Genomic DNA, 70,690 nt, shown 5'->3' on the forward strand with positions numbered 1-70,690 from the left:
GAAATCCCCAAATCTCTGGCAGGCAAGGATGGTCAGTATCCTATGCCATAAGCAACAATATTATGACTTTGTTGTGTCTCCTTCTGGAGATATTTTGACAATGGCCATATTAGTATTTTAAAAAAATTTTTTATTGTATAGTATAAGATATATACAAAACAAAGAAACAAAAAAAGCAATAGTTTTCAAAGCACTCTTCAACAAGTAGTTACAGGACAGATCCCATAGTTTGTCATGGGCTACCATACGATACTCTCATATTATTCCTTCTAGCTGCTTCAGAATATAGGAGGCCAGAGGGCTTAAATATTTTATCATCACAATAGCTTTTTTTCCTTCTTTTTTTTTGTGAAAAATAACATATATACAAAACAGCTATAAATTTCAAATTTATAGCACCACAATTATTTGTAGAACATATTTCAGAGTTTGACATGGGTTACAATTCCACAATTTTAGGTTTTTACTTCTAGCTGTTCTAAAATACTGGAGACTAAAAGAGATATCAATTTAATAATTCAGTATTCATATTCATTTGTTAAATCCTATCTTTTCTGTATTATTCCGCCATGACCTTTGATCTTTCCATCCCTCTCTTTAGGGCTGTTTGGACTATGGCGATTGTAAATTTTTCATGTTGGAAGGGTCTGCCACTAATACAGGGAGGCTGGAAGTATCTGATGTTCCAGATAGAAGGAAGATAGAAGGTATCTGATGTTCTTCAGGGAGAATAGAAGTATCTGATGTTCTGGAGAGGCTGGGCTAGGTTTCAGGACTTATCTGGACCAGGGACCCATCTGGAGGTTGTAGGTTTCTGGAAAGTTACTCTAGTACATGGAACCCTTGTGGAATCTTATATATTGCCCTAGGTGTTCTTTAGGATTGGCTGGAATGGTCTTGGTTGGGGGTTGGCAGGTTATGATAGGTAGCAAGGTCTAACTGAAGCTTGCATAAGAGCAACCTCCAGAGTAGCCTCCCGACTCTATTTGAACTCTCTCTGCCACTGAGACTTTATTAATTACACCTGTTTTCTCCCTTTTGGTCAGGATGGAATTGTTGATCCCACGGTGCCAGGTTCATCCCTGGGAGTCATCTCCCATGTCACCAGGGAGACTTTCACCCCTGGATGTCATGTCCCATGTAGGGGGGAGGGCAACGATTTCACTTACAGAGTTGAGCTTAGAGAGACTGAGGCCACATCTGAGCAACAACAGAGGTCCTCCAGGAGTAACCCTTAGGCATGCCTATAGGTAGTCTAAGCTTTCTGCTACCTACATAAGTTTCACAAGAGTAAGCCTCATGATTGAAGGCGTGGCCTATTAATTTGGGTGTCCCTAAAGTTTTACACAGTAGCAGGGGATTCCCTGATGGTAAGATTTAATAGTTCCATATTCTTTCTCCCATCCCTCAGGGGACTTTGCCAATACTTTTTGATTATCTACTTAATATACCCTATGTATCCAGGCATTACAATAATCTATACAGGATTAAAAGACCTCTTTCTTATTCTGTGCTCCCTGTGTTTCAATTGTTCGAATAAGCTATACAGATAGGTTGAATTAGATTATGCCCTACAGAAAATTTCAGTTCCAGACCAAATAAATCTTTCTTCCATTGGTCTCAAAGAGTGTGTGTATTCTAAAATATAGACACTGTCTTCCTTACTCCTATGTTCTGAATTTAACCCCAACCTGTTTGGCTTCATTCTTATCTCTAAATATGTATATGTATAAACCAGCCTCTCAAAATCCAGAAATAATAATCACTACTCCAGACTTACTGTGTCTGCTGTAAATCTAGGCACCGGTTTATTAATAAGCCTTTTCGAAAGGTGACCGTACCATTGTTGTTCCTTTGTTTCTGGCTTATTTTGTCTCACCAAATGTCCCACATGTTTATTCACATCGTTGCATGCCTCACAATTTTGTTTCTTTTTGTAGCAGCACAACCTTCATTCGTAAGTATACACCATCGTTTGCCAACCTACTTCTCCGTTAGTGCATCCTTCAGCCACCTGCATTCATCAGGCGTCATGTAGAGGGCCCAGAGCCCACAGTCCATCAGCATTTTCAATTTTAGGTAATTTCATTGTTCCCAAGAGAAAGAAACACACCCTCACCAAATAGGAAATCTAAACCTCCTCTTAACTCTTGTCCTTCACCCCATTATTTACTTCTGCTTTTGCTGTGGTAGTGCTGATGGTTTCCTTTTGAACATAGCTCATAGCACGCAATATCAGTTTTCCCCCTGTACCCTGGACTTGAACACTCTTTGTACAAGAATCGTATCTTTGAAGTAACTCTTGCGAGAACTAATTCATATTTCTAGTGTGAGTCAGTGGAACACGTAGGTCTGTACAACTCCTTTCAATCTCGTTCACCTTCAATATGGTAATATTACTTCTAGACCCACTAGAGAATCACTTTCACTCCTATCTATTCCCTTACATTGGAGTTCAACCTCATTAGCTAACAGGTCACCCATCTCTAGTTTCTGTGTATCACTAAGTCCCCTGTATTCTGTATTATAAGCTTCTGATTATACCTTTATGCTGGTCATAAAAGTGGAATCATCTGGTATCTATCCTTTTGTGTCTGGCTAATTTCACTCAGCATTATGTCCTCAAGGCTTATCCATCTTGCCATGTACTTCAGGACGCCATTTTGTCTTACTGCTGCATAATATTCCATTGTGTGTATATACCACATTTTGTTGATCCACTTGTCTGTTGGGCATTTGGTTTGTTTCCATCTTTTAGCGATTGTAAATAATGTTGTTATGAACATAAACCCCACTTGGTGTATAGTTCTTTTTTTTTTTTATTCATTAAAAAAAATTAACAAACAAAACATTTAGAAATCATTCCATTCTACATATATAATCAGTAATTCTTAATATCATCACATAGTTACATATTCATCATTTCTTAGTACATTTACATCGATTTAGAAAAAGAAATAAAAAGACAACGGAAAAAGAAATAAAATGATAATAGAGAAAACAAAACAAAACAAAACTATACGTACCATACCCCTTACCCCTCACTTTCATTTACCACTATTTCAAACTGAATTTATTTTAACATTTGCTCCCCCTATTATTTATTTTTATTCCATATGTTCTACTCTTCTGTTGATATAGTAGCTAAAAGGGGCATCAGACATAAGGTTTTCACATTCACAGAGTCTCATTGTGAAAGCCATATCATTGTTCAATCATCATCAAGAAACATGGCTACTGGAACACTGCACTACATTTTCAGGCAATTCCCTCCAGCCTCGCCACTACATCTTGAACAACAAGGTGATATCTACTTAATGCGTAAGAATAACCTCCAGGATAACCTCTCGACTCTGTTTGGAATCTCTCAACCATTGACACTTTGTCTCATTTTACTCTTCCCCCTTTTGGTCGAGAAGGTTCTCTCAGTCTCTTCATGTTAATTCTCAGCTCATTCTAGGGTTTTTCTCAGTCCTTTGATGCTGAGTCTCAGCTCATTCCAGGATCTTTGTCTCACGTTGCCAGGAAGGTCCACACCCCTGGGAGTCATGTCCCACGCAGAGAGAGGGAGGGTGGTGAGACTACTCATCATATTGGCTAGAGAGAGAGGCCACATCTGAGCAACAAAAGAGGCTCTCTTGGGGGTGACTCTTAGGCCTAAATTTTAAGTAGACTTGACCTATCTTTTGTGGGGTTAAGTTTCATGTGAACAAATCCCAAGACTGGGGGCTCAGCCTATAGCTTTGGTTGTCCACACTGCTTGTGAGAATATCAAGAATTCAACTTGGGGAAGTTGAATTTCTCCCCACTCTCACCATTCCCCGAAGGGGGCTTGCAAATACTTTTCCAGTCACTGATCAAATCATTCTGGGATTCATCGGGGGATCACTCTGGACAAACCAACAAAATCGCATGTGCTACCTGAGATTCCAAGTACTTATGACATTCAATCAAACTATCTACATGAGTTATATTAGGAAATGCTCTAGTCAAAATCTAAATTTTGTAACAAATAAACATTTTTTGCTTCAGTCTCACACATAAGGTGACATTTTAAAGTATTAGTTATCATCTATTTTCAGCACCCTGCAATAATGACAATCCTTTGTTCTTCCTCATGCATGTAGGATGATTTTTAATGACTCATTGAGTCTCTTTACTTGGATTGGTTTGTTGCGATCTTCTCTTTCTTCCTGAGTCAGTGTAGCTTGTTTGTGTGTCTCCAGGAATTTTTCCATTTCATCTAAGTTATTTAGTTTGTTGGCATATAGTTGTTCATAGTATTGCCTTATGATTTCTTTCATTTCTTCAGGGTCTGTAGTAATGCACTCATTATTGATTTTATTTGCATCCTCTCTCTTTTTTATTTTGTCAGTCTTGCTAGTGACCCATCAATTTTATTGATTTTCTCAAAGAACCAACTTTTAGTTTTATTGATCCTTTCTATTTTTCTTTTGTTCCCCCTTTCATTTATCTAATCTTTGTTATTTCTCTTCTTATATTTTGCTTTGGGGTTAGTTTGCTGTTCTTTCTCAAGTTCCTCCAGGTGTGCTGTTAAGTCCTCGATTTTTACTTTTTCTTTTTTTTTAATATAGGCATTTAGGGCAATAAATTTTCCTCTCAGCACAGCCTTTGCTGCATCCCATAAATTCTGATAAGTTGTCTCCTCATTTTCATTCATCTCCAGATAGCTGCTGATTTCTCTAGCAATTCCTTCTTTGACTCACTGGTTGTTTAAGAGTGTGTTATTTAATCTCCATATATCTGTGAATGTTCTTGTTTTTTGGTGGTTATTGAGATCCAGCTTCATCCCATTGTGATCAGAGAAAGTACTTTAGATAATTTCAATGTTTTTAAATTTATAAAGCCCTGTTTTGTGCCCCAGTATATGATCTACCCTGGACAATGTTCCATGAGCACTAGAGAAGAATGCATATCCTTGTGTTTTGGGGTGCATCTTAGTATTTTTTTGGGGGGTGCATGGTCTGGGAATTGAACTTGGGTCTCCTGCATGGAAGGTGGGCATTCTAACCACTGAACTACCCATGCACCCCACATCTTAGTATTTTAAAAAATCATCTCAGGTGATGAAATAAATGCATTTTTCTTGTAAAAAACCTAGTGCATGATACCACAGCATAAGGGAGCCCAGAATTACATTTATCCTCTGGCACAGTTGTTTTAAAGCATTTCCAGCTCTGGGATTGCTATCCTTCTGCAAAAGAAAACTCCCCTTTGGGCTTGGGAGAGAGACTCACGTAAACATTAAAAATCTGTGTCCCCATTTTCCATAACCATGGTTGACCATAAACTCCATTACTTATTTATTTATAATTGATTTCTGCAGAGTCAAAAAAAAAGCATTTGTGTATTTGGGGTTTGGTTTTCATAGATATACTTATTTGCCAAGTTGTCTTTTAGATTTCCCTGTGTGAATGTAACTGATTTGGGAAAGTCCAGTTTCAGAGAAAGCATAACACTTCCCTTATCAAGTGTGAACTGAGAAAGAGATCGGTTGGCCTTTTCTAGACTAAAAATAAAACGAGAACGGGGTGTTTTCAGCTCTAGGACTTTCACAAACTGCCTGGCAAGCTAGCACATTATTATTTTATGAATAAGGCACCAGTGTTCCTTTTAAATGTTCTAGCTTCAGGCTACCTTACTTTCCTGCAAAAAAAGATGAATTATTTATAAAAATCTGTATGAATGTCACATAATGCCTTCATTTCTAGGGGAGAGTAAAATGAACTCCAGCTGGGGCTCTGTGAGCTCTGCAGGCGAGCTGACCTGGGAGCAAGTTGAGGATGGGACTGGATCTTCGCAAGGGGCAGTTTTCTGAGCTGCATCATTCATTCCTCCTGGGAGGATGGTCAATTTCCCCCCTCTTTTACGCGTTTCTCCCTCTTTCTCTCTGTCTGGACAACTTTAGAAAGCAGAGTATGGACGCCCTTTGTAAACGCGAGTGTGAGCAGAGGCAGGTTTTGTGGAATGGTTTCTGTGGATGTTTATTATTTAACCTCCCTCAGCCTGAGTGTTTTCATCTGCAAAGGCAGGGTGGCCACAGTATTTTCTTCCTAGGCCGTGTTGAGGATTAAGTGGGACAAATACGTAAAGTTCCTGACTCTGCTGTAGGTGCTTAATAAATATGAGCTGTCAGCAAGCATTTTCCCCGCACTTGATGGGGCAGCATCGCTTTCCACGTTCACGTGGCTGGGGCGCTGCAGCAGGCGTGTGCGGGGTTGAGGAAGGACAAGAGATGATAAAGGCTAGAGGAGGCCAGTTACCTGAGGGCGGAGCCGCGCTGGAGGCTGACCAACTCGTCCCGGTTTATCCAGGACTATCCTGAAATAAAAATGCAAAGTCCTGCGTCCAGGGAGCCCTCCCCAGGAGGGCTGGTGACCCTGATGTTCACTGACTTCACGGGCTCTCCCGGGGTCATTTGATCTCCCAGTTCTGAGGGCACTCATTTGCACAGCACACTAAGAAAGGGGAGGGAAGAAGCGCCTTTCCTGCCCTTGAACCGATTCTGGGTGACTCCTGCCCCATCTGGCCGTTTTCTTAGGGGTGTTAAAATCTCGGTGAAGCCGGAGTCCCTCCTCTGCCGGAGCTCAGCTCCCCCCCACCGCCTCCCGCTGCAACCCCTGCCTCAGTGGGGCTACCCCAGCAGACCAGCGGGGAGGAAATGGTGCACGGGCTTTGCAAAAATGAGAGCGATCCAATTCCTTTGACATTTGTAAGTGCGCAGTGGACTGTCTTTGGAGATCATTCCGGCTTTGATGTGGAGTCAGGCCCGCAGAGGTGGCAGGTCTGGCTCTGCTGCCTGGGATCCGTGGGACTTCACGTAAGTCCCGTGGCCTCTCGTGCCCTCATCTCCCCCGCACGCAGAGCGCGCAGAACACAAAGCCAGAGGGTTGCTGTTCACTACAGAGAGGACGCATGTGAAGGGAGCTTGGTATGGGGGGCACTCATTAAAACCAGTCCCGCCCCCCCCTCCCGTCGCAAAGACGGTGTTATATATCAAAAAATTCTATTATTTTCTACTCCCTGACACTTTTCTCTTGGCACTGGAAACTTTCTTTACTAGTGTGTAGTTTCACGGCCAATGTGTCTTATCTGCAAAGGGGACAGGCTTTTCCCAAGGCTAGAGGCCACAGGTCACAGGCTCCTTTGTTCCCCTGCCGATCCCGTCCACAACAGGAGCACAATAAGTATCTGTTGCCGTGGTGAGAAGCCCTCCAGATGGCAAGAGCTCTGTTGACATAACAAGGAAAAATGAAAGCGTGGCCGGAGCACGCTGTGGGGTGCTGCCTGGGTTTCTGGCTGAGCGCTTTGTCTTCTTGCAGGCTCCTTTGCCAGGAATCCACTTTGCGTTTGCGGAGGTGGTGTGTCAGCTGCTTCTCCAAAGTGGGACAGAAATGATCCCCGAGTCTTTAGGGGATCCCTCACCAGGCCAGATCCTTCTCCCACTGCCCAGGCTCTAAGCTGACGAGCCTCAGTTTCTTCATCTGTGAAACAGGAATGCTGATGCTTACTTCCCATAGGTTTGGGAAGTTAAGGGCAGTTAAGCATGTGAAGATTGGTGAATACTGGCCATTGTGATCTGGACATACTTTGCCCTCTTTAAGTTTATTCTTAAAAATTAGTTTCACTAAAGAGTCTTGGAAGTACGGGTGGAGCAGAAGTGAATGTGCAAGCTTTGAGGTCCCCGAGTCTGCCTCTCCCCTCTTCCTTATGCATGCTCTGAAGTTTGATCTCTGGTAATCTCTATAAACTTCTGCCCAAAGTTTTAAAAGAAGGATTGACTCAAGACATTATCTGTTTTAGGGAACGCAATAGTTAAGATTGAAGTATGGACTGCACATAAAAAAAAGTTACAAAATTCAACAGAGGATCATTATAGAGACTACAGAGTTCAGAGAAGGAAAAGAAGAAAGCACAAATGCCCCATGATTTCACCACTCAGGGATAATTGCTATTTACATGTTGGCACATTTCCTTCTAGTCAGTTTTCCCTGGTGGCCTCCATTTTAAGCCAGCTGTTAGCCCCGGGAGCTGAGGATGCCTGTCTTCAGAAGGGTTCAGTCCCCTGCGCAAGCCCTGTTCTCTCGGGCTGACAGGTATTCAATTGGAGAACAGGATGTACTCTGAGTCCAAATGCTGACTAGACACTGCCCACTAAGTGTCTCCTACTCAGCCTGCCTTCTCGGGGCTCCTCAGGCAGGACATCAGAAACTCCCTACCCTCCATGACTGGTGGGCCTTGAGGGGCTGGAGAAGCAATTTACAGTTAAATATTTCCTGCCACTTCCACGTTCCTTCATCCTTGCTCTGGTATCTTTTAAATAATTAACATTTGCTGACCACTTACCATTTCTTGGATATTGTGCTAAGAATAAGCATGAACTCATTCTGTCCCCCAATACTACCCTGAGGTAGGTCCTCTGATCCCTGTTTTACAGATGAGAAAACTGAAGCATAAGAAGTTTAAGCAAGGCTACACAGCTAGCAAATGGTGTTGTGGGATTAGATTACTTCTCGTTTGCTCTGTGTGTGTGTATACACACATAAATAATATATACCTATATATGTATATATAAAAATATGTAAATATGTATTTCTTTTTAAAAAATACATTTATAGGGTGGTGCAATGGTGGCTCAGCAGCAGAATTCTCACTTGCCATGCTGGAGACCTTTGTTCAATTCCCAGAGCCTGCCCATGCCAAAAAATAAATATATATATTTATAGATAAATCTTCACACACATATATTTCACACATGGTGTACAATCAATGACTCACAATATCATCGCATAGTTGTGTATTCATCACCATGATCGTTTTTTAGAACAGTTGCATCACTCCAGAAAAAGAAATAAAAAGAAAAAGCTCATACATGCCATACTCCATACCCCTCCCTCTCATTGACACTAGTATTTCCATCTACCCAATTTATATAAATGTATCTGTATATTTATTTGTTTGGTCTGAATTACTTCTGAAGAATTTTCATCTGCATTTGTAGTGGCCATTGGTCATTCTGGCTACCCAACATTGGGCTTCTGGCACCCAAATGTCCTTCTTATTTTGGTGGGCTCCCCCGATGGTGTGAGGTTGGTGCAGGAGAACTATCTCCCAGTTGGAAGTGGAGGGGGTGGGCTATGCCTTCTCCCCTCTCCCAGCTCAGCGAGGGCAACAACATGTGGCTGAGAGGCAGCAGGTCCAAGGTTGAATTTCAAGTGAGTGACTCAATTCACGGATGGTTGAGCGGTCAGTGCTTCAGCGTGGTGACTGTCGGCACCCACCCAGCAGCGCCAGCGGAGGTGGCGGCGATGGCGGGGCCTGCAAGGACACCCACTGGACAGTGCAGCGTCCTTACCAGATCCTTCTGGGTGCCGACACTGGCTTTTTTGGTTCTGGGAGCCCAGCTACATCCAGTTCCCTGTTTCCCGCCCATTGGTGTGGGAGCTGATGCAGCCTATGCAGCAGCCACTCCTGCCCCTTCCTCCTTCCTCATGGTATGCCCCCCGACCCCGCCCCTTAAATTTTCTTCAGGAACTGTCTTAACGCCTCTCCAGACCAGTGCATAGCATTCGCCTGGAGGGGCTACAACTCCAGATGGGCCAATCAGACTGAGGAGTGGGGTTAAATGCCATGGTTGGAAAATATTTTCTTCTATCTTACCTGCTATAAGTATGTGAACACAAAGGCATGCCACTCCAATTGCCATTACAGCGATCTTATGACCAGGAGCCCATTCCCTAAGGCTGAAGCCAAAGCTGCAGGCACTGGACTGGAAGACAGGAAGATCCTGGCTCCATTACATCGCGAAGATGCTGAATGAAAAATTCCTGGGGACTCCCCACCTTGGGGCTTCCTTTATGTGAGAGAAGAGAATTCCTGTACGTTTCAGTCAGTTTGAGATGGGTTTTCTTTTTCATACAGCTGAAAGTATCCTAATCAATTTGCCTCCCCCCGACCCCCACATGCTTCTCTAAGTTCAGTGTCCTTAAATAATTTTTTGACCTTAGGAAACTTTTACATTCTTAAGAAACACGGAGAATCCCAAAGAGCTTTTTGATTATGTGGGTTATAACTATTGATAGTTACTGCTTTAGAACTTAAAATGGAGAAATATTTAAATTATTTACAAATTCATTTGTAAAACAAAATAACTCATGCATATGTTAACAATTTTCTTAAAGATTAGTTGCAATGTGGAATTTGAAACCATGTCAGTGAGTTCTTTGTACATTTTGGAGAATAAGAGATTTGGAGAGAGCAGAGCAGAAGGACATAGCCACGAGAAGCAGAGTCCACCAACCAGCGACCTTTGGAGATGAAGAAGGAACATGCCTCCCGGGGAGCTTCATGAAACAGGAAGCCAGGAGAAGAAGCTAGCAGATGACGCTGTGTTCACCATGTGCCCTTCCAGATGAGAGAGAAATGCTGACTGTGTTTACCATGTGCCCTTCCACTTGAGAGAGAAACTCTGAACTTCATCAGCTTTCTTGAACCAAGATACCTTTCCTGGGATGCCTCTGATTGGACATTTCTATAGACTTGTTTTAATTGGGACATTTTCTCAGCCTTAGAACTGTAAACTAGCAACTTATTAAATTCCCCTTTTAAAAAGCCATTCTGTTTCTGGTATATTGCATTCTGGCAGCTAGCAAACTAGAACACTGACTTAGAAATTTCTCCCGACCATTGCTGTTGTACCATCAATGGCAACACAGTGTAAAAGGCAATCAACATCTTAGTATCATCATAAAATTTGTTTTGACCTTCCAGATTTCCCTGAATGAGTCTCAGAGACCCCAGAGATCCATGGACCCCAATTTTAGAATCTCTACTCTAGCTTATAGTCAATTCTGGAGCAACTCAGCATAGCTCTAACAAACTCCCTTTTTTTATTATATCAGCCAGAGTTGGTTTCTGTTTTCTGTTGCAAGTGTCCTATACTAAAAAATGTCATTGTTTACTTGTGGTTGACTCCAAATGCTTAAGGAGTGCTAACCCAAGGCAATTTAAAAGAAGTCCTTTGTTGTAATGTTTGCACAGCAAATAATGAGGAAGAACGAAAGATTCTAATGTTTCATCTTACTAAAAATTTTAACATTTATGCTTTCTACATTGCTGGTATTAATCAATGTCAAGCAATCAAAGAAATCTACCTTGACTAATGAATTGTGGCAAAAGAAAGAAAAGGGAGCCAATATTTTCTCCCTTCCAATGGATAGCTCCCTATGATTTTACTGAGTGAGGTATAATTGCTCCCAGTTTAGACATTAAAATCTGGGATTCAGGGGTTAAGCACTGTTCTAGTTTGCTGGCTGCCAGAATGCAATATACCAGAAACAGAATGGCTTTTAAAAAGCGAAATTTAATAAGTTGCTAGTTTACAGTTCTACGGCCGAGAAAATGTCCCAATTAAAACAAGTCTATAGAAATGTCCAATTTAAGGCGTCTGGGGAAAGATACCTTGGTTCAAGAAGGCCGACAATGTTCAACGTTTCTCTCTCAGCTGGAAGAGCACATGGCGAACATGGCAGTGTCTGCTGGCATTCTCGTGGCTCTGCCAAAAAAGGGACTCTCTCCAAAATGTTTCCTCTTCAAAGGATTCCAGCAAGCAACTCCACCTTCAGTGGGTGGAGACACACCTTCATGGAAATCATCTAATCAAAAGTTACCACCCACAATTGGGTGGGTCACATCTCCATGGAAACAATCAAAATGTTCCCACCCAGCAATATTGAATGAGGATCAAAGGACATGGCTTTTCTGGGTTCCACCACAGATTCAGACTGGGACAAGCACCAAAGCCACAAAATGGTCAATCCCTTACCCTGGCTAGAGACTCCAAAGCCAGGGTCTCTTTGCTCCACCATGGAGGAGTTTCTGATAAGAAGTATAAAAATATGAGTCTTGAGACATCTGAGGTTTCTGTCTCAGATAACAGCACTACAAAATCATGGACATCAGAGGGGGTCCTTTAAGGGATTTCTCTTACAAACTGTATCACGATGATGTGATAATGCTAGTTCTCAAGTAGTGAAACATTTCTGACATACCACAGAGTGGTATTTGAGAGTTGGGAGAGACCTAAATCATTGGATCTATCCAATTCTCTCACCACTGGAGCAAGCTTGAATATACAAGGTCCATTTCAAATAGTACCTCCTTGGTGATGTCTTCTAATGATCTTATTGTTCATCCTCCTCTCCCATCCCTCAAATAGCAATGTACCGCTGGTACGTGGCAGACAGCTTCTAAGATGCCCCCCCAATGACTCCTGCTTCCTGGTGTTCATGCCCTACTGAAATCCTCCCCCTTGAGTGTAGATGGAGTCTGTGGCTTGTTTCTAACTAACATGGCAAAGGTGATTACATCTCATAAGATAGTGACTTTTATCTTGGCTAGCAGTTTCTCTCTATTGTTTTTTTGGCCTGCATACTTAGAGGAAGCATACCATGCTGCCATGTTAGAACGGCAAGGAACCGAGGTGCCCTTGAGGAACTGAGTCCTGCCAATGCCCCGTGAGTGAGATCGGAAGTGGCTCCTTCCCCAGTTCAGCCTTTAGATGAGATTCCAGCCCCGGCCTAAACCTCCAGTGTCACCTCATCAGAGACCCTGAAGCAGAGGAGTCAGCCAAACTGTGCCCATATTCTTGACCCACAGAAACTGTGAGATAATAAATGTATGTGCATCATTTTAAGCCGCTATGGTTAGAGGATATTTGGCATGCAGCAATAGATAACACACTATACTATCTTAGTCACCTGTCTCTTTTCCTAGCAGCACCAGGAGTAAGCTGTTTGAAGTCACATGCCTTTAGCTGTTTACCCACCACTGGACAGCTTCCTGCTGGGATCCATTCCCAGAATGACAGGGGGATCCAGGGGTCCTCAGGGAATTCCTAGAGCTCCAGAGACATCCTCTGTACTTCATCAGCTCCCTTCTTAGGACCTCTTGCTGGAACCTCCATAATTGTCTTTCTCTTCCTAAGCATCATTTAGCTTACAGACCAGAGGCAGCAAACTGATTACTCCCTGGAGCCTGTAACTTCAGCCAGGCAGGGAGACGTCAATTTCCCTAAATGCTGTTCCTTAGCAAAGGCAGGAATATAGACACTTACATTCCAATCCGATTCATAAGTAGAGGTGCAAAATGCCTGAAAAAATTGAAGCCATGGGATAAGGAACTCTTTTTTGAGAGAAAGAAGGAAACTGGGGAGATACTGAAATACATGCACTAGGTAAGGTATCGGCACCTCGCTTCAGCCTGGACGCCTCAGTGTCCTGGTCTGTAAAATGGACGGTTTAACTCCGTCCTCTGGTCTTTGTTTCTCAGTCTGACATGGTCGGGGCTGCTGTGAGCTGGTTCTCTGGGTCCTAAATCAACATTTAATGAGGATAACAGAAATACCTGTCTCCGAAGGGGATTGTAGGATTAAATGACATAAAAAGAAACGTGAAATGTTCAGTACGGCGCCTGAACCCACGGGTGAGCCTGGCCGTTACTGCTTCTCTCGTGGGTCCCTGGGCCGGTCGGCGGGCTGAGCGCAGCGCGACCCGGGCCCAGTCGCCCGCCCCGCCCACGTGGGGCCGCGGCCCGTCGAATGACTCGGTGCAACGTGTTGGTGGCGGCGGCGCGGGCTCTTCCGGGCGCCGCAGCTTCCTGCCAAGCACCGCGCAGCCGCCGCCGCGGGAGCCCTCGGTGCAGGCCGGTGCGGGACCCCGGGGCTCGGCCGCGCGCGCCCTGCCCGGCACCATGCGCGCCTCGCCGCCGCCCGCGCTGCTCCTGCCCCTGCTGCTGCTTGCGCTCCTGGCCGCGCCCGCCGCTCGCGCCCGCAGAGCCGAGTCCGCCCTGGCGCCGCGGCCCCAACACGAGCGCCAGCCGCGGGCGCCGCCCGGCTCGGGGCCCGGGAACGCCACCCGGACGGGGCCCGGGGTGGTAGCTGGCGGCGGCGGTGGCAGCTCCAGCTCCAACAGCAGTGGGGACGCCCTGGTGACCCGCCTCTCCACGGTGCTCCGCGACCTGCCCACCCTGAAGGCGGCCGTGATCGTGGCGTGCGCCTTCACCGCCCTCCTCATCGCCTGTCTACTGCTGCGGGTCTTCAGGTCGGTTCGGCCGCCCCTTCTCCCCCCCCCCCCCCGCCCCCCCGGCTGTCCCCGCTGGTGGCCCCGCGGACCCACTGTCCCCGCGCGCCAGCCCCGCTTGCGCTCACAGGTGCTCTGGGTGCGCGGCTCGGCTCCCAACCTCGGTTCTCTGTGCGCTCCAGCCCCTCGGGCGCTTTCCCGCCCTGCCCTCCCACTCTGATTGCCCTTTGGGCCACATTTTTGGAAGTTTTCTCAATCGTTATCATAAATATCGGGTTCCATTTTTTTCCTTTTTTTTTTTTTTTTTGACTTTCTGCTAATGCTTATGCAAACGGTTGTGCTCTGAATTCTGACAAGCTTACAGGGAATTGGTTTTTATAACTATTTCACAGATGCGGGGAAAAAAAATTCCAGGCAGGTAGCGTGGCTTATCCAAGTGAGTGCAGCGGTGGAGTGGAAAGAAGCAGTCCTGGTGCGGGAGGGCGGGGTTGGGGTGCGATTGGAGCGGGGCTCCGGGATGCTTGGCGGCCCTTGGCTGCCCCCGTGGGGGACTCAGATGACTCTTCTAGGCCCCCGGCTTCCCCGAGGAGGATTCACAGGGACATGAGGAATCTTGGGCAAAAGCTGGTCATTTCTCGGAGAGAATGGAAGGTTTCTCAAGTTCAGGGAGTAGGTGGGGTCCTGTGGGGATTGTGTCTGGGAAATTAGGAAAAATGATCTGGGTCCTTGGAGTAGTGTGGTGGGATGCAAGGAGGACTTTTCTTTTAGTTCCTGGGAAATCCTGCTTTTGCAGGAAATGAACCATATGTGCCCTGTTTTTTCATCTGTGCTGGTTGTAGGGGAATTTGTGTGTGTGTGTGTGTGTGTGTCAACTAACCACTGCTCCTGCCCTCCTCTTTTAGGTGTTTGGTGTTTGATCAGCTGCTGAAGGTTTGGGGCCAGGGGTTTCCTATGGGGGAACATTTTCAGTTCAGGAACAGGAACCAGAGAGGGCTGTGAGCCATCCACTGAGGTTTGCTGTTGGCTGCTGTGTGACTTTGAGTCAAGGTTTTCCTTGTGGGTCTGTAGGATCAAACACTGTTGGTCCTGAGAAGATGGAGGTAGGGAACTGTGATCCTTCATTGAGCCACCACCCCCTGCCTGACTCAGGCTACATCAGTCCTCACCCCCCTGGTCCCTTGGTGTTCTCTGGATTTTGACTTGCCTCCTTTCCCCCCATCCTCCCTCCTGCCCTCCTCACTCTTCTGCTTACAGATTTCAGTGACTTCCGGTAGCCAGTCCAGACTCCTTGGTGTGGTGTTCAGGTCCCTTACAGGCTGGCTGGGTCCATCAACCAGCCCTTTAGAGTCACGGCTCTCGGGGCTCGCTCCGCCTGGGTAGCAGAGTGTGCTTCCCTGCCCCGCGGCCAGCGCCTGCTGCCTGCTGTGCCCTGCCCTCTGCCGTGACTGCCTGCGGCCACCAAGACCCAGCTCCAGGCTTCTTTCTCTGGGTGGTTTTCCCAACACCTGAGCAAGGCAGCAGTTTCCTTTGCTGGCCTTCCCCAGCCCTGACCCCCTACACCCTTTGCTACAGCCCTTATCACCCCTTGCTGTGTTGTTGCATTGTGTGCCTAGCTCCCACACTCAACAGAGCCCTGCAGGACAGGGATGTTCAATTCGCTCTAGCATCTCCATGTCCACCATGGGCCTGGCATTCCGCAGAGGCGTATCGAGTTCCTGCTTGTTCAGGTTAAGTAAATGTTAATGCCTAGAGCAGCTCTGAGCCTGGAGGTTTGAAGCATTTAGCTTAAAATAGGCCACCAAGTCCACAAGGCAGTTTACTTTTTCTGGAGGTATTTGAACTATTTTGCCAGTCTGCTCCTTATTATCCGGTAGTGGGGGAGAAGAGAAAGCAGCATGCTGCCAGATGTGAGGGACTGAGCAGCCTATTGACGGTGGAGAGCTGACATCCAGGCCTGGTAGGGATGGGTCCTTGTTTACTTGGGTGTGGATTGTTGAAAGAAGGCTAGAGCTTGATAGAAGCTGATTATGGAAATGATCTGTCTCCGCTTCCTGGGAAGACATACTCATTAGGGAAGGTCTCCATGTGGACAGCTGTCGTCCTGGTTTCTGGTGTAGACAAAGACTCATTGAATTTTGCAGGTGGGAGGGACCTTATGGTACACAGTTCCCATATGCTCCTTTGCAGAGCAGTTTTATCGCTGTGAATGAAGTCATCCACTAGATTCTAGAACACTCCACGAGTCTGTGGCCAAGGCTGGGCCAGCACCTACCTCTGCCACTTGAAGGTGTTTCCTGTAGCTTTTCTCACTCCTCGTGTTCTGAGAGCTTGGTGGTCAGGTGTGTGGAATGCCTGCTTCACCTGTTCCCTCTTCCATCTTCCTTGGCGTACAGTTCCTAAGTCACTGAGTCCTGCCCATTCAATCGGCATCTTCCTGAGACCATTGCACCTCTGCCCATACCACCTTCCCCAGAGCTGCCCTCCTACCTTATCTCTCCCGAGTCGGCTACATCCTCTAGGCCGTGTCCCTGCTCTGGTCCAGCCTCTCTCTTCTGCCGGAATGCTGGTCTCATACTTTCCCCGCTCAGCCACCCCCAGTACAAATCCTTTAGCGTGTGGGCAAGGCTGGCTTTTGATGACCAGACCTGTCCTTCTCTTGAGCCCCGTTCTCCTCTGCCTGCTGCCGCAGCCCATCTGGATGTCCAGGGGTTCTCCAGAGGCTCCATTTGGGTGTGGCCCTCGGTAGCTTGCCCCACTCTGATCCTCTGACCATTTCTACCACTGTACTCCATGGTCAGCTGATGGCCTTGTCTGAGAAGCTCCCCACTGGGGACGCTCTGGGCTCCCGAAACCCGCTCCACTGTTTGCCTTACCAGGCTGGACGCTCCTGAGGGCACGCTGGCTCCCTGTCCTCCGTGTCTAACACCTAGTGTGATGCCAGGGCACAAGTTAGCTTCCAGCAGAGATAGTTTTAAAAAATGAATGTCGAACTCACAAGTGCTTCACAATTCTGGTACTTCCTGAGATGTCCTCATGACCAGATGAACAGCTGATGCTGGAAACCAGTGAGGTAGGACTTTTTTTTTTTTTGGTGGTGACTCTTCATTTTCTTAACAATGTAAATAAGAAAGGAAGAGTATAATAAATCTTACTGCTAATACAGTAGCAGTCTTAACCTATTTGTTGTTTTCCCCGAAGAAGCAATATTGACAGATAACAGAAAAAATGTGGATCCAAGAAAGCTTAAAATCAGAAGCAAAGAATACGTATTGCAGTGAAAAATAAAAACCTTTAACCAAGTAATTCCTTTTCCTTTTTACCATGATAAATATTCTTTGCTTCTATTTTTTTATTTCAACATTATAAAATTTATTAAGATTTGATTTGTGGTCTAACATATGGTTTTGTCCTAGAAAATGTTCCATGTGCTCCTGAGAAGAATGTGATTTCTGCTGTTGTTGGGCAGAGTATTCTATATATGTCTGTTAGGGCTAAATGAGTAATAGTGTTCAAGTCCCCTATTTTCTTATTGATCTTCTGTTTAAATGTTCTATCAGTTATTAAAAGTGGTGTATTGAAGTCTCCCACTGCTGCTGTAGAACTGATTTCCCCTTTCAGTTCTATCAATTTTTGCTTCATGTAATTTGAGGCTCTGTGGTGAGGTGCATATATGTTTATAACCAATATATCTTCTCGCTGGACTGAACCTCTTGTCAATATATAATACCCTTCTCTGTCTCTCTCTCTCTCTTTTTTTTTTTTTAATTTAAAGCCTGTTACATCTGACAATAATATAGCCACTGCAGCTTTCTTTTGATCACTCTTTGCATGGAATATCTTTCCCTGTGCTTTTTACTCTATATGACTTTGTACCTACAGTGAGTCTCTTGTGGACAGCATATAGATGGGTCTTACTATTACATCCAATCTACCAATCTCTGCCTTTCAATAGGGAAGTTTAATTCATTGACATTTAAGGTAATAACTGAGGAGGAAGGATTTACTTCTGCGATTTAACTGTTTGTTTTATGTCTTGTATGCTTTCTGTTCCTTCGTTACTATCTCTCTTGTTTTGCATTTAATTGCACTTTTTCAGTATACCAACTTGATTCCCTTCTTTCTTTTTCTCTGTTTTTTAGTTATTTTCTTAGTGGTTACCTTTGTAGTTAATTAGCGTCTTAAACTAATAGCCATCTAGTGTTACTAGTTCCAACCTAGTTTCAATAATATACAAATTTTCTATTCCTATAAATCTCTCTCCCTCCCCTTTTATATTGTTATTGGCTAAGATTACATCTTTATGTAGTGTGGGCCCATTCACATAGATTAAAAATGTTGTTGTACACATTTGCCTACTAAGTCATATGGGGTTAAAAAGCAGTTACAAACTAAAAGTACAACCATGCAGAAGTTTATATTTACCTATGTAGTTACCTTTACAAGTATTCTTTATTTCTTCATGTGGTTTCAATTTACTGTCTATTATCCTTTTATTTCAGCCCGAAGGGCTCCCTCTAGGATTTCTTGCAGGACAGGTTTTCTGGTAATGAACTCTTTCAGCTTTTGTTTATCTGTAAATGTCTTAATTTAGTCTTCATATTTGAAAGATAATTTTGCCAGATGTAGAATTCTTGGTTGACAGTTTTTCTTTAAGGAGGGTAAATATGCCATCCACTGTCTTCTGGCCTCTAGGATGAGAAATCCACTGTTAATCCTATTGAGGATCCCTTGTATGTGGCAAGTCACTTCTGTCTTGCTGCTTTTGAAATCCTATCTTGTTTTTGGAGTTTGACAGTTTCACTATAATGTTTCTTGGTGTGTGTCCCAGTTTGCTAGCTGCCAGAATGCTATATACCAGAAATGGAATGGCTTTTAGAAAGGGAAGTCATTAAGTTGCAAGTTTACAGTTCTAAGGACATGAAAATGTCCAAATTAAGGCACCAAAAAGAGGTTACCATCACTCAAGAAGGGCTGATGAAGTTCGGGGTTTCTCTCTCAGCTGGGGAGGCACATAGTGACGTCTGCCAGCTTTCTCTCCAGCTTTCTTGTTTCATTTAGCTCCTCTGGGGGCATTTTCCTTCTTCATCTCCAAAAGTTTCTGGCTGTGTGGACTCTGTCAGTTCTAGTGTCTTTAAAGCCATTACCAAAATAGTTCCCTCTTAAAGGGCTCCAGTAAGCAACCCCACCTTGAATGGGTGGAGACACATCTCCATGGAAACCATCTAATCAAAAGTTACCACCTACAGTTAGGTGGGTCACATCTCCGTGGAAACAATAAAAAAGGTCCCACCCAGCAATATTGAATGAGGACTAAAAAACTTGGCTTTTCTGGGGTACACCACAGATTCAACCCGGCACAGTGTGTGTCTCCAAGAGCCTGTCCTGGGAGTTCGCTGATATTCCTGGTTGTGTATATTTATGCCTTCCATCAGATTGGGAATGTTCTCCTCCTTATTTCTCCAAATACTTTTTCTCCTCCTTCCCCCCTCGCTTCTCCTTCCGGGACTCCAGTGCTGCATATGCCGGTGTACTTGATGGTGTCTCGTCGATCCCTCAGGCTCTGCTCATTCCTCTTCGTTACTTTTTTCTTTCTGTTCCTTATGCTGGAAAAGTTCAGTGGTTTCACCTGCAGCTTCACCATCCTTTCTGTCACCTGTTCAAAGCTGCCGTTGAGTCCATCTAATGAGTCTTCATTTCAATTACTGTACTTTGCTGCTCCAGAATTTGTTTGGTTCCTTTTTATATCTTCTTTTTACTTTTTTCCAGACATTTTCGTAACTTCCTTAGTCGTTTAGCTTTTTGAACATATTTAAGATGGCTTTACAAAGTTGTTGACTGATGGTCCAACGCCTGAGCTTCCTCAGAGGTGTTTTCTGTCCAGTTCCTTTTTCCTTTGAAAGGGCCGTACTTTTTTGTTTCTTGTTGTGTTTTGTATACTTTTTTTTTGTTGAGAACTCGATATACTGAGTATTATGTTGTTATAATTGTGGAAATCTAGCTTTCCCACTCTTCTGGATTGCTAGTTTTGTTGTTGTTAAGAGCTAGAGTCATCAATTTGTATCTTTACCAAACTATTTTTATTCCCAAGTGGGGAATAGAAAGAGATTCCCGCCCCCCCCCCCCCCCAAAAAAGGTACTGTCTCTGTAAGACTCCCCTGCTGCTTTACTTGAGGGGAGTGGGAACCCTGTCTGCCCTGAGAGCCAGCCACCCAGTGATCTGAAGTAGGTCATCGAAAGCAGCTATCAGCCATCAGACCACACGTCTCTGAATTCTGGGTACGAGGTCCTTATAGCCCACCCTGGCCGCAGCACATTGCACCAGGAACCCACGCTGCAGTCCTGCTGCTGTCTGCCACACAGCTGGGGGGCGGAAGGGCGAGCCACTGCACAGAAGTTGAAATTCATCGATGCTTACCGCAATTTACCAACCTCTTTCTCCAGCTCTTCCCTAAATGCTGCACAGTGTTCCACTAGACACTAGGGTTTCAAAATAGTTTATTTAGACAGTTCCTGCCAGTTCAATAATTGTTTGGGTGGTGATACTGATATCTGTTGCTTCCTACTCTGCCATCTTCCCACAGTCTTTTGCATTTAATTTTGGTAATTAGAAGAAGAAGCAAAGATGCATGTGTGATGATGTTCGCAGCAGTTCTGTTTGATACGTGAAAGACTGAAATAAACTATGTACCCAACAATTGAGCACTAGATAATCACGGTAATCCTTGCGATAATATAGCTATTAAAAATGGTGACATAGTGCTTGCTGTGTATTGCTGAGTGTGACAAGTTATAAAGCAATGTGTGTAGTGCAAGCTCAGTCAAATAGATAAATAATATACACACGTATTATTTGGTTTGATGTTGGGATGCATCTGGTGAGGTTGCATGGATTCAGCAATTCCACGTATCAGCCAGTCTGTTGTTGTTAGAACATTTATCCCACATGTTCTCCTATGTCTAACTCTACCCTTTGAGATCTGGGGGGGGGGGGGGGGGGGGTCCCGACTTTATTCTTTGCTGTCTTATGAATGGGGTGAGAAACTCTACCCCCTTGAGACCATGGTTTTTTTTATCTCGTGGGGATCCTTTCTCTGCTTTGGCAAGTCTCCCAGCTCTATTGCCCGAGCCACATTTCTCCCGGATCTTGTTGGCTGCATGCCGACCATTTCTTATTTAAAAAATCCTCTTATTTGAAAAGGGGATTTTCTTTGGTGTTTCCTGGGGATGGGAGTAGGGTAAGGAGGGAGACAAAGTCTAGGTGATCAGACATTGCTTCAGTGTTCACAATTGGAGCACCAGTTGTGCCGGGGGGTTTGTTTTCTATCCTTCAGACGCTGGAACTCCAGCAGCTTAGCTAATTTATTAAGCCCAGTCTTTAAAATGGAACTAACGGGTGGGCCGTGGTGGCTCAGCAGGCAGCGTTCTCACCTGCCGTGCCGGAGACGTGGGTTCGATTCCTGGTGCCTGCCCATGCCAACCAAAAAGGAACTAATCTTTCATGCTTATCCTGGATTTTCCAAATTTCCCTTAAGTTATGTGTGTTTAAAAGTGTAATAAGAATGCAAGTTATTTGAAAGAAAAAACAAAAGCTTAATATTTTTAGGATTTAGGAAAAGTTAATATTCTGACATTTTAAAATGTCATTGCTCATTAGTGTATCAATGTTATTTTAATAAATTGAAGTTTGGGCTGACCGTGGTTAGAAAGTCCAGCCCCCTCTTTTTAAGACTTTGAGAGAGAATGTGCAACTTCTTTAGCATCAGTAGGTCATTTTTGATTGTTTGACCAAGGCTTTGAATTGGGGCGGGGGATGGGGGGGAGAAACTATATTCATCCTCTTTAGTGTTAAATTTTCTATGCCACAAGGAAGGATGTTACATTTGATAAAGCAAAAATCCAGATTTATTTTTTTAAAGAGGGTAGAGAGTGTGTCCTTGATTCGGTTCTCCTCCAGGTTAAAAAACAAAACAAAACAAAACAAAACCATAAGAAAACAAAACTGTGGCACATAAGTTCTCTGGGATGACTCTTAAGTGAGGAAGGTTTGCCCTCTGGGGGACGCTTGGCAGTGCCTGGAGACGTTTGGTTGTCACAGCTGGGGAGGTAGTTGCTACTGGCATCCATGGGTAGAGGCCAGGGCTGCTGCTGACCATCCCATGATGCACAGCCAGCACCCCCTGTCCCCATCTCGTGGTGGATCTGCTTGCTGTCCGATTGGGGGCAGCTGCCTGCACCTCCCCAGGCCCTGGATTCCCATCGTTAAGTGGACTGCACGCTCCTGAGGCTAATGGGATGCTCAGAATGAGTTTGTGTGAACCAAGTCCCTGGCTCCCCTTTGAACAGCCCAGTGCTGTTGTCATCATTGAAAAACATGATTCCAAAAACAAATATAATTTATACCCAACCTATCGGTCTTGGTTCTGCTCATAAATGAGAATATAGCCAAATATGGCCAAACAGGTGCATTTGCCTCTGAGCCTCTTTACAATGAAATTGGGGACCCTGGCTCATGTGAATATCCTTGAAGTCCCCCAGGATCTCTCCCTGGAGTGAAGGGGGTGCCTCCTGACTGCCCTTACTTACATGCTGACCAGGAATGGCACCTGCTCCTGTTTCTGTCTGCGAAATTGGAAAGAGAGGGAATTCCTGCTTAAATTCAGCGCTGAGTTCTCTGCTGACATGGCTTTCCCCATAGACTCTCTCACTTGAGTTTGGGGTCCATGCAAATGCAGGTCCACCTTGGGACATGAGGCGTGTCTTGGGGTGGAATGGAGGCGGGGGCTGGGGGCTGGGGCAGTGCCAGCACCTGGATGGCATCCTGCAGGGAGGGTCACAGCCGGGAAGCCCTCCTGGATTGAAGCAGAGGTGACCCGAGGAGTTGTGTCAGCGACTTTAGTTTCGTGGCTGATGTTTTTGTTCTAACCATTGACAAAGGGAAGTCCGGGGATCGTGAACTGAGAATCCTGTTGTGGTGGTTTCACTTCAGAAATGTAGATGTAATCTAAGGGCGATTTGCCAGGAATGCGAACTTGATGTTTATTTTCCCACAGGTGCACGGAGGAGGAAGTGCGCCCTGCGGGCTGGTGGGGAGCAGCGAGGGGCTGTGGCAAAGGGCACGGCTGGAGGGCGGCAGGGAGGGCTGTGGGGATCCGGCCCACGGCGCCTCTGTGACCTTCGGGTGTGGGTTTCGTTGTGTTCAGAGCTCCCTGAACTACCCCCTCCTGTTGTGCAGATGAGGAAACAGAGGCAGAAGGAGGTGTGGTTTGCTAAGCCACCTGGTGAACTGATAGGAAAAGGGGGCTGTGAGCCCGGGTGTTCTCATGCTCAGCTTGGCCCTTTCTGCACCTCCAGGACAGCGGGGGGCTGGGCTTCCGCCTTGTCTCCCCAACACTGAGCTCAGCAGACAATACCAGACCCAGCTCAGTGGACTCGGCGTGCTTGGCAGTATGTGTAATGAACACTGGCTGTAACGTAGAGGGCAGTGGGTTAGGAGCTGTGGGGAATCCCTCAGAGGCTTCCGGTTCAGTCCAGGAGACAGTAAAATGCCCTTGAATAATCCTTGGCACGTAGAAAGCAGTCTGACTCAGGAGGAGAGCCAAGTACCAAAAACAACACTTATCTGCAAGTGGACAGCCTTGGAGTGGTCCGGGAGGACTGCCTGGGGGAGGAGAAAGGTTAGGATTGGCAGGGAGGAGGAAGAGGTAATTCCAGGGTTGGATGAGGAAGCAGGTTTTGCTGTGTGTGTGGTTTGTGGAAATGATCATTTGGAAATCATGATGATACTAAATATGATGGCCACTGATATTTAGTAAGCCCAGCCGGTGTCCCTGGGCGTGCACGAAGCGTTTCGTGTGTTCCTTTGTCCTCCCTCCTGCCGTAAGGCCGTGTTACATGAAGAACTCGGGGTACGGGGTAATGCAGTTTCTTCTTGCCCGAGGTGACCCAGCTGGTGAAGGAAGGGGGAGTCTGGCTCCCCATCTTGCGTTTCTCACCCTGCCCCTGTTGTAGTGGAGTTTGGAAGACGTGAATTCCAGCTGGAGGAGTTTGGGTTTTGTGGTGGCTGGGCGGGGCCAGTGGAGGATTTGAATACAGGTGTCAAGTAGCCAAAGTAGCCGTTTCTGCTCTAGAAATGCCGTTCCTGTTAGATGCTCAGTAGGTGTTAGCTGAGTGAGTGGCTGAGCTGGAATGTTGCTGCAGTGGGGGTGCAGATGGTTGAGGGGAGGTGCGGAATGTGCTGGAAGGACCAGTGGGGAGGGCTGGAGCCCCAGGTGGACAAGGAGGGAGAAGAGGAAGGTGTCAGGGCCTGGAGAAGGGGGTGTCCTGAAGGACCTGGGGAGGTGGCTTGGCAGGAAAGGGGATGAAATACAGGTGAAATTACTTGTGGAAATGCCAGCCATGCAGCGGGACATCTGGGCTTGAGGTGGGGAGGGTTGGGGAAGTGACAAGGACTGGTGTGAGGGGTGTGGGTGGCAAGGACTAACTACATGGCAGGGACAGGTGGATGCTGAACTGGCCACTTAGGATGCACGTCCCAAAGCACAGTGCAGGAGAACCCTGGAGTTTCCAGGGGGTGTGGAGGTCTCCTGGGCCCATGAAAGAGCCTTGCTGCTGCAGTTGTACCAGTGGAGCTGCCCCTGCTGGCTGTCTTCCTTGTCGGCACCTCATTTAAAGGGAAGGGGGTCCAACTCTTTGCAGACACACTTAAGGGCTGAAGAAGGGGTCTTGGGGCATCTGCTATTGACATACTTGAGGTGGCTCTTGAAACAGGTCAGACCTGGGAAGCACTTATTTTGTCTTGGAAGAACGAGATTGGATCTGGCCCTCAGAGATTGCGAGAGGGAAAGAGAAACAAAGATGGGGAGTAGATGCAGGTGACATGCTATAGTGTTATGAGGAAAAACCCTAAGACTTGAAATTGAGCTCTTTGGGGTTATTTGGCCCACATTGTGCAATCCCGTGCACACTGGACCGTGGGATGCTGGGTGCAGGGTACAGGGTGGGGGTCAAACAATAATGGCACCAGTGTGGTAATCCCAAGGGGATGGGGTCCGGGATGGGAGGGGATGCACCTAAGTGATATGAAAAATGACCAACAGCCCTTAACGTGATTGAACTGCTGTTGCAAGACCTAAGTTGAATGTGCATATCATTAGCTCTCTCTGGGCTCCTTACTTTTAGCTGAATTGTTGAGCATTACTCGTGCTTGGTACTTATGACCAAATAAACCATGGCAGGGAAACTAAATCAAGGTTGCAAATACTATAAGAATCGAATCTGGCCCACACACAGGTTTTTGTTTTGGTCTGCACAGTGTTTTACAAAACTGAGTGTTGAGTACGGTTTAAAATTGGGAGCCTTCACACATGACTCTAGATCGCCTGCATCTCTTCACAGGTGGGACACCTGGAGAGATACCTCCATGTGAGTACTGCGTGGAAGGTGGGCAGAGGTGTGTGGTTCTCCTTGACCGGTAGAAGGAGTGCTGGCCACCATTTGTGTCTCCATGTGCCAGGCTGCTGGGACAGATACCACACACTGGTTAGTGTAACCACAGGAGTTTATTGGCACGCAGTTTGGAAGCCCGCGAGTTCAAAATTAAGGCATCGGCAAGACCGTACTTTCTCCCCCTAGTCTGTACGTAGTGCTCTGTTGCTGGCTTTTGCAGTTCTTGGGGCTTCCTTGCTTGGCTTGCACCTCTGCCCTCCGTCGCGTGGAGATATCCCCTCCTTGTTCTTCTGGCTTCCACTGACTTCTGGCTCCTCTGGGGTCTTACCTCCGTCTTGGCTTCTGGTATCTTCTCATTGTAAGGCCTCCAGTAATACAATGGAGAGTTGCCCCCATGCAGCCAGCCACACCTTCACCGATCATCACATCTTCAGGAGATCAATTTACACATAAGTTCATGCCCACGGGGATATGGATTAAGAACATGTCTTTCCTTGGGGTACCTAATGTAACCTACCTCCGTGTTTGTCCTTGTGTTTGTGCTGATGATTAGGTCGCACCAGGCCTGCTTTCTGGTTCCCCCACCTGCAGGGCTCTGGATGCTCGAGGTTTTGACCTGGAGCTTTGAGTCCTCATGCTTGGCTTGGGTGCTGGGTGCTGCTGGAAGGGTGGGTGGGGAGGGGGCAGCCCCAGGACTGGGGTGGAGGTGCGGAGCTGGCCCTGGGTTGGTGGTTGGGAAGACGTGCATTTCCAAGGCTCCGCTTGCACTGGACAGAAATGCCTGGCTTCCGCAACACTTTCTTTTTGTCTGAAGTTGTTCATCTGAGTTGGAGCAAGATGAGATTCATGTCGCACAGGTCTTTGTCTTGAAGCTGCTTTAAAATGGGGTGTTGTGTGGAGCACAGGGGACTGTGCCCGTGGCAGGCAGGAGGGACGGGAAGGGGAGCTCAGCTCAGCCATGGCAGGTTTGGTCCCGAGGCCCAGGGCTAATCCTGAGGTCACTGTCCGCCCTGCAGGCCGCCTGCCCTGCGCTCCCTGTGCTCCCTGCGACATGCTCACCTGCGTCCCTGCAGTGGGTGGGCACTGGCAGGACTGGAACCTGGGCCCAGAGTTGTGTTTTTTTTTTAATCTCCTTAGGTTTACTTGGCTTTCTGGGCAAGCACAATTGCTTCTGGTGTTCCGAGGAAGAAGGCTCAGTGTAGAGCTCAGGTCGGGAATATTTGGGAAGGAGCTTTGCCAGTAGCATTGCGAGCTTCCGCTTCTGATAAGGCAAGCGCACACAGGAGGGCGTGTGGCCCTGCTCAGCTCACACCCCTGCTTATGCATTTCATGTTTATTTTCTTTCCTTTTTCCTCTGGGCCCTGCATGGAGGACAACCCTAGGTGGAGGAAGGTCTCCTGCCGAAGGGGGCAGGCTGGACATGAACTTATTTCATTTAAAAATTTTAATTTTATTTGCTCCTTTCTCCCTCTCTCTCTCCCTTCACCCCTTCTGCCATCTATTCACATGGTTTAACATTCACAAGGAACAAAAGGTCATACAGTGAAACATCTTCTTATCCCTGCCCCTCAGCTACCTAGTTTCCTTCTTGGAATGCTGTTGATGTCTGGGACTCTTCCCAGAGAGGTTTTATGAATATAGAAACACATGTGCTTTCATCTCTCTATCTACACACACACACACACACACACAAATATAATATCCCTATTTTTTATTGTGAAATATAACAATTCTACAAAAGAAGAAGTAAATTTCCAAGTACATTTTACCAAGTACTTATGGAACAGACTTTAAAGTTTGGTATGGGTTACAGTTCCATGATTTTTTGTTTTTTCTTCTAGCTGTTCCAAGATACTGGAGACCAACAGAAATATCAATATAATGATTCAGCAGTCATACTCATTTGTTAAATCCTATCTTCTCAGTTGTACTCCTCCTTCTCTTTAAATAACATATACATAAAAGCGATAAATTGCAAAGTAATTATAACAATTAGTTGTAGAACAGACTTCAGAGTTTGGTATGGGTTACAATTCCATAACTTTAGGTTTTTACTTTTAGCTGTTCTAAGGTACTGGAGACTAAAAGAAATATCAGTATAATGATTCAGGACTCGTGCTCCTTTGTTAAACCGACCTTCTCTGTATAACTCCACCTCACCTTTGATCTTTCTCCCACTATTTAGGGGTATTTGGGGTATGCCCATTCTAACTTTTTCATATTGGAAGTGGCTGTCACTAATATGGAATAAGGGATGGAACCGGTTGATGTTCTGGAGAGGCTGGCCCCTCTGCGTTTCAGGACTTATCTGGTCCAGACCCATCTGGAGGTTGTAGGTTTTGGAGAGCTACCTGAGCGCATGGAGCCTTTGCAGACTCTTACATAGTGCCCTAGGGTTGGCAGGAATGCTTTTGGTCAGGTTTGGCAAACCATGATAAGTAGCTGAGGCTTATGTAAGAGTAGCCTCCAGAGTAGCCTCTCGACTCTATTTGAGCTCTCTCAGCCACTGATACCTTATTTGTTACACTTATTTTCCCCTTAACATCCCTATTTTTTATAACAGCTTTACTGAACTATAATTTACCTATCATACAGTTCACCCATTTAAAGTGTACAATCCAGTGGCTTTTAGTATATTAACAATAATTGTTTGTACATCACCAAATCCATTCTAGAACATTTTCCTCACCAACCAAGAGAAACCCTGTACCTATTACTGTCACCTCCATTTCTCCCCCACCCTCAGCCCCAGCAACCACTAATCTACTTCTGTGTCAGTGGATTTACCTGTTCTGGACATTTCATATAAATGGGATCATATCATCTGTGGCCTTTTAGAAGGGACTCCTTTTCCTTAGCATAATGTTCTCAAGGCTCAACCGTGTTGTAGCATGTGTCAGTTCTTTATTCCTTTTATTGCCAAGTAATATTCCATTGTATGGGTAAATCACATTTTATTTACCTATTTATCAGTTGATGCACCCTGGGTTGTCTCAACTTTTAGGCTGTTATGGATAATGCTGCTGTGAACATTCACTTACAAATTTTTGTGGCTATAGGTTTATATTTCTCTTTGGTATGTACCTAGGAGTAGATTTCCTGGGTCCTACGGTAGCTCTGTGTTAATCACTTGAGGAACTTCCAAACTGCTTTCCAGTGAGGCCACACGTTTTACATTCCTGCCAGCAGTGTATCAGGGTTCTGATTCCTTCACATTCTCGCCAGCATCTGTTACTATTTAATATTAGCCATCCTCATGGGTGTGAAATGGTTTCTCATTCTGATTTTGATCTGCATTTCTCTGATGACTAACAATGTTAAACATCTTTTCATGTGCTCATTGATCTACTGTTTTTTGGGGTGTAGGGGTCGGGAGTTGAACCTGGGTCTCCCACATGACAGGCGAGCATTCTATCACTAAACCACCTGTGCACCCTACATGTGCTTATTGGCCGTTTTTATATCCTCCATGGAGAAATGCTTATACAGATCTTTTGCCTATTTTTAAATTGGGTCATTTTTCTTTTTACTATTGACTTGTAAGGGTTCTTTGCATGTTCTGTGTATGTATACTCTGCATTGTATATTCAGGTTACAAGTCCCTTATTAGATATATGATTTGCAGTTATTTTCTCTCATTCTGTGGGTGACCTTTTCATTTTCTTGATGGTGTCCTTTGAGGCACAGAAGTCTTTAATTTTGATGATCTCTCTCCATTTTTCTTTTGTTGCATTTGCTTTTTGTGTCATATCTGAGAATCCTTTGCTTAACCCAAGGTCAGGAAATTTCCCTTCTATATTTTCTTCTAAGTGTTCAAAAGTTTTAGCTTTTTCATTTAGGTCTGCGATCCATTTTGAGTTCATTTCGGTTTATGGTGTGAGGTCAGGGTCCAGCCTATTTTTTTGCATTGAATATCTTCCCTATTTTTTACACGTCTACTGTGTTCTTCATTTTGCTTTTTCTACTTTTGTATCGAGAGGTTGTTCCTTGTCAGTACATAAAAAACTGCTCCATTTGTTTATATGAGTTTTCAGTGTTCCTTATATGGATGTATCATGATTTATTTAACCAGCCTCTTATTAATGGACATATAGGTGTCATTTGTTTCACACGTGAAAATGTATCTGTAGAACAAATTCCTAGAAATGAAATTGTTTGTCAGAGCCGATGTCTTAGAAATTGGTGGATATTACCAGACTGCTCTATTGGTCATAATAATTTATAATTCCATAAGCGATTAATGAGAGAGCTTCCTTTGCTACATCCTTGCCAACACTGTGTTTTTAGACATTTTGATTTTTGCCAAGAAAAACTGATAGGGTAAAAAGGGACTCGCTGTAAAGATTAAATTTGTACTTCTCTTACTGAAGGTGAGGTAGAGCATTTTTTTTCATGGGTAAGAGATATTTGCAGGGTTTTTTTGTTTTTTTGCATATGAAGTGCCCATTTTTGAAGAAGATTGATGGTATTATTGATTTGTAGGAACTCTTAATATATGGTGATTAGTCCTTGATCTATAATATGATAGAAATATTTTTCTCAGTTTATCATTTGTTTTTTAAAAACATTTCGTGTTTGCATTTATCATCTTTTTTCTTTTTATGGTTTTGGGATCCTTCCCATGTTTTCTTCTTATACTTCTATGTTTTTATATTCTACAGTTAAGTCTTTGGGCTATCTCATTGATTCTGGTGTCAATTGTGAGGTATGGATAGCTACCAATACAATATATTGAGTGGGTTACCCTTTGCTCATTCATTTGAAATGGGCCAGTATTGGCTTGTTGATGCTACTGGAATGCAGTATACCAGAAGTAGAATGGCTTTTAAAAAGGAAGTTTAATAAGTTGCAAGTTACAATTCTAAGGCCGTGAAAATGTCCGAATTAAGGCACCAACAAGTGGTGACCTTCACTCAAGAAAGGTTGATGCTGTCTGAAACACCTCTGCCAGCTAGGAAGGCACATGGCTGGCATTTGTTGGTCCTTGCTCCTAGGCTCTGTTGCTTTCAGCCTGTTTTCTGTGATTTCCTCTCTTAGCATCTGTGGGCCTTCACTTAGCTCTTCTGGAACACAACTCTGGGTTCTGGGTTGCTTAACATCTCATGGGAAGGCACATGACAACGTCTGCTGGGCTCTGCCCGTGTCTAGGCATCTGCTCTGTCTGTCGGCACTCCAGGCATCTCCAAACATCATGGGTCTGTCAGCTCTGAAGCAACTGTTCTCCAACTATCTGCAGCTGAGATTTCTTCAAAATGTTTCTGCTTTTAAAGGACTTTAGTAGACTAATCAAGGCCCACCTGGAGTAGGTGGAGTCACATCTCCATCTAATAAAAAATTCACACCCACAATTGACCATGCCACACCTCTGTGGAGATGCTCTAATCAAAAGTTTCTGCCCTCCAGTATTGAATCGGGGTTAAAAGAAACAGCTGCCCTCACAAGATTGGATCAGGATTAAAACATGGCTTTTTCTGGGGTACATAATACTTTCAAACTGCACACCACCTTCATTCTATATGAGATATCAGTAGGTATTTGGGTCTACTTCTGGAATCCTACTCTGCTGCGGTGTCTGATTGTTAATGTGGCAGCACCACTGTGTTCAGTTATTGTGGTTTTACAGCACGATTTTGCTACCTAGGGTCAGCTCCCCCCCATCATTCCTGCTTTCCAGACTTTCCCTGGTTCCTGTTGCTGCTTTTTAATTTTTCCATCCATGAATGTTGCAATCAGCTCATCTGGATCTTTCTAAAAAAACCCGATGGTATATTATTGGACTTCATTAAGCTGGTACATTAATTTAGAAGGCTTGACCTCTTTGTGAGGCTGGAACTTCCTTGCCAAGAGCCTGGTAGCTCTCCCTTTGGTGAGGCAGATGTCTTGTGGTTGCTTGTGGTTGTGGTAGGCGGTGCCATTGCACTGGTAGCTGCCCTAAAAGTGCTTCTGAGTGCTTGCTCCGAGAGCATGGGAGAACCTCGGTGTTTGTGCCCAGTTTCCTGCCTTCTTGTTGGAGGGCACGGACTTTGGCTTGGAGAGTGATCTTCCTGGGCTTGAGTCTTAATGGGGCTGGTTCCTCAGTGCCTCCCAGCCTCACTTTCCTTAGCTCAGTAATGGGTACATGACTACCTCACTGTTAGGAGGCTGCAGTGAGAAAATGTAGAACGCTCCTGGTGCTAGTGGCTGCCCCAGCGTGGTGGCTGCTGCTACCGTTGCCCCCGGTGGGGTGGGTGATGCAGAAGGAACACAAGTAGGCTGAGCCCAGCAGCCGGGGCAGGGCCGGGCGGGGCACATCTTGGGGCCGCAGCAGTTGTAGGAAGAGGAGAACTGGCCTGGCTGGGGTATTTGGGGAAGGCCCCATCGGGGGAAGTGTGGTGCTCATGGCTCTGTGGTGTAAGTGGGATGGAAAAGCATTATGACCGTCTTACCCTAGAACCCCAACCTCACCTGGTAAGACAGGGACGTGGATGAAGAAATCGGGGTTCAGGGTGAGTACCGTCCCAGAAGCACATTGACAAGCGAATGGCAGAGCTGAGATGACCCCAACCTCTGGGCTCCCAGTCTGTAGTTTTGACTGCCACACCCCAAGAGCTAATGGGTCCTGATGGGTCCTGGGCACCTCTGTCAACTGGGAAGGCACGTGGCTGGTGTCTGCTGGTCCTTTGGCTTCTGGCTTCAGGCAGCTTCCCTGGGGGCGTTAGCTTTCTGCATCTCCAAATGTCTGTGTCTTGTGTTGGCTCTGTTGACTTTGAAGCTTCTGAGGTTTCTCCTACATGTTTCCCCTTTTAAAGACTCTGGTAAAGTGGTCAGGTCCACCCTAAACGGATGGAGTCACGCTTCCATCTAATCAGAAGGTCACACTCACAGCTGGGTGGGCCAGACTCCATGGAAACTGCCTAATCAAAGGCTTCCACCCTAAATAGGTCTGGCCCCATAAGATTGGGTCAGGACTAAAACATGTCTTTTCTTGGGGTACAAAATAGTTTCGGACTGGCACAGGGAGCAAGGAAGCAAGGGCTTTCCGGGTCGGCCTGCCGGGCGTCGGAGCCTCTGCTCGCTCAGCCTCTGTGTTTGTAGAAGTGGGTGGATTCGGCTCTTTGGCACCAGCTGTTAAAGGATCCTTTTGAGCAAACAAGCCCTCTGGCTTCAGGACTCCATTTCAGAGTAAAAGAATTTTGAACTTGTCTTCTGTCTTGTTAGAAATGTGCGTTGCAGTTTCCATGGAAAGGTACTTTGCCTCTTAAAACGTCCTCTGACTGTGTCTGTTCCAGCGAAGCACATTGTGGAGATTTCCTTACAACTGCTGTTTTCCATTGTTTCCTTGGGGACCACCCGTTTTACGGGCCCCTGCTCCAAGAAAAGGAGAAAAAGTGCGACCAAGGGGCCATGCTGTTGAGAACCGGTGAGCAATATCTTTTCCATCCACTGATTTCTGAGTCTCCTCCTTTGGGGTGGGGGCAGCCTGCTGCTGCTTATTTGGGGCTCCCCCCTGGCCCCATGGGCGGCTGAGGAAGAGACTCTGAGAGTAGAAACTCCAGGAAAAGAGCCCACGTCTGACTCGTCCTAGACCTGAGGCTGTGCTTTGAGGTGGGGCTCCGTCCCCTGGAGAGAGGCTCTGGTGACTTCCCACGTGGGCTGGCAGGTGGCCTTGGCTTTTCCCCAGGCCGCTGTGCTGTGTAAGCAGTCCCTGCACGGGGGCCACCAGGATGTTTGTCTTCTGGAAAACCTTTTCACAGGTGGCCCTCAGCACATTCCCATGACATTGTCACTGAGGCACTGTCATACTTGTGGCTCTTTCTTTCTAGAAGGGGAAGGACTTCTAGGTTCAAAGAGGTTTGAGGAGATGGGAAACTGTACTTAATGCGTGAGGTTTATTGTCACATGTGGAGAAATCCCGGGATGGACTTCACTTCTGCAGTGGTCTCCCTCTGGACAAAAGGCTCCTGGGCTCCGGGGGCCAGTCCCTGTGGCCTAGGGGTCCTCGACTGCTGCTGGGGGCTGGGTGTGCTCAGGCCCTCACCCCTGGGGACCACGTGAGGTAGGATGCAAAAGAAGGGAGGGCAGGATGCTGGCCAGACCCTGTCCCAGACCAGTGCGCCTCCGAGGGAGCCATGGCTGAGAAAGCGCTTCTTAGAAGTGTGCCCAGACTAATTTGAAATAGGACGTGTGAGCTGTGTTGAATGACGAGTTCCAGAGAGGGTACTGGCGGCACAGACTTTCTTGGGTCTCGCTACCTGGTCAAGAAGTGGTAGCAAGTTGTGGTGCGGGTGCAGCTGGGGGCTTGCAGGGGGCGGCGGGTGGGAGGCAGCCGGGGCAGGCGGGGGTGGGGGCCTGGCCTCCTGGGCGGCGCGAGGGAGCCCGGCAGGTTGGAGAAGGCGGTGCACCTTCACTCTGCCCTCTGGTCTTTCTGAGTTGAGCTTATGGTCTGTGCCCACGGACCCCCTGCTCTCCTGCCTTCGTGGCACAGTTAGGACAAAATGCTCACTTTGCACTGTGGGAAGGAGGTGGGTTGCCAAGCACAGCTGTGTAGATTGTGCATTTTTAAGTCCTCCTGCTGCCTGCGTTGAAACCCTAGCTCTGCCCTTACTAGGTCTGTGGCCATGGACAAGTTAACTGTCTTTCTTTTTCTTTTAAGTTTTTTATTTTTGTTAAACATAACACCATGCAAACATGAACATTCTTACCATAGGATCGTTCCATTCTCAGTATATAATCAGTAACTCACGATATCATCACATAGTTGCATATTCATCACCATGATTATTTCTTAGAACATTTGCATCAATTCAGAAAAAGAAATGAATAAGAAAAGAGCTCACACACACCATACCCCTACCCCTCCCTCTCATCGATCGCTAGTATTTCCATCTACCCAATATATTTTAGTCTGTTTCCCCTATTTTTTTCTGTACCCCTTAACACTCCCTTTCATTGATCACAAGCATTTCAATCTACTAAATTTATTTTAACATTTGTTCCCCCTATTATTTATTTATTTTTAATCCATATGTTTTACTCATCTGTCCATACTGTAGATAAAAGGAGCATCAGACACGGGTTTTCACAATCACACAGTCTTGTTGTGAAAGCTATATCATTATACAATCATCTTCAAGACACATGGCTACTGGAACACAGCTCTACATTTTCAGGCACTTCCCCCCAGCCTCTCCATTATAGTTTAACTAAAAAGGTGATATCTATATAATGTGTAAGAATGACCTCCAGGATAAGCTCTCAACTCTGTTTGGAATCTCTCAGCCATTGACATTTTATTTTGTCTTGTTTCTCTCTTCCCCCTTTTCGTCTAGAAGGTTTTCTCATTTCCTTGATGCTGAGTCCCAGCTCCTTCTAGGATTTCTGTCCCACGTTGTCAGGATGGTCCACAGCCCTGGGAGTCATGTCCCACGTAGATGGGGGAGGGCGCTGAGCTTGCCCGCTGTGTTGTCTAGCCCCTGTTTTCTCAGCTCTAAAATGGGGATAACAGCAGCAAGTGCCTTGTAGGATTGCTGATGCATTTGCATGGGATCAGATGTGTACCTTGCTTTTCTGGCACGTTGTCGGAAGAGTGCACTTCTTAGGGGCTATGGTTAATTTAAAAAGACATCCACATTTAGGCTAGAGAGAGCAAAAGCTTCGGCTGTTTCCCACCATCTCTGAGCGGTGTGGCACTGTCCTCTAATCTCTACAGTTAGATGCGGGGATCTGAAGGTTTGCGGGAAGTGCTGATCGACTCAGGTTTTCCCTGCATCTGACTGCAGGCAGCCAGTAAAGGGTGTGCCTGTGGATCCAAGGAGTCCCCCAGCTGGCCCACCAGACTCTGCACCGGGGGTAGTTTCCATCCCCGTCAGTCGGCTGTGGGGTCCCTCCTTCCAGCAGCGGGCTTTTCTTTCCTTTGCCGTCTCTATGCACCTCTGTGAAGATCCCTGTCTCGGTGTCTTTGAACTCACAGGCCTCCAGTTTTCCCCTATGAGCACGTCCAACAGTGAAACGGCGTGATCTGCCCTTCTTTTGTGAGGGGTGTTTTGTCTTGAAGCATTGATTCCTTTAAACGTAATTTCTTCAGTTCATGATGTCAAGTCTGACGTTCGCAGCATGCATGAGTGCGCTTGCTAATGCCCGTTGGGGTGGTCTCAGGTTTAGAGTTATTTTCTGTGATCATGTGGTTGGAAAGGCTGGCCATGGGCTTTAAAGCACGGTAAGACAGCGTTCTAGAAGCTGGGGTTTTCCCTCCATCTTCTCCTATGGGTAAGCGTCCAAGGGCCTTGCTTTAGCCTAGTAGGCTAATTTTCTCATCACAGAACTCTAGAAACAAACAGGGGAAAGGAAGGTGATTTTATGGATGTGCTGGGGCTGAAGTCAGAGCCTCTGGGGCCTTTCCTGGGATCAGTTCCCACCGAGGGCCAGTGACTGAACAGGTCATGTTCCAGGTTTGTGAAGCAGAGTTTGCATTTTCTAGGCTTGATGCCACCTGGAACAGAGTTACTGTGCACCCTTGGCCTGGTGCCTGAAAGCTGTCTGGGCTTCCGACTCTGCAAGCGTCCATAGTGGCTTTTGCAGGCCCTCAGGTTCTGGGTTATCTTTGCCGATAGTCCAGGTGCTTGTCTGAGGGGTGTCGGGAATAGGTGTCCCGGGCACCTGGCCTGCAGAACAGAGGGGTGAGCCCTGCCCTTCTGCATGGCCAGGTGTGCCGATTGGGGGCCGCTTTCCCCAGAAAAGTCTTTGTGCATCGGGAGTTCCCCAGAAAAGTCTTTGTAGGTTGCAAGGGCTCAGGGACAGGTGTTTTTTTGCGTGTGACTTTGTCTTGGATTGCTTGTTGCAGTTGGAACTATTTCTGTGCTTAAATTTGCCCCATCTAGTGTTGGAGATAGAATTGGTCAGGGATTCTAAGTAATTTAGGGCAGAATGCAGAGATTTTATTTTCCTCCTTTGGGTGGAGGTAGAGAGGAAAGAAGACTCAGTTATCAAGAGAACATGACCAGGTGGGCCACGGTGGCTCAGCAGGCAAGAACGCTTGTCTGCCATGCCAGAGGACCCGGGTTCGATTCCCGGTGCCTGCCCATGTTTAAAAAAAAAAAAAGAGAGAGAATGTGGGACCAACAGTGTTGAAAAGGTTAGCATTTGCACACCTGCGGAGAGCCTGTTTCCAAAATACCGTTGTCTCAGGTCGTTGGTGACACTGGCTGTGCCCTCTGGTTTGGTCTCTTACCGCTGCAGCGTGGCTTTTGCATTGTGCTTCAGCCTGAGTGCTGAATCCAGGCAGACTCAGGTCCGTGTGTGTGTGTGTGTGTGTGTACACGCAGGGAGGAAGAATTGCTTTGTGATGAGAGGGCTGGGGAGCATGTGACTTTCTACATTGCTTCTCCCTGTCTCTCAATGTCTAACCGTTTTCCTCTATCCTAAAAATAACCAAAAGGAGCAGAAAGTATAGGTAGTGTAGTTTGGTTTATGCCAAAGACATGGCACTAAAGTTTTTATTGTAAATGAAACCTGGGGGGTAAGTCACATTTTTAGTAAATCACACAAGGTGGGACAGAGTCAAGTTGCTATTGCTAAGAAGTTTTTAAGAAAACCTGAAAGTGAAACTCTGTTTTCACTCATTTAGCAAATTTATTAAGGAGTGTCTCTGGGCTGGGGACAAAGAGACTTTGCGTGTGTCTTTCCCAAAGTCTCACCTGGGAAAAACTGAATATCTGCAGCAAGAATGATGAGAGACTATGAGCCTTCAGTGCCCCTTTTATGATTTTCTTCGGGTTGGCTGATTTCCCACAATTTGAAATACATTTAAAAAGGAGGTACGCCAGAGAATACAAAGCATTGGGAGAAAGTTCAAGGCAGCGGAGAGATAAATGCAAAGAGCATCCGTGGTCATGATAATGGTAGTATCCCCGGGTGGCATCATAAACTTTTCCGCCGTACCCGAGTAAATATTGCATCCTTAATGCAGAGAGATTTACACTAGAGACAGAGGCGGTTTGCCTCAGCACTTTCCCGGGGATCCGCAGTAACCCTCTGCTCTCCCGAAGGTAACAGCTTATTGTTATAACTCATCCTCATAAAGCCTCGTGATGGAAACGATATTGACTCGTTTTTACCAGTCCTCGGCACCGGGGAGGGAAGACAGCATGCTTAACTTCTATTTGTTTATTGTCGATCCCGACAGCGCCACCTGTCTTCCGCTGAGTGCCTTCCAGGGCAGGTGCAGCAGCTCAGTAAATCCCCCTTTCGGGGTGGGGAACATACATTACTGTTCTCCCACTTTATCTACCAGGACCCTGAGGCTCAGGGAGTTGAAGGCACTTGGCCGTGATCACGCAGAGGGCGGCTGAACTGTGACCAGGCTGGGCGGGGGTCCAGGGGCCAGGGTGTGTCATGCACATACAGGGGCAGAGCCTGACCTCCCCTCACCTTTTGATATTTTGTTCGTCGTGGGTTTTTTGTGTTGCATTAATTTTGACTTCTAAAGTTTTTTTGTTTTAATCGTGGTTACCGAGCTTTTTGGTGCCCAGGGCTGGTGTCGCGGTATCTCGGCGGGGCCAGCACCCGCCCGGGGTCCCGTGCCTTGGGAGGGTGGTGGGCCCGTGGGGTCCTCCGGGGCCAGGGCTCGCGCCGGTCCCTTCCCTCCACGCTGCGTCCTCACGGCCGTGCCTCTGTCCTTCCAGGTCAGGAAAGAGGTTCAAGAAGACGCGGAAGTACGACATCATCACCACCCCGGCCGAGCGCGTGGAAATGGCCCCACTGAATGAAGAGGACGATGACGACGAGGACTCCACAGTATTCGACATCAAATACAGGTAGGGGCGGGGCAGCGGCTTCCTGCCGGGCTCCCGGGGCCCTCGGGTGGAAGCCGGTGGCGGGTGCCCACGTGTTCCTGCCCCCGCGTGGGCACCGCTCCCATCCCAGCCGCGTGGGGCCCGCTCCCACCCCTTCCTCCAGACGCAGGGCGTGCAGAGGCCAGCAGACACGGCCCCTGCCCCGCGCTCCCCGAGGCCAGGACGTGGAGATGTCGGGCTTGAGGGAGGGAAATGAGGACGGAAGTCCAGCGTGGTGGGCTTGCGGGGCGCTGCGGTGGGAACCTGGTTTGTGGACCCAGGTTTGCCGTGGCAGGGCTTCCGCGGTCCAGGGCAGAGCGGGCGTTTCTGGTTGGAATGGAACTGACCTGTGAGCTCTGAAGACAGGTGTGTTTCCTAAACGTTGTCTGCAGGCGAGTCGGAATGACTCTGACTTCAGGTGTGTAGGGTGGGTTTTGGGGTCCTATAGGGATGGACTTCAATACCTGAGATTCTGCAGGGTAAGAGCTGAGGTGCGCCTAGTTCAGAAAGGAGGGCTCCGAGGCCCACAGGGGGGCGTGCCTGCCGGGGCCCCACTTAGTTAGGAGCAAAGGGGGGGCAGAAATCCAGGCAGCTCCCAGTTCTCACCCTCCCGCCCGCAGCTCCATGCCTGCTCCATCCCTGGGGGGGGGGGCAAGCCTCCACCCTGCACCTTTCCAACTTACTCATCTTCAGCACAGCCTTGGCTGTTAATGGCTCATTGTTCTTTATACAAATTAGATCATCAGCTGCAACCAACCCCCTTTGGGATTTTGGTTGGAATTGCTTCCGTCAGTTTAGGGAGAATCAACACCTTTAGGAGGTTCAGTCTTCTAATGAACAAGGGATGACTTTCCATTTAGTTATTTTTTTTTTTTTTAAATGTCTTTCAGTACTTTCAAAAAATTTTCATAAAATTCTGTTAGATGTCTTCCTAGATACTTTACATTTTGACATATTTTTAAAAATATCTTTTTTAACGTTTTGTTCATGTTGTCTAAAAATGCTATTTGATTTTTTTTTAAAAAATTGATTTGTATCCAGCAGCCTTGCTAAACTCTTATTAATTCTAGTGATCAGTGTGAATTATTTGTGGTTTTTCTATATCATCTGAGACTAAGAAGACTTATTCTTTTCTCTCTACTCCTTAAACATTTTATTTATTTATTTATCAGCCTTTTTGTACTCTTGGTCTATAAGTTACCACTATAAAAAGAAAGTGGTGGAGTTATACAGAGAGGGAAGGGTTTAACAAATGACTATGACTCTGAATCATTATATCGATATTTCTTTTAGTCTCCAGTGTCTTAGAGCAGATAGAAGTAAAAGCCTAAAATTGTGAAATTGTAACCCATACTAAATTCTGAAATCTGTTCTACAACTAATTGTTGTGATGTGTCCTGAAATTTGTTTTTTTGTATAATGTGTTATTTTTCACAAAGAGAAAAAAAAAGAGTTGATTGTGATGATTAAAAAAAAAAAAAGTATTGGCAGAGTCCCTTAAGGGACTGGAGAAAAAATATGGGACTCTTAAACTTTACCACTGGGGAAACCCCTGAGACGGTCTTAGACATTAGGGACTCTCAAGTCAGTAGGCCAAGCCCTTGATCTTGAGGCTTGCTCTTGTGAAGCTTATGTATATAGTGGAAAAGTTTAGCCTACCTACCTATAGGTATGCCTAAGAGTTACTTCCAGAAAACCTCTTTTGTTGCTCAGATATGGCCTCTCTCTGTCTAAGCCAACTCTGCAAGGAAAATCATTGCCCTCTCCTCTATGTGAGACATGACATCCAGGGGTGAAATTCTCCCTGGCAACATGATTCCCGGATATGAACCTGGCCCTGGTCCCATAGGATTGACAATACCCTCCTGATCAAAGGGGGAAAAGAAGTGTAACAAATAAGGTGTCAGTGGCAGAGAGAGTTCAAATAGAGTTGAGAGGCTACTCCAGAGGTTTCTCTTACAGAAGCTCCAGCTAGATATTGCTACTTATCATGGTTTGCCAAACCCAAACCATTCCTGCCAACCCTAAAGAACACCTAGGACTTTATCTGAGATTCTTCAAAGGTCCCATGCACCATGATTACCTTCCAGAAACCTACAACCTCCAGATGGGGTCCTAGGGCAGATAAGTCCTGAAACCCAGAGGGGCCAGCCTCCTCAGAGCATCAGTTAGCTCCATTCCTCTGTCCCGCATTATTGCTGTCCCTCTTGAGCAGCATGAGAAAGTTAGAATGGCGTGGCCCAAACACCCCTAAAGATTTGGAGAAAGATCAAAGGAGAAGGTGGAGTACAACAGAGAAGATAGGATTTAACAAATGATCATGATTGCTGAATCATCATATTGAATTTCTTTTAGTCTCCAGTGTCTTGGAGCAGCCAGAAGGAAAAATCTAAAATTGTGGAACTGTAACCCATACCAAACTCAGAAATCTGTTCTGCAGCTAATTGTTGTGGTGCGCTTTGAAATTTATTGCTTTTTTGTATACATGTTATTTTTTACAATAAAAAAATAAAAAGTGTTAAAAAAGAAAAAAAGCAGTAGTAGCAAGCACCATACTTTGTTCTTGGTCTTAAAGAGTACCCTTTCATCATTTGCCAACTAAGGGTAGAGTTGGCCATAGAGTTTATGTAGATTATTTTTCTCCCTAAGAAATTCCCTTCCATTCCCAGTTTGCAAAGAGTTTCTTTGCATATGTATATATTTTAAAATTACGAATGGATGTTGGTTTTTATCAAATACTTCTTCTAGCTCTGTTAAGATTATGCCTTTTCCCTTTGAGCTGTTTACATGATAAATTTATATTTATTGCTATTCTAGTGTTAAGCCAGTTTTGTATTCTTAGGGTAAAATAAGCTTGGTAATATTATGTTATCTTTTTATACACATTGCTACATTCGGTTTGGTATTTTGTTTGGCGCTTTCCTATCTCTCTTAATGACTGAGATCAGGCTGTCATTTTCCTGTTTTGGTGAAAGTTTTACTAGTCTCATGAAATGAATTGGGGTGTGTTCCTTATTTTTGTTTAATCTGGAATAGTTTGTACCAGGTTGAAATGATTTGTTTCTTAAATGCCTACTAGAATTTGCTAAAACTGGCTGGGCCCAATGCTTTCTTTGTGCAACGATTTTTAAAACTATTCTTTCAATAGAGTCAATTATTTTAATTGTTTTAGGACCACTTAGGCTTCATCACCTTCTTCTTTTGCAAGTTTTGATGGGTTATATTTTTCTAGGATTTTATCCATTTCACGCAATTTTCAAATGTATTGGCCTAAAGTTGTTCATAATATTCTCATCTTTTTTGTCTTTGCAACATGTTTAATCCCAGTTCCTTTCTCATTCTTACCATTGCTTATTTTTGCCTTTTCTCCTCTTTTTTTTTGGAGCTATGTTGTCAGAAATTTGTTAATTTTATTTGTCTATGTCAGGAAACGACTTTTGGTTTCTTTGATCCTATTATCATTTTCAATTTTATTGATTTCTGCTTTCCCCCTTTAAGCTTCCTCTTCCTTTGGATTTATTCTTTTACTTCTCACCTGAAATTAATATTTAGCCCATTCATTTTCAGCCTTTTTTCTGGTGTTAGCATGTATTCCATAACTGTATCCACTTTCACTGCCGCTTGATCACTGTCAGACGCAACCCTGCCTCCCTGGTTGTTTTGTAGCTCACAGAAGCTGACTCTTTAAGCGGATGGAGCCAAATCAGGGCGTGAGTAAACTTGGAGGCAAGTCATCAGACATGGGCCTACCCAGTTGTTGGGTCCAAAGAAGACCCACCAGCTGGAAAGTCTGACAGCTTTTCTTATTACGGATGTAATGGATGTTGTAGAAACTACCGATAAGCAGAAGGGAAAACAGAACTACTCATAATCTCACTACTTAGCAGTAACCAGTAGAGTGTGTGTGAGGACACGTCTGTGCAATTTTATCTCTTATGGAAATAGGACCTGCTTTTTAATGTTTTTTTGTTTTTCCAACCTGGACAACATCTCAGCATAGCTTTTCAGATCAATAAGCATGAAAGAACAGGAATTTTAAGGCCCACTTTAGGTTCGGATTGGTGTTTTTGAGAACTTTTCTCTCTGAACAGTGAAAACATGTTTCTCGAGACTTGACTTTTCCTATTTAGGCATACCTCATCTAAAGTTTTTGGTGTCCTGTAGGAAACAGACTGTTCAAATCAGATGTGGCTGAATCATGACCTTGGCTTGTTTTGTGATTGAGTGGAAAGAGGAAAACCAGGTTTCGGCACCAGGACGGTAACCTATCTTGTGACTTAGAGCCCGTTCATGTCAGCCGGGCTATTTTCCAGACGTTTTCAGCCAGGTAGGAAATTCAGAGGAATGAGGAGGTGGGCACAACCAGGCTTCTGTTGACAGCCCATTTTTCATGCTCCCATCCAGAAGAGTAACCCACGAGGCAAAGCTTCCAGTCTTTAGGGCCAGATGGATTCTCCAGCTCTGTGCTTAAAAAAGGCTACTTACAGGGAGAAATGACAGCTAAGTGAAATATGGAGAACCCTGGGGTTTTGAAATGGTGCCATATTTCAAAAGGCGTTTGTATTTCAGTTGTCTTTGTTTTGTGCTTGGTTGGCCTGGCGTGCAGTTGCAGCTGATGTTTTGGGACCCTGTGCATCCCTGGTTTATTACAGGAGACTTTCATCCCCCCTTTAGGCCTTCCCCAAGCGAGACAGGTGCCGGCTGTCTGGCAGGAGGCACCAACAGCCATGACAAGTGCAGACCGGAGGCTTGCCGCTGGGAGAACCAGCTGCCCCTGCCATCCCTGTTTCCCAGCCGCTGAGGGGGAGGTCTCAGTTTCCCTGCTTCCTGTGTGGGTGTGGACGTGCTTTCTGGAAATGCCTGCCTCCCACCCTCTTTCAATGAGAGGTTCCTGCAGGAATATAATTAGAAACCGATGAGATTTCAGCTGCAGCGCTGGGGACAGTGCCTGGCATCCTGTCTTTGCAGCCACCGGCCTTCGGTGGCTATTTGTGCCAGAGGCCCATGGAGAGGCCCATGGAGGATGGGTGAGAACAGAGAAAACAGACCTTGCCTGATCATCCTGGAGGCCAACCTGGGGCTCAGAGTTCCCGTGGAAACCCCAAGGCCATTGTTAAACAGGTGGCCATGACTTCCTGAGCTGCTGTCACCTAGGGATGCCCGAAAGGGCTGGGCTGGCAGGGTCCTTTGCTCCCGCTGTGCTTCGGCCCCATCTCCTGAGGCCAGGTAGTTGCATCACTAGAGCACAGGACTTGGGGAGGAGTTCACAGGGTAAGGGCACAGCCTCTGAGTGATTCCCTTGCTTCAGGCACCAGGCACAAGTTCAGGGAGCTCCCAGGGCCACCTCACTTCTGACTAACTGGCCGTCCAGTTCCTGGGGCTTTCCAGCACCTCCCCAGGGTCAGTGGTTTGTGCAAATGACATGCAGAGCTCGGGAAAGTTCTACACTTAAGATCACCATTTCTTTTTTTTTTTAACTAGCAAAGAGGATGCAAATAAGAAGGAGCTGAAAGAAGAGACCCGTGGGTTGAGGTTTGGGAGGGTCCTGGAAGTTCTGGCATCCTCTCCGCCTGGAGTCAGGACTTGGCACTCTCCGGGCGTGCGATGGGTATTGCCAGTCGGGGAAGCACACCCGAGCTTGGCGTCCAGAGCTTTTCTGGGGTTTCGTGACATGGGTTTGATAGAAGAAACCGGTGCCACTGAGGCTGAACTCAGTCTGCAGCCCCCGCCCCTCCTGGGAGGTGCCGAGCTCCCGTCCCCTCGCTGCAGGGTGGTCTTTCTGGCCACTGACCCCTCGCTGAGGTTGTCCTGTGATTGGCCTCATCCTGAATCATCTCATTAGCGTAAACCATCAGGTGTGCTGGTGTTGGGGGGGGGCCCACAGTGTGTGCTGGTGTTGGGAGGGGCCCACAGTGAGTAACAGAGACTCTCCTGTCACTCAGGAAGCAGGACGAAGCCCAGAGCTCCTTTTGGTGGCCAGTTCCTTACTTTACCAGCATGTGGGCCTCCGCGTGGGCAGTGGATTCGAAACACTGGGCGTCTCGGTGCCTGCGGCCTGGAAGGAATCAGACACGAGCTGGTGATCAACCAGCAGGAGCCCCCCACCCCCCAAAACTGGGGATGCCTGAGCATCAGAATTCGCCCCTTTACTGCTGTGGAGACGGGTTTGCCAGCCCTCTTCTTTGTAGAATGCAAAGCTTATGTGTTAAAAATGGGCTTGTCATGGAGCATTGCAATTTCTTGGCAGTACTGGGCAGTTCTCTTAAGTGTTATGTTCCAAGCTGGGCACCTTAAAGCTTTTAAAGGGGTAAACAGATGAACTGGGCGTGTGAGATGTATGGGAACCGGAATTTGTGTGGCCATGGAAATTTACTACTAAATTAATCTGACTGAGTGTCCCACCTGCATTTTAGAGCAGGCAGAAAAGGCGAAACAGCAAAGATTGTATTAACTAGCAATGCTTTCACAAAAGCAAGCTCCATTCCCCAGGGTTTGGTGTGCCAGGACCCAACCAGTGGGACTGCTTAGGGCTCACTGACGCAGGCTGGTGCTGTCCTCATGTCTGTCCATCTCAGGCACACTCACAGTCTGGCTTCCCCATCCCCTGTTCCTGCGGCCGCTGAGCCTCTTCTTGAGGTGTCCGGGCTGGCTGCACTTCCTGCATCTGGCCGCTGGCCGCCCTGAGCAGCCAGATGTCCAGGAGAGGGGCCGAGACACCGGGGAGACGTTTGTCCCCCTTAAAGCTCTTTCATGCCGACAGACAAACTTTGTGAAAGGTGCGGCAGGTTTGAGCAGGTTGGCTGCTGTGGGACCGTTACAGCCCCACGTTGTCGTGCAGGACAGTTTGGAATCTGGAAGGAATGAGCCTGGGTCACGGGAAGTATTCTGGGTTGAACTGTGTGTCCCCAAAGGCCGTGCTTCGGTTGTCAGCCCCTGGCCTTGCGAATGTGGAAATAGGGATTTTGAAGACGGGATTAGTTAAAATGAGGCTGAGACTGGATGGGGGTGGGGGTGGGGGGTTCCCGGGTCTAATACGACTGGTGTCCTTATCAGAAGGGGAGAATTGAACGCAGACAGACGGACGCAGGGGAGAGGGGAGGGAGGCATCCTGTGAAGTGGGAGGCCCAGTAAAGTCCTGCAGCTGAGAGCCAGAGAACACTAAGGATGGCCTAGGAGCCACCAGGGCTGGAAGAGGCAAGGAAGGAGCGTCTCCCACAGACTTCTGTGGGCTCGAGGTGCGACCGCACCTCCACGCAGAGATCTCTGGCCGCCGGACCCAAGGGGCAATTAGTACATTTTTGTCTTTTTTTTTTTTTTGCATGGGCAGGCACTGGGAAATGAACCCAGGTCTCTGGCATGGCAGGTGAGAACTCCGCCTGCTGAGCCACCGTGGCCCCATTTCTGTTGTTTTTAAAGCACCTGGTTTGCTCTGTGGTTCTTTCTTACAACAGCCCTTGGAAACTGACGCAGGGACTTCACATGGGTGCAGCCCTCACTGAGTTTCCTGGGAGACTGGGGAGGAAGTTTTCAAAGGACCAGGAAGCGAGTCCAAAGTGGATTAACGGGCAGGGGGTAGCAAAGGCATATTCTCGGAGGTGGCAGTTGCGCTGGGGAAGATGGGGCACGAGCTGTGGCCACTGTGGCCTCTGCTTCCTGGGCCTGTCCTCCAGGCAGAGTCTCAGAGCTTCAGGGCGAGAAGTGACCTGGCCTTGGGGAAGGGCTGGAGCTCTGCAGTCTTTTTCCTTACCTGTCCCTGCCTCCCGCCCACCCCTGTCCCCGTGTGCACTGTCCCTGGGACTTCCTGGTTCACATTCACGCCAGGAGAGTCTGAACGTCAAACTGACAGCTCTGCGTGGGCTTGAGATGCCTCGTGTTCTTCTAGAGACCAAAGGCCAAAGGAGCTGGGTGTAGGGGCCCGAGCTCAGTGTTGGCGACTGTGCCCCGACACCCCCCCACCCCCCGGCGGTGTGGGCGTATCCACACTTCCTTTATTCCAGTCACCGTCCTGGAGGCTTCCCTGTGCCAGGGAGGTGCCCGAGGAAGTGTGAGGTGCTCAGTGGTGAGTGGGCAGCAGTGCCCTCTGCAGCCTCCGTGTGTGCTTGTGCGCCTGTATTCTCCTGTGCATGAGGGAGTGAGCATGTGGCTGCCGTGGGGGGCAGAGGACCTGGCAGAGGAGCTCCTGGGGGTGACTTCGTCTGCAGGCGCAGTTTTGGGAGGCCTCAGGAGGTGGGTTTTTAGCCCAGTGGTGGCAGCAGTTTTGTGCCCCACCTTGTTCCCATGTCGGGGCTACCCAGATCTTTTTTGGCTTGGGTGCAGCTACCGAGAATCCGTTTCCTGCATTCATTGGTGTTTGAAAGCCACACTGCTCCTTCCAGGCCCTCTCAACCCCACCCCCAGCCATCCTCAGTGAAGCTCTGGCTGTGCAATTAGAGTTGGTGGAGCCTCACCTCTAAGGCCCTCAGTCTCTTTGTCTGTGAAGTGTTAGTTGGTTCACAATGGGGAGGCTGTTGGCTACCCCATTCCCCAGCTTAGAGGAGAGGCAGGTGGGTCCTTTAAAAGAGGGCTAGGGCAGGGCTGCTGTGGACAGATGTTTTCCTTCCTCTAGGCTGCTGACTTGGGTACCCTGGCGGCCAGTAAAAGGAGACCCGTATCTTTTTTTTTCTTTCTCTCAAAAACTTTTTATTTGGAAATTATTTCAAACTTATAGAAAGTTGCAAAACTAAAAATAGTATAGGGAGGGAACAACCTTTTATACTCCTTACTCAGATTTTCCTATTGTTAACATTTTCCTCATTTGTGTGTACAGAATGTTTTTTTCCTGAGCTATTTGGGGGTAAGTTATATAGCCTTTTGCTATAAACTCATAAATGTGTATTTCCTAAGAAATAAATACCTGATAAAATTTAAATTTGAGAAAATATGTCATTTATAAAATATTATTTTGCAAACTCTATTTAATCTATTAAATTATTTTTACTGGTGTGGTCAAATGATGCCTGTGAATCAGACATTAGTACGTTATGGTGGCACCTCTCACCTCTTGGATTTTCTCTTTTTCTGAGTCCCTGTAGATGACGTTTCAAAGATTTAGCATAAACTCTCTTTCACTCCGTAGGTATCTCTTGCGCCCCCTGTATTGTCTGATACTGTGCTTTGGGGTGGGGATGGAAAGCAGAGCAAGCTCAGGCACAGGTCATGTCTGCACAGGGCTCCCAGTCTAAGCAAGAGCCAAATGACTCATCAGCCAGTGGAGAGCAAATCGTGGCCCGTGGGTCAAATCCAGCCCACTGTGGGCTTTTGTATGGCCGGCAGGCTGAGAATGGGTTTTATGTTTTTTTGATGGTTAGAAAGAATCAAGAGCAGAATAATATTTCATGACACATAGGAATGACATGAAATGCACATTTCAATTTCCATCAATAAAGGAGATTGCCGCAGGGACCATGTGGCCCACCCAGCCTAAGATATTTGCCCTCTGGCTCTTTACAAAGTTTGCCAACCCTGAAGTTAAGACAGCGTAGAAGTGCCAGGAAGGAGAGACCCAGGGAGAAAGGAGGTTGTGTGCAAGGGGTTTGGGTGGGGAGTGAGTGAAGGGGGCTGGGCTGGAAACTGAAGGGAGAGATGGGGCTACCTGGAGCAGTGGAGTGCCCCTTCCAGGCTATGTGTGCAAATGTCCTGCGGTTGGGGAGTGTGGGATCTTCAGGGTCTACAAAGATGGCTCTGTGGCAGTGAACAGGGCTTGTGGCGGGGAACAGGGGGGAAAGAGACAGCAGCTCGGGTCAGGGCACGCGTGGGATTTTCCTGGAAGGTGCTGACTTTAGTTCTTTTCTTTTAGGTAAAAACCCACCCCCCAGCGTGTTGCCGTCCGGTGGAAAGTCAGCCAGCCCAGCCCAGGCCGTGGCGCGAAGGATCTGGAAGCCGCCTCTTCGGAGGAGCTGCGGCCCGAAACCAACCATCTTTATCAGACCCTGGCGGGACTGCGCGCGCCGGGCCTCTGCGTGGATGCCCACGGCAGCCTCTTGCCTCATCCCCACCTCGGACGGCCCTGCCACCCCTTGTTCCCCCTCCTCCAGGGGGTTTTCGCCTTCCTAAGGGGTGAAGGGCAGAAACGTGTTGATTAAAAGCAAAGTGATCATAATTTTAAGGCAGCTGTTGGCAAAAGTAAAACCTTCCGGGAGGACCAAGGATCTGAAAAAGCCTGAAAGCTCCTCAGCTGCACACTTAGAACTTCTGACATTTTGTGTCCTGGGCCTTCAGCCCCCAGCAGTCCATGGGCTGGGCCAGGTGTGTGGCCGTATCTGGGTGGTGGCCGTGTGATGCTCCAGGGTATAAGTGCGTGCAGTTGGCCAGCCCCCGCTGGAAGTGTGCACTTGGCTCCCTTTGCTTCTGTTTTTCAAAAGGGTCCAGCAGAACTCGACCTGGTTTAGTTCACGAAATATTTTGAATATGAGGGAAAAAAAGTATATGCGTGTGTGTATGTATGTGTGTGTCTATGCATATAAAATAATTTCTTCTTCACTGTAGGGAAGTGGAAGTACCAAGCAGCTTCCAGCATTTCTCTGTCCTGTCACAAGTCTATATTTTTTGACCTGATTTAAACGAATGGTGGTTTTGGGGGGTTGGAAGGAAGCAGACTCAGGGACTCTCTATGCTGGATGTTGGCCCAGGCCCGGTCGGTGTGGGGCAGGAGGAGGGCCCTGCCCTCAGGTGTGGGGCGCAGGTGCAGGGAGGCCTGCTCTGTTGACCTTCCCCAGCGATAGCTGCTGAGTTCTGGGTTCTGGAGACGGTGGCTGGGACGGTGATGCACAGAGTCCTGGTACTTGCCAGCCATGCCCTCTGACCCTGTGGATGGGAGCTGCTGGCGCACATTTGTGTGTTGACAAGGGAATCACCCTTCTGCCTTGCCTGCCCCGCGGGCACCAGCAGCCCCACCGCTGGCCTTGTGGGAAGTGCTGCCGAGAACAACCTTCTAAGTTCTTGGTCTTGGTACGCGAGACCATTAAATAAAAACCCTTTAGACCTGAGGGGTGTGTGCATTTGGTTCGGGTATTTGGATAGTTTCTGAGAGTGCCTTTTAGGGGTGGGGAATGGAGGCACGGGCTTCGAGGAGGGTGGGGTGGGGGAGTTATGGGCCATGGGAGGTGCCGGGACTCTGGGGCTTTGGGAAAAAAGGCTCAGAGATGAAATGGTGCTGGAGAAAACCTGATGTCTGCATACTTACATCTGTGGGCTGATTGTCTGGGAGCCACCCCTTCCTTTAGAAAAGACTGAGCCCTAGTTGCTTTTGGAGAATTTGGGGGCATCTCCAGAAATACACACCCAGTCACGTCCAAGACTGCCCTTCTGTGATTAATCCAGGATGGTTACCGTGAAGGGAGTTAAGGCCAGAAAGGAAAGCTCCCCTGTAGCCATCCATTCTAACACGGTGTCTGCCTTAGCCGCCCCAGGCTGCTGTAACAAAGCACCACAACCTGGGTGGCTTAAAACAACAGAGGTTTATTGTTGCATTGTCCTGGAGGCTGGGAGTCTAAAATCAAGGTGTCCAGCCTGCACCCTTCCAGCTTCTGGGGTCTGCTGGTGATTCTTGACTCAGTGTGTCATCTCTGCCATCCCTGCCTCCTCCGTCTTCACGTGGCCCCTTCTTATAGGTAGGACACGCGTCGTATTGGATTTAGGGCCCACCTTGATCAGTTTTGCCTCGTCTTAACTTATCACATCTTCAAGGACAGTTTCCATCATTCTCAGGACTGGGGTTCTGAACTTGGACGTGTCTTTTGGGGGGACACAATTCAGTCCCTAGCAGCGTCCTTAGAAGTCCTGAGAAGCCACTGGGCATGCTCTTCCACGAGGAGCCCCCCTGACTTTGCCTCCTCCACGGGGGCAGCGGTAGCTGGGCTTCCCCGGGGTAGCCCTTTGTCCGAGAAGGGCTGCTGCAGAAACAGGCCCCGAGGTGGGGGTTCGGGACCAGCCTTGGCCCTTCAAGGTGAGCCCTCTCCTGTGCGCTCCTTTTGGCAGGCAGTTTCTTCCCCCAGGGATGAGCCAGTCAGAGAGGGAGGAGAAGCTCACCCCCTGGGTCAGTTGGTGGTGGGAGGTCCCCTGCTCCTGACAGAAGGTCATCTGGTTTTGCAACTTGCCTTTTATTGGAGGATTCAGCCTGGCCCTGCCCCTCCTGCCTGCATTTTGTACAATGAAATTATTCATTGCCTGGTTATCTCTAACTATTTGTTGCCTGGTTACCTCCTACCTGCGTAGGGGTGGGGGTGGGGGAAATGTCAGGGAATTGTTGCAAAATGCCTTTTAAAGGACATTGGCTCCTTATCCCCCAATGGCTGATGAAGTCTTGAATTTAAATTGTGGCTCATCCCTGCCCGCTTCCATCTGACTCCTGTGGTTCAAAACCATTTTAATGGAAACGGGGGTGCTCTGGTATCCCACACTTGCTGGTGAGACTTTCAAGAGATGGGCCCGTGGGTGCTGCTGTTTCCTGGGTTATGTTACAAGCATCGGCAGACAGGATTGGCTCAGTCTAAGAGAAATGGTAGAAAAGGATTCCGAGAGGATTCCATGCGGTTTTCCCTCCTGAGCCTTTCTGAACTCACCCACCTTCCCTTATAAACTTCTTCCCGGAGCAGCCTTTTGAGTTTGCAGGCCCAAATACTACTTAATGTTTAAATCACAGATGACTTCCCGGGTCTTCTGTATCTGGTTAGGTTCCTTTCTTCTGCAAGGGGAAGGGCGAGGGAGCTCTGGGGAGCTGGGGGTGCAGAGAAAGGGTCTGCCCGGTAAGGTCCCCGGCCTGCTCCCTCCCCTCCGAGGGGTAGAAGCCAGCGCAGATTACTTCCAGCCCTACAATGCTGGCATTTTGAAACATTCTTATGGGTTTTATTCATCAGAGTTCAAGGACACCTGATGTGGATGTGCGCGCGACCTATGACCTGGGAGAACCGGATTTATTTTGTGTCATTGTTGGGTACCGAATAGGCTGAAGCCACCCTGTGGCTGTCAGGAGATGCGTCCTGCGTTGCTGCCTGCCCCTCCATTCACAAATACCTGGGTGTGGGACTCCCCTTGCAAAGGTGCCCCCAAGTTCGCCATTTTCCCTCGAGGCTTACAGGCAAGCTTCTCCCCCGGGGTGGGATTTTTGATGAGCCGTGTCAGTGGGGAGCAGGACACTCTCATCCCTGTCTGTGGCCAAGCTGGGGCCCGAGCCTCTGGTGTGATAAACAGAAGGCTGACCCACCTCGGCAGGTGGGAAGGTTGTAGACAAATTATCTGGCAAGAAGGGTACGACGTGGGCGGGGCCCCCGGCCTGGCTGCCTGCCGGCCATGCGACCCTGGTCCTGGTCCTCGGCCTCCCCAGGCCCCACGTTGCCCACCTGCAGTGGTTCCTCATTAAGGTGCACAGGCCGCAGCGCCTGGCCCAGGTGGCCGGAGTTACCACTGCCTTCACCGCTAATGACACCTTCCCGTGTGTGCCAGGTGCTTTTGAATACACTTGCTCTTATTCAGTCCTAAAAGAGGCCTTTAGGTTTTATGCCTGCTGGAAACTACGCGGAGTTGTGTGATCATTTCCACTGTAGAACCTTGAGTCAAACTCAGGCCAGGGCTGCTCGCACTGAACCACATCCCTCTCCCTTCCCTTTGCCATAAGGAAACAAATCTAATAGCTGCCTAGTGCTTCAGCGTGCTTCTGAGTCCTACTGACTCCGTGGCTAGGCTGGCCATCTCTGTCTTCATTTGGCCCGTGAAGATCTGGGTCCAGGAAGGTTCGGGGACTGCTCAGGGTCCTATGGTTTGCAGGGGGCAGGGCTTGGGCCACTTTCTCTTGTGGGACTGTGCCAGCTCTGCACTGGGGACAGACCAAGCCACCTGAGCCAGTACTGTAATCAGGCACTGTAGGCCAGGTGCCCCGCTCCTGCCCTGGTCCCACACGTGAGGGGGCCTTGCCCTGGTTGCGACCCTCCCTATGAGGAAAGGGTCTGCAGGGCCAGGGGCTGTGGCCCTAGAGAGCAGTCCAGACATCCCGGGTCCTAGGATAGACTCTGCACCCGGGTTCCTGTGCTGGGAACCCACACCTAGGCTGGGGCATGGCTGGGCGTAACTGGGTGCGGGCGGAGCTCCGGGTGCCGGCCAGGGTGTCCACACACGGGCGCCAGGCCCCTGCAGTGCGGGCCCCCCGGATGGATAGGAAGAGAAGGGGTCCTCCAACAGCACCTTGACCTGGGCCCCGTGAAGACATGCACAGTGACACACACCTGATTTGGGCTGTGAGCTGGGGAAAACGGCGCATGGGGTTTCGAGTTCAGCTCTGCTTGCATCAGCATCATCACATGACGTCAAAACAGAGGGCAGTACCTGGATACATGGGAACACACACCGAGAAGACAGCCCTGTGTCCGTCGAGCACTTTTGCAAGCTCATGAGACCCCGCCCCAAACTGGAGCACGCGTCTGTGGACATGTAGATGTGTGCGCTGAGAGTCCCGTCTTCCATCCCCACGTCACCTTGTTTTTATAAAGGTTCTGCTGTATAAAAGCGTTAATACTTTGAGACTTGTTGATTCAACTAGGTTTGGCATCGACTCCCACTTTCTAACCGTCCAGCCGCCCGTCCCGAGGCCCCGAGGTCTTGGCGCGTGGCCGGCAGCACCCGCTCCTCTCCCGACACTGTCCATGGAAAAGAGCTGCTGCACGTGTCCTGGGTTAGAAAGTGAAGCGCGCCAGCCTTGGATGAGCACCCGGTAAAGTCTCTGATGAGACAGAATAATCTCCTTTCCGTTGGAAAGCTCCCCTGCCCTCCCCCGGGCAGGGAATTCCTCCATGGTCCCCTGTCCACCCTGCCCTTGGGCAGGGCCAGGAAGGGTCCTGGCTCTGAGCTGCGCCCCTGGGCCGAGATCCTGACACCCTCAGTGTCCACGAGGCAGGGGGAGGGTTGGGGGGTGATGAGCGGAGTGGGCCTGTCCGCGGGGCGCCCAGGGAGCAGCGGGGTGGACGGGACGCCTGTCGTCGTCGGAGGCTGTGGACTGGGAGGGAGCCGCGGTTTGTGAGCAGAGCCCCCCATCAGGGCCACCGGCCTTACTGAGGTGTGGGCCATCCAGCGGGAGCGAGACCATCTAGTGCTCCTCACCGAGGTTTTACCCCGTCCCCGGCACCCAGTCGCTTTACAGAGATCCTAAGGAGACTCGTGAGCAACGTAGTAGGAGTTGGTCTGATGCCAGACACCGTGGGCTTGAATCCTGTGCTGACATTTGCCGCTGAATGTGTGCCTTTAGCCTGTGATCCCCTCTCCTCACCTGCAGAAGGGGGATGCTCGGATTCCCTCCTCTTGGGGCTGCTGTGAGGTGGAGGCGTGAGTGTCTAAAACATGTAGAATCCTGCCAGGCTTAGAATCCAAGCCCCAGGGGTTAGCGCGAACAGGGAGGCTGTCCCATGGCTGCTTTGTGGGTGGGGACACTGCGGCGTGGAGAGGGCCGCATGAGCTGCCTGCCGAGAGAACCTGGGTGCTGGGTGCAGCGCCCCATGCCCCCCAAGATCCCAGGGTTCACTCCTGCTCGCGGCTGGGGCTGTGATCCCACACGGGGGCCATCTGCCCCTATGCCACGAGAGACGGAGAGTGCTGTGGGATTCTGGAGGCACCAGCATGTCCTGGGGGCAATAGGTGTCCCACCCCGCAGCCCTTTGTGAGGTGGAGGGAGGGGTGGGGTGACAGGTGCTTCAGGAGAGTGGGGTCCCAGAGAGAGGGGAGCAGGGGAGACAAATGGGCTGGGGAGGGGAGGCTGCAGAAGGGCCTTAGCCAGCCCCTCCTTTAGGATGACTTCCCCTTTTAAAAAAACAGAACGAGTTCAACCTGTTCAAATATGAGACAAGATACTATTTATATGAGTTTATTTGAGCAGTTTACAGTTCATGACTTGGGCTGCCTCCAAGCCTCACGTGGAGAGGAGCTCCACGTCCAATGGGTGCAAAGGGCCAGGGCACGTTGAAGCAAGTGAAGAAATCTTCTGCTTAGCTGACATGAGGTGTCCATTCCACAAGGTGGGGGCAGGTTTACGCTGATTAGCATGACAGGCTTGTCCGTTTGGATCCGCCGCTTCCGCAGGACCGAAGTGGGTTGTCGCCAGGCCCCACTTCTCTGCAGTTCTGCAGCAGGGCAACAAACGGTGCCATTGTTCCATTTTCTCTGAGATCCCTGCAGGCCGACTGTTTTTATCCTCGGGAAAATCCTTTCTCTGAAATTGCTCCCTCCCTGCAATACCCAACGCTGGTGGCCACTTCACCGAACACACCTTGGGGGAGCAAATGCCACGGGAAGGAGAACTGGGTCTCGTTGATGCGCCTTTCTCCCTCTGGCATCTCTCCCTTTTGCCATCTCGTTAGGGGCATTTTCCATCTCTGGGGCCAACTCTGATGGAGGGAGCAGGTCCGCCGTGCGTCTCCGGCATCGCCGTCTTCCTCACTAAGTGCTGTGCCTGGTGCTCAGATGTGGGCAGCTCGCTCACATTTGTGGGACTCCCCTGACCCAGATACTCGGTTCCATTTCTTTTCTGAACACAGAGGAAGGGACCTGCCAGATCTCGGGGTCCATCCTGGGTGCAGAAGATATGACCACCACACTAGACCCAATCTAAGCCAAGTGTCTTCAGATTCGTTAGTTAAAAGTAGGACTCGAGGTTACAAGAAGACACTTCTGGTTGATTTAATGGAATTTCAATAAAAAATGGATTTATCATAATGGCGATCTTTTCATTGGTTGATCGTTTGGAAGACAGATTAATTATAAAGATAATTAAGTTTCTCAGATAATAATAACCCATATTAACATTCTGATGTATTTCTTTTATTCCCCCCCTCCCTTCCTCCCTCTGTGCAATCGCTTGTTCACTCATCACTTGCAGACGTTTACTGAAGGCCTGCTTATGCCGAGCACTATGCTAACCGGAAAGCTCGAGAAGTTGAGTCTGGAGCAGGCCCAGACCCCTGGCAGCCAGGGTCGGCAGAGATGGGGACCCTGGGACCCCCATGCACAGGTCCTGGGACCTGACCCGGGAGGGACCCCTCCGCTGGGGCTGCGAGTGTGCGCTGAGCCTCCACAAGTGGGCTGCTCCAGCCTCTTCTCTTCCATACTGGGTCCCATATCTTAATATGAGTATCTCCCCACGTCCATAAATAAATATTTAACACAGCTTTTACAAGGAGAGCTTCAGAATGGTCTATTGTAGGATCCCACCGGCAGGTGGCTCAGTCTCTTCTCCACTGGCAAAAACCATAGACAGGAGGGGCCTCGCTGGAAGGCCAAACGATGAGGGTCCTGGGATCTGAGACAGTACTGAGTCCCTGCCCAGTGATTCTGGGGTGCGGTGTGGGCTCAGAACCTCAGCTATACCTCAGCACTGCCCCTGTAGCCGCCCTCGTGGGAGGCTTGAATCCAATTTCATTGGTTTCCCCCATTTCTCCCCTGGGACACCACCACCTACAGCATATACTAAATCATCTATCAGCATTTCGTGCTTAAAGCTTTTGGATCTGTTCTCTGAGGCCTTAATCACTGTCCTGGGGTCTAGACCTCTGAGTTCCCAGGGGTCTACACCCAAAGACGCAGCCGTGGTGAGCCGGTGGAGCGGTGTGGACGCCCGGGCCGGAGGGGCACTTGCAGATCAGAGCCCCGTGTCCTCCTTCGGCATTTGAGGAACCATGGGCTCGGAGCGTTTATGTGAATTATGCGGCTTCCTGCCGGGAAGGCCCTGACCTCTCTGAGCAGGGACCACCTGTGCCCAGAGCCCTGAGCAGGCCTCTGCGCGCGGCGGGGCGGGAGGGGGGCGGCCCCTCTTGCATTATCCCTTCTCCGCCTGTGCTGAGCTCTCCCAGTTCCCCCCCCACGCCCAGGAGATGTGGGTGACACACCTCGCCATGTCCAGGCTGAAGGGAGAGAGGCCCCTGCTGGGATGCATTCGCAACTGTCTATAAAAAACTCTGAATTCACAGTGCAATGCTGTTGAAGGAGGGCACCGTTACTCATTTATTTTTTTTCTTAAAAGCACTGAGCTCAGTGCTTTTAAGCACTGGGTTTAAGACCCAGGAGTCTGAAAATCTTGAACTTCAACTCGAGGGTTGGGGGCTGCAAGCACGGTGTGGGGAGGTGGTCATGGATGGCTGTGGGGATTCCAGGTGCCGGCTTCTCCTGGGGACCCCGCAGGCCACGCCCGGGCTGCGTGGGGGGTTGAGGGGCAGCTGAATGCGAGACGCCCAGTACCAGGGTCAGAGGGAGCAGCGGCCAGGCTAGGAATGCCCAGTGCCCGCCTGGCGGGGAGGCAAGAGGCCCATGCAGCCGAGGCCGCCGCCCCGAAGACGCGTGAGAACTCACTACCGGAGCCTGGAGAGAACAGGCATTGCTGTGACTCAGCAGACCTGGGCCCTGAGAGGCCGCCTTTCCCACAAGCCCCAGGGAGGCTGGTCAGTGCCCCTAAGCCCAGGATCCCAACTGAGGAGCCTCTAAGGGTTTAGGTTGCTTCTTCTTTCCTATACCCTGCCTCTCCACAGTGCCTCGGTTTTCTGGATTCTAACCCTGGAGGTTTGGCCAAGCCCTCCGACACCTGGGTGCCTTCTGCTTTACGGTCACTGCCCCCAGAACAGACGTCCTGGCTGGAGGGTCCCCTGTTCTGACCCCGGGGGCCTTTCCCGATAGGGGTGTTTTTGGGTGCACATCTCTCAGTCTAGCAATGGAGGCCTGAAAGCCGGAACGAGAATACCACCCACCCAGGAGGGGAGTGGGCAGTGGGGACTTGGGAGGGGTCCAGCATCCTCCCCATGCCAGGACAGCCCCTCTGTCTGCCGGAGCTGGGTTTCCAGAGGGCAGACTGCGGGGGGACCATCCTGACATCCGAGGGAAGGGCACCTGCGCAGCTCGCAGGTTGGCTGTCGACACCCACATGGAAATGTGCCTAGGCCTTTCCGGGGCAGGCGGTGAGCAGAAGAGACTTCAAAGAGGACTGCAGAGCTTGCTTTCCTCTTGGCAATCTGCAGATGAAACTGGAAACTCTGGTTCAAGGAAGAGAGCGTGGCCCTGGAGGAAGCTCGGGAAGCCCCAGCAGCCCCCACCCGGCACCTCGGGCAGGGATGCAAGTAGGGCTGATCTCGGGGTGGTGTTTCTGCCCGATTCCTGGCACCCTTCGGGCTCTAGGGGAATCGGACCACCGCTGGGGTTGGGCAGAAGGAGGCGAGCCTGCTGCGGAAGCGGTAGAAGAAGCAGGAGGGCTCTTAGGGTTTCTGGCGTGAGAGCCCGGCCTTGGGCTGGGGAAAGGTGGGGTATGGTCTAATTAATTATGGCGCTTCAGGCCAAAAATCACCCCCCAGGGGATGGTGGAGATGCTGAGGGCAGCAGGGTCTCTGGAGACGAACCAGACAGGGACACGCGTCGGCCCAAGGCAGAACTGGATGCAGAGGAGAGAAAATTGGAATTCCCAAACCCTCAAGTAAAATAAAAAGTCACAAGTTCAAAACTTTGGAAGTCGACCTAAGGAATCACGAAACCAGTGCGAGAAGGAAGGTCAAACACGCAAAAGGGGGCCGGATGTTTGAAAGGCTGTGAAGAATTTCACGTTTTTGCCTGAGGGGTACTTCAAAGGCCTTCGTTGGTTGGCAGAGGCTCTAAATGGTGCTGTCAGGCAAGTCCCCGGGGAGTTGCCCAAAGAGACAGGGGCAGTGGGGGTGGGGTAACTGAGGGACTCAGGCTCTCTCGTAAGCACTGCAGGGTGTGTGCAGAATGCTATCCATCGGGTCTCCATGGAATTGCATTTCTCTAAAGAGAACATGGGCAGCTCTCTTAGCTCGCAGCAAGATAGAGGGAAGTCTGGCAAACTTGAGATGGCCGAGGAAGAGAGCCAGAAGGAGTTTGATTTGAGAGAAGCCGTGAAAACTCTTGCAATTTTCCTGCCCGCCTCCCTCTCTCTCTCTCTCTCTCTCTGCCCCCGAATGAGGTCATCTGGCTGATTTCCCAGCCAACAAAAACCCCACCTGTCTTTCCTCCCTCCAAGGGCTTCCCAGTGAGTCAGTCACCCTACTGTTCTCCCAGGGACCACACAAAGACACTGCATCATCTTTGATTTGATGCCTGATTTGTGTGTGTTCTCTTCCCCTCGCCCCCCACAACCAGCTGCTCGTCCACCCCCCACCCCCCACCCCCGCCATCGCAGCTCTCTGTCCTTCCCTTCTGCCCAGAGCCGCTGCTCTTGTCCAGGTCCTCCATGCAGGGCTGAACTCCTGCAAAGTTTCCTAACTGGTCTCTCCCCCTCTAGGCTCTCCACACTCTAACCCCGGGCCCTCTTACACACCACCCCCACGGGGAATTCCCGCCCCCCCCCCCCAGCATGACTTGACCCCGTTACGATTTCCTTGCTCAGTAACCTTCAGTGGTTCCCCATTGCCAACAGATTAAAAGTCCAAACTCTTTAACTTAGCTTAGAAGGTTCTCCATGGCTGGCCCCCGGCGTCTCCAGCCTTGTCTTCTTCTGGGAAGGCCTTTTCCTGCATGCCTGTTTCGTTTCTGTCCAGGTGATCTCCTCAATTGTTCCTGAACATGCCACACGCTTTCTCCCTCCTGCACAGTCCTCCCCTTTCAACATCCACTTTTAAAGTGATGATGCCCCCTGACCCCCTCCCCTCCCAGGCTCTGGAGATCTCCAGAGGTGTTCACTCTCCAAGGCTGCCAGGCCTCTTGAGATCTAAGATTTAGGGGACTCAGATGCAAATCCAGTTTGCAAGCTTTCTGGAAAGGCCTCAGGGCTTGGGACCTTGGGGTCCTCTTGGCCTTCCTGCTTCCTGGACCTCTGCTCTCTCTGTTTACCGGATCATCCTGGGTGCCAGACGCAATCAAAACTCAACCACATAAAATATTGGGGGACAGTGTTTCAGCCTCTGTGAACTGGGGGTGTCCTGGGGAGGGCTAACTTTGTGCACTCTAAATACACTCGTGATTTTACAACAGGGCCTCAGACCTTTCTGTTTTTAACTATTTTTTTTACCTCCTTGCCTCTGGAATGCACCCCTGGCCCAGGGTGACCATCCAGCCTTATACTCTTGCTGCCTCTTCTTTGTCCTCCATCTCTTGCCTCACTCTTTCCCTCCCTTCCAACAAAGACTTCCAAACACCCTCGCTTGTGGCGTGCAGTTAGTTCACCCACTTCTCTGCAGCCTTGGAATGGTCTATATTCTAGCTCTCAGGACTGCCCTGAGCACTGATCAAACCGTGCCCCCCACCTCCCACCCCAGCAAATAGCATTCTTTCTCTAAGGAGGTGCCAGCCATCCAAACATCCTGTTGTCATAATCCCCTGACCCTGTTCCCCACCCCCCTCAACAACCATGCTTGTTTACCTATCTGCCACCCCATCGGGGTACTCCAGGCTTCCCAGTGATGCCAGAGCTTCCTTGTGGGGGGTGGGCTTTTAATTTCCCCTGGGCCGAGCTTTTTGGAACTGAAAACAGAGTCATCCAGCATTTCTCTATAAGAGTAATTGCAAAGTGCCAGATGAACCAAGCACCGGAAAAGTCTCGTATGGAAACAAAAGAAGATGAAAATGAAGCGAGATCGAGAGAGAGGGCTCCCAGGGTCCTGAAGGAAAGGAAAGTCCAGCACTGCAGCAAAAGCAGAGGCCAAACCCCAGAGCTGGGCTTCGTAGGAAATGCTGTGATTTCACTCATTTGCTCCAAAATAGCGGTTAAGCCCTACTCTGTGTCAGGCACTGTTCTAGGAGCTGGAAGTAATACCACAGTCAACAAAACAGACGTGGGGGCCATTTTTTTTTGTGGGATTTACACTAAATAAAAGGTAGACACTAAGCAAATAAAAGTCCTGTCGTAATGCTGAGAGCTCTGCGGGACAATGGAGAGGTTCTGAGCTCCTGCGCAGTGGCAGTGATGGTCAGTCCCGGATCTCATTTGAAGGGGCAGGAAGGGATGTGGCTGGACTAGGGAGGCTTAGGAGAAGATGGCCAGTGGCGGAGGGCTCCTGAGGCCACCCATCACATGGGATATTTTCCCCACACAGAGCTGGGATCTGATTTCCTAGCATCAGATGCCCTCTCCCAGGCCAGGACTACCCGATTCCTAAGAGATCCATATGCCTCCTTGTAAAGAAAAATGTGGGAGAAGAAAGAGGGTGATGGGTTTTAATGGTTCCAATGTACATTTTTTCATTTATTTCTCTTAGCAGAAAGAGGCAACGGCACAGACCCACCTGGTTTTGTAGACAACATGCAGATGGGTCCAGGTTTGTCCCAGAAAAGAACCCAGTGAAGACCGATTGCAGTCTGGGGAGGGATTGGATTTGTTTCTGCCCCATGGGGTCAGATGACATCCACACATCCTTGTTTAATTAATTTGATAACCAGGACCAGGGTATCTGGTGGCAGTACCAGACAAGCATCACCGTAAGCCAAATTTGCAGCCCCTGGATCACCCACATGACATGGAACTGAGCTGAACAAGTCCACAGAGGGTTGGTTTAATAATTCTGGCTCATTCTTACCCTAAAATTGTGACCCTCAAGGGGGCAGGGGAGCAGGACTCGCCAGGGTCCCCAGCTTAGGTGGGTGCCGGGCTGTTACTTTGGTCATGCAGCCCACCAGAAAGAAACACAGCTTCTAAGCAGGTTCACCTTGATCTGCCAGTGCCCTCAAGGCAAACGCAGCTTTATGAGCTGGGTTTACTGTCGCTATGACCACGTTGCCCAGTAATTCCTCATTATCTTGTTATCTCTTTGATACCTTTAAGAAGACTCATTTTTAATAGTCCGTTCCTATAATGGTCCTCAGCAGATGGTTTCAATGGCCTGGTGTGTCATTTCCAGAAACTTGAGACCCTTCTATCCATTTCAGTGACGTGCAGGCTGGAAAGTGCCAGTCCAGCAGAGCTTGAGAGAAAGGGCAGAGGGGAGGCAGGCTGGGCTCTGGGGCGAGGGTGGAGGCTGGTGTATCTCAGGTTTTGCTTGGAGCAGGAGGGCCTCAGAGGGTCCAGCCTCAAGTCAGAGGCTCTCAGGAAGTGTCACCCAGCATTTCCATCATCCAAGGGAGCCTCCTTCATTTACAGATTGCCAAGCATGGGTCACAGATGGCTGCGGGGACATGGATAGACCAGAAAGAGAGAGGAGGAATCAGGAATGCTGGAAGGATCAGAGGACAGGGGTCCAATTGCCTTCAGTTGTAGAGACCTGAGATATTTCTAGAGGGGATTTCCACCTAAACCTTTATAGAGAAAGACTCCGATATGAGTCTACAGTTCTTTAAATTCACCTAAATTCTTTCTTGATATATTTACGTATTTACCTTATTGTAATCAGCTTGTACCTTCCAAACTGTGACCTTCTTCTGTCCTATTTCAAGGGTCCCTCTGTCCACTTCCCTTTATTTGGCATAGGACACATTCTATCTAGGCCTCTGTTCTTACAAATATCTAATAAAAAAAATTCAGGGGTCTAGGTGACAACCGAATGCTTGGGAGGCTAGCGGTAAGCCAAGGAGACATTGGTACAAAAGACCAATATAGGCATTTGCTCTTTTCTTGAGTATGAGTAGAATGCTGTGCACTCTCCAGTGTAGGTCACCCTCACAAACCCTCAAATTTCCTGCAAATTTACAAGATCTGTGATAAGCTTGGTTTGGTTGGAGTTGAGGTTCCTGCCATCTCACGGTCCTACCAGGCTGCTGAGGGACTTCACAAATTTCCTAGAATGATGTATTCTCATTTATCTAACCCTTCTCCTACGGTGGGAAACTTAGGCGATTTCCAATTCCTCATTGTTATAATGACAGTGTCTCAATATTTCCTAAGGATACATGACTGGGAATGGGACTGCTGGGGCAAAGGCAAACTCTAGATAGAATTGGGACCAGATGCTACTCCAAGAAGCCACATACGCTAACGCGAGTCTCGGCCAAGTGCCCCTGTTAACATGCCTTGTCCTGGGGCCTCACGTCTCAAACCTAACACAGCCTCCAGGTATGTCCGGCCTCCAGGGAGGTACATCTGCAGGCTGTGCACTGATTTCCCGGACCTTGGGATTTTATCTTTTGGACACCAAGGAAAACCAGGTTTCTGAGCTTGTAAAGGTGGGGGAGTGGGGGTTTCCTGATGCCTCCCTGAGGCCAGGGAGAAAAGCCTGTCCCTTGGGAGCATGCCAGCTGGCCTTTCCGGGTCACCCCCTTGAGCAGCAAACTGCATGGGCGTGGGTTCTCTTCAACATCGTCATTTCCACAGGTCTGCTTTGTGTTCATAAGGAGCCCATCTTGATCTGCTCATTTATTCATTCATTCATTTCACAAATATTTACTGAGCACCGACTAAGCTCCAAGTCCTCTTTTGGGTCCTGAGGATAGAGTAGCCTGCAAAAGGCTGTTGTCCTCGTGCTGTAGATAGAATCCACGCACACCCTCCCCCGCGCCCCGGCTTCTTCAACAAGGACGGCTGCTCCGCGTTAGCCTCCGGGCTGGGTGCGTGGAGTGTTTTTTAAGCTTCTATCACAAGACTCTTGTGCAGGGGTGGGCAGACCCCACTGTCTGCCAGGCAGGCTTCCACCCGCAGGGAAGGGCGGAGATTCCGTGACAACCCGTGGCTTAGTGTCAGGGCACCGCTGAGGGCTGGGCGAGCTGGGCTGTGGGTGGGAAGGTGCGGGCTGCGAGGGGGTCCGAGCAGCCTGCACTTCTGTGCCTGGGTGGGGGTCGTGCATTTAGCCTGAGGGCCTGAGCCCAGGGGCTTAGGTGTCCCACTTTGGAAGAGGACTGCAGTAAGAGACAATCCAGCCACAGCCTCCTCGGGGAACGTCCATTTGCATTTTCTTTCTGTCACCTGGACTAAGTAAGGGACAGGGCGTATGCCATATTTGAATGAACGTAGGAAATTGCAGCTCAGAGCCTCTCGGGTAGTGACGTGGTTGAGCTCCGTGTGCTTGGCGAGGCCGCACATGGGACCAGGGCCGTCCCCTGGCAGGAGACCTTCGTCCCCAGCGTGCCAAGCCACACACGTCTATGGAAGGCTGAGGCACTTGCTGGCTCTGATTCCTGCCAGTTTCTGAAAAGGGACGACTTACTTTCCCCCGGCCCTAGACTTCTGTTTGAATTCACGCCGCCTCGGTTTATCCCGTGTTAACAAATACAGGACGCAGCCTGCAGCCCTTCTTCACCCGCTTCCTTCCCCAGGTGCTCCCGTCACACCAAGCATTGCTTGCTCTCCAGACTGCTGTCTTGGCTGCAGCAGCCATGGTCTGGTTGAGCTGGGCCTAGCCTTCAGGCCCCTCTCCAGTGCCTGCCTCACCTCACGCTGCTTTCCGCGCCGTGAATGCCTCTCTGTTAGGGAGACCAGGAGGCTCTCAGTGCTTCCCATGTCTAAGCTCGCATAGCTGAAGCCCTGATGGTGTTTAGCAAAGCAAAAGGCTTTCCATTCAAGTCTGCCCTGCAGACCAGGTAAAGGCCGTTGGGGTCGACAACTGGAGGTGCAGGGAGCAGCCTGGTGGGGTATTCTTTTGGACTCATGCCCAAAAGGCACGCTTCTTCACCTGCCTGTCCGGCCGTGGGCCCACCGGCATGGTCCTCTCTGAACTGATATGGACAGGCGCGGGCGGGGGCGAGGTGGAGGGGGCAGAGTCCTAACCCCCTTGGAAAACAGTTTCTGGGAATTAGGGAGGATGGCCTCAGGTCTGGTGAAGCTCCTGAGTCCCACCCAGAGTTAGGGGAAGAGGGGTGAGATGGGAGTGGGTTCCTGCCTTCCCCTGTGGATTGGGGCAGCGGGGGGCACACTTCTCCACCTGCCCTCATCAGCAAGCAGGCAGCAAGGGGTGGCCCTGGCCGGGCACCTGGAGGATTCTTGAGCGGGCACTGGGCACAGGCACTGGGGAGGGTGGGTGTCGGGTTTTGTGGTGTGCGACATGCCAGCACACACTTTACATGTGTCTTCAAATGTGAGCTCCGTAAGCATCCTAGACGGGGTGCGGGGTGATGTCTTCCAGCCCAGGTACCCTCCGCTGTTTCTGCCAGTCACGGACAGAGCTGAGCTGGCAGTGTTCGTTTTGTTCCTAAAATCCAATTCCCCCTCAATAAGGAGAGTTCTGAGGGTGGAGGAGAAGCACCATTCCTCTTTCCAGAACGTTTAGGGTTTTCTCTTTTCTTTATATCATCAGCCTTCCAGCGTCCTCCAGGGCCTCGAAAGGGAGGTTGGCAGCCAAGAATGGGTTGGATTGCTGTATTTGAGCAGTTGTTTCTAGGACGTCACTCAAAACAGACATATGTCAAGACCAGCTAGGAGGCTGGGCATCCTGAATGCCTGCTCGCCTGGCCCCAGCACCCCCCAAGCTCAGTAGAATTCTGCCAACCACTTTATTCAGAGTCACACAAGAGCTGAGCCAACATCTGGGTCAAGTGGGAAGGAAGGGCAGGGTCCTACAATAAACTGTTGATACTTCTCTCTTTCTTTACCTAAATGACCAAGTCATCAGGGCAAGGACTGGGTTCTTCTTTGACTCCGTATCCAGTTCCCAGTATTTTGTCTATCTAGGGCAGTCAGGCGATGTTCGTTGCATTGAAAAACAATCCTCATATTAGATACTTCTTTTGAATGCATTTCAAATGCAAATGGAGATAGTCCAAACATAGCCAAGGCTTGAGACCTCCAAATGATTTTAGAGGCAATTTACAAATGTGTTAACTCTTCATTCGCACCTCCACCTAATGTATTCTTTCTTCGGGTTCTCAGTACCTGAAAATTTAAGTAATTGGGTATCTAGTCATTTGTTTAACTGATGAAGAAGAATTCAAGCCTTTGAGATTGTGTCAGGGTAGGCCAAAGTGCTATGACAAATAGACCCCAAATGTAATAACTCAAATACAATAGATGTTTATTTCTTTCAAACATAACAGTCCAGGACAGATGGTTTAGACTATGGGAGCAGGGGACAGGGAGAGCTACTCTATGTGGTACATCAGTAACCCAGGCAGATTGTGACTCTGCCATGTTCAATAGTTGGCGTTGAGAGCTGCTATCATCATTGTCATTCCAGCCCTTAGGATGAGGGTAAGAACATGGGGGAGAGAACCTGGACGTGGCAGCCACCCCTTCTGCTCACACCGGAAGGAATGTCATTACCCGGCCACACCTAACATCATGCCTGGACAACAGAGCGGTTGCTGGGCAACCATGCACCTAGCAACTTTGGAAATGGAGGATTAACTTGGGTGGGAGTAGAGACACAGACCTCGGATTTGGAAAAGATCTTGGTTGTCTCCTCGTCAACCCAGTGCAACACTAATCCTCCTGCTCAAGACGCTCCCACCTCCCTCGCACATCTCAGCCCACCTTCTGGTCTAGGGCAGGTTGTGGGAAGACAATAGAAATGGTCTGCTTGGTCAAAAACATGCTTTTCCACTTGACAAAACAAGATGGCACAGAAGAGGGAGAAGATAAATCCAGAGAAGCTACCTGCCCAGGGGGAACCAATCCTCGAGGCCCATGGGTTATACTGTGCCACTGGGTGAGGATCCTGGAAACCTCTGTGACTGCTTGAATTGTAATGGCTGCTCTGGTTGGCTGTGTTTGCATTTCTAAATGGCTTTTTTTTTGTGTTCTGTGGTTCCAGATAAAAAGGCAACATCAACCCAAAGGTGAGTTTAGAAGGCTTTGCTGCATCCTAGTGGTCAACTTTAAGAGTAATCCTTTTCTTTCACTTAGTTGACCTAACAATCTCATTCTCCCTGCTCACCCCCACCCTCCAAATTAACTTTCTGAAACAAACCCTCCAGTGCTGGCCTAGCGGTATCTCCAGTGTGTTCTTGGACATGAACATTCCAACCTCTGCCCTTGAACTCACACTCTACCTCCCTGTGCCCACCCACCCTAGACTCCCATCCGGGCAGCTTGGGGGCACTTTTACATTGCTTGTATCATTGTACCTGTTTTTCAATATTAATCATGGTTTCCCAGTAGTGTTATAAGCTCCCGGGGAGTTTTAAGACTTTGCCTTGTCTTTGGCTGCTCCCTCAGGCTTGAGCATGGAGCAGCCAGCCTAGTATGCTGTGGACAAGTAAATGCTTGTGGACAATGGCGATAGGGTGAGAACTTGGTGCCCAAGCTGTAGGTGAATGTGATGCCTGGATGGCAGGGATTGGTAAAATCCCTCCACTGGACCAGGCGTGGGTGGCCAGGAGCAGAAGAGGAGACCCTGCAAGAGGAGAGAAAGGGAAGACTTCCAAGCTTCACTTAGCAACAGTGAACCCAGCTAGAATAAGAGCAAATCCTGGAGTGTAGCACTCTGAAGCCTTGGACTGCCGGGCCAGTGCCAGGATGCTGGTAATCTGAGGGATGTGACTGGAGGCGGATGACAATGTGGCTGGGAGCATTCAGCTCGATGCATAGGGCAACAGCTTTCCAAAGAGATAGGAGAGGCAGAGCAAGGATGATCAGAATGGAGTGCAGCCAAGACAGCGGGGCTCATGGGAGGGCTTCATGCCCCTTTGCCTCCTTTCCACACTGCACCCCTTAGATCTGGCCTGCTTGTCCTGAGAGCATGGGGGTGGGAGGAAGGAGACACTGATTATTCCTTGTGTCAGAAGTGGAAGTGCCTCTGTGTCAGATGAGTTCAGTCTCACCCTCTTCAAGCTGGAATTTAAAGGAGGCTCAGTTGTCTCTAAACCCCAATCATTCAGGAAGTGGGTAACAATCTTGTCTTTGTTGGAAATACAGGGTCCAGAGAGCCCAGGATTCCCTGAGGGATTGTTCCTTGGTGTAAAAAGTGTTCCCTAAGCAAGAGGATGGATGGGGGACGGCATACAAAAATGGGCAAGGCTGAGAATGTACAGGCACGCTGGTCCTGCTGTGCAAATTGACCTCTCACCTGGATATGGGATGAGAAAACTGGCCACATACCTAGTGGCAAGTCCTCTCAGAATTTTCTTCCTCTCCTGTCTTCCCCAACCCCACCCAAAGGCTATGGGATTTTGCCTCAACAGCCTAAAAAGTGACAAGAATTAAGAAGGGGTGAGTGTTAGCAAACACAAAAAAGATTCTGGAATGAGAGCCATAAGATATAGATTGTCTACTGAGACTATCAAACTTGTGTCTTTTCTATGGTCCAGATTCCAGCAGCAAACATCTTTCCCTGCAGGTCAGGTCTGCCCGAGTGGTGTTTGCTGTGGGACACCACAGAGAAATGAGCACAGCAGGGAGCGTGTTGCCAATCAATTCTAATTCTGATAGTTTCTCCAACACTTGTGAGGCCGTCGCGCAGCGGACACCTATCTGTCATCCAACAGTGAGTTGTGAAAAAATTGGGTGGGTCTTCAACAACGTTAAAATAATAAAGCAAAATATCAGAGTGCACTGCACATAGTAGGGAGATATTGTTTTGTGAAACCTATGTTTCTTCCATTGACTGTTTCGGTGTATTAGTATCTAGCAGGATTTATTTCCTTACTGTGCTCCTGGTTAAACTATCTGAAAGACTCTCCTAGATCCCAACTAACCCTGGAGTTATGCAGAGTGAGATGAAGCCCAGAAAGGGGTGGGGGTGGGGGAGTCCCCAAGAAGGGGTTGAGGCCTTTATCTGCCTCATGAATAGATGGAGATAACCTCTTCAGCCTCTCGAGGCTCAAGGTCATTACAGCCTTGGTGGGCCCTGACCACTTCTCGGAGCAGGCGCTTGCCAAGAGTACCAGGATAGGAAGGGATATCCTTTGGGAACTAATAATTAAAAGGAATTTAGAGGTTAACTGTGAAGGTTTAGATAACATAACCAGAGCATTTCTTCATCCCTGGCAGCTTCCATGAACCTCTGAGATGCACAGACTGGAAGAAGAGAGCCCTGCTGCCCCCAGGGGAAAGGAGGGAGAAGAGGCTGGCTAGCCAGGCCTTCCCACACCTGCACTTGGGGCAAGGGTGAGAAGACCAGACACGGCAGCCTGTGGGGGTGGTGGGAGGTTCCAGTATCTGGAATTCTCTTCCTGGAGGGGTCAGACCTGCAGTAGCCCAGGAAGAACCTATAGAGAGGCTCCAAGGCCAGAGCTGCAGTCACATTGAGATCTGAGCGATAGGTGTGGCTTGTTTCCAGGCCACAGGAGAAAAAAGCAAAGAGTAGACAAAGTTGGGTACTAAAGGAGGAGGGCTTGCCTGATCCCCAGAGTTCCGCAGGATCCACCAGGAGGCCTGAGGGCACTGGTGGGTTTCTTTGCATCAAAATTCCCATGGCGACCTGGGCGTTATTATTTTTTCTGAGCGGAAATGGATTATCAGTTGTCATCATAATAATTTGCCCCGGCTTCAAGCCAAAACATGGCTAACGAATGTTTCCTGTGTTCTTCCTCCAAGTCTTCAAGGTCAGGCTTGGAGATTTTGTGTTCCGTTCCCAATTTTTGTTTGTTTGCTTGCTTGCTCATCATTGAGCTAGAGGCTCACGGTTGAGCCCAGAAGTCGGGGGAAGTGGAAATGCCCTTAGCCACTCGGGTTCTCGCGCGCCCAGGTGCTCATTTGCATGGGAGCTTTGGGGTTACCACACATCTTGGAGTTTAGTGCCACCTTCACCTTCCGTGGTGTGTGGTATATTCAGAGTCATGTCCTTGGAACGTGTGACCACCCTGTGACCTAAACTGACGGACTCTTTCCCAAACTGAACAGCAGCTTAAAGAAAAGAGAAGAAAAGCGAATCCAGAGAAAGAGTTCCTTCCAAGGCAGAAACTGGGAAGCCCCGTTTCTGTTTGCCCTGGGCCCAGTGGCTGTGTGGCTTGCTTCCGGATGGGTGACGCCCATTCAGGCAGAAGCATGTGTGGCCACTAGGACCCTCCCTGCTTCTGGCTGCTTAGGGCTGAATGAGCACTTTAGCTTAGCGAGTCTGAAGAAAAGTTAGGGAGAAAGTAGCACTGGTCGAACGGCGATGTTTAAAAACTTTCAGTGGTTCCCACTGATGAGGTTGGCACTAAAACTCGTTGCTATTCTGCCGTAAAGCTCTCACTTGGTATTTCCCGTTACTTTGCTCACAAGCTGTGTTCCCACTGACTGTTCCGCTCATGCCGGGGCATACCCATGTCCTCGCTGTGGCCATGCTCCCTTCTGAGCTGCACGGCACCAGTCACTCTGTCCACTTGGCATGGGTGGGTTGGTGGGTACCCTCTTGGTACCCCAGACGATGGCAATGACTTTTGCCTACCTTGGGCTCTATTTTTACCACCATCGCGCCTTTTGGCCTACATTTCAATCTTACTTTTTTTTAAAGCAACACTTTCCAATTATGAAATCAATTTCTACTTTTTTGTTTTTTTGCAGAAAATACGAAACATACAGAAAAGTATAAAGAGAAAAACAAAAATCATTGCTAATTCCATCCTCAAAGATAACTGAACTTAAACCTCTTGGTGTATTTGCTGCCCACCTTTTCTCTACGTGTGTAGCTATTACACACAATGAATTTCTAAAATCGGTTACCGTCGGTTATCATGCTGTCCCTGTGCTTCTGTCTTGTTTTTTGCACTCAAGATGATGGCACAAGTATTGTTTCAAGTCAGGGCCATTCCCAAACCTGATATTTACTGACCCCACAATATTCTATCATGAGAGCATATCAGAAGTCCATTATTGAGTTTCCAAAAAGGTTGTGCCAACTTAAGAGTCACGTCCTAAGCAATGTGGGGAGTGCCTGACACATTTCACCTGTCAGTTTGTGGTCTGAGGAGCGGACGCCCAACTGGTGTTAGGTCAGGGGAACGAGGGAGGGCACTACAACCGGACCTGCGGAGGTTGTGTCGCACCTCTCGACATGACTTCCGAAACCGCCCCTTCTGGACACCTGGCTTCCGGAACTGATGACCTGCCCCTTCCGGACTTCCCCTGACCCCCTTGCTTAAAAACTGACCCCGCCATTACCCAGGCGCGGATTCACCTGTCTCCATCTTGGTTTTGGTGTGCTCTGCCCGGGAGCACAGAAATAAACCCGCCCGTTTTAAATTTCCTGGTCTACCTTCCTTCTTTCTCACCCTTTCGCCTCCTAAACCTTTCAGCTGGATTTAGTGGGGAAATGCCCATGAAGAATAGATGGGGTGGGGAGCACAGGGGGCGGGGAGAACCTCCAGCCCGCTGGCCGGGTCCACCTCCCTGATGGCCAGTGAAGATGGGCTTGGAGACAACAGTCTCAGCCAGTGACATCGTTTGAAGAGCATTCTGGTTCAGGGATGGGGAGTCCCCAAACCAGAGTTTCTCACAAGAGGAATTTGGGGCTGTTAGAAATGGACTGGCATTAGCACCCTCCACCCGCTGGAATTTTGCCCAGGGATTGCCCAGGCAATGGGGCAGGTGGGCAGCTGGTGCTGTCAATCAAC

General features: G+C 48.7%; 1 protein-coding gene and 1 long non-coding RNA gene across 3 annotated transcripts; both read left to right on the plus strand.

The window, feature by feature from the left end:
* Window positions 1-13,612: 13,612 nt before the first annotated feature.
* On the plus strand, window positions 13,613-49,377 carry FAM174B (family with sequence similarity 174 member B). Of its 2 annotated transcripts, XM_077124113.1 has the most exons (3): window positions 13,622-14,120; window positions 38,204-38,335; window positions 48,189-49,377. In XM_077124113.1, exons 1-3 carry the CDS (start codon window positions 13,771-13,773, stop codon window positions 48,190-48,192), a joined length of 486 nt encoding a protein of 161 aa, XP_076980228.1. In that variant the 5' UTR covers window positions 13,622-13,770; the 3' UTR covers window positions 48,193-49,377. The 2 variants fall into 2 exon arrangements, with proteins under 2 accessions (XP_076980229.1, XP_076980228.1); XM_077124114.1 differs by lacking the exon at window positions 48,189-49,377 and having other exon boundaries at window positions 13,613-14,120; window positions 38,204-38,339.
* Window positions 49,378-67,151: 17,774 nt separating this feature from the next.
* LOC143652481 (uncharacterized) lies at window positions 67,152-69,934 on the plus strand. Its single transcript, XR_013160713.1, has 2 exons — window positions 67,152-68,261; window positions 69,642-69,934. It is a non-coding gene; the product is annotated as an uncharacterized LOC143652481 (long non-coding RNA).
* Window positions 69,935-70,690: the final 756 nt, after the last annotated feature.

Source organism: Tamandua tetradactyla, chromosome 12 (assembly GCF_023851605.1).
Source record: "Tamandua tetradactyla isolate mTamTet1 chromosome 12, mTamTet1.pri, whole genome shotgun sequence".
NCBI classification, from domain to species: domain Eukaryota; kingdom Metazoa; phylum Chordata; class Mammalia; order Pilosa; family Myrmecophagidae; genus Tamandua; species Tamandua tetradactyla.

What these genes read in the sequence shown, in the direction of transcription:
- FAM174B (XM_077124114.1), top strand. Translation starts at nt 13,771, where the DNA reads ATGCGCGCCTCGCCGCCGCCCGCGCTGCTCCTGCCCCTGCTGCTGCTT. An exon ending in CTACTGCTGCGGGTCTTCAG is followed by an intron (nt 14,121 to 38,203) that starts GTCGGTTCGGCC and finishes CTGTCCTTCCAG; the next exon opens with GTCAGGAAAGAGGTTCAAGA.